The following is a 70,562-nucleotide window of genomic DNA, read 5'->3' as shown; positions in this document are numbered from 1 at the left end:
GCTATTGGGATGGAAACCAAAAAATTGGGTGAAAGAAACCTTCTTAAGGGGATCACCGCTGATGAGAATACTGCTGCTCATGTAAGATTCAAAGAACTCGAGGAAAGAAAGTTGTTTATCCAGCATGTTCTTGCTTATGGTTTGTTGAATCTTATAATCATGAAGTTTGCGCATGTTGGCTGCAGGATATTTCCACCCTAGGGGTTGTGAACATAAAGTTTTGCGGTTATATAGCGAGCGTGAAAGTTCAAGGGATCGACAGTGTAAACGCGAATCCTAACTCCCAAAGCCTGGAGTTTCTTGATCAGCCAGAGGGTGGCGCCAATGCCCTCAACATTAACAGGTTTAGTTACTAAATACTCACATAATTGTGCTAATCAGCACATCAATTCCAAGAAGAGATTCATTTGCTAATTCCTCTTAAGGCAAGGTCACGCCACCTCCACTCTGCTCTCCGTATTAAGTGTTCCTCATTGAACTGGATCAGCTTATATTTATTCTGGGGTTTAGTTCGCGCTATTAGTTTACAAAGTATGGCATCTCTAATCTTCACTTAGAATTGATTTTGTTACTTTAATCTTGTATATTTGCAGTTTGAGGCTACTTTCTTCATGAAAATGAGATACTTAAACAAAATAAGTTACACCAGAATTCACCATTGTTGAAGTGTGATGATCTCTGTTCTTCCCAAGCTTTTGTTGAGAGAATATTGGAGGACAGCCTTTCAAAGCTTGGGGAAGAGGAAACTCATACAGATGCTTTTGTGAGATGGGAACTTGGAGCCTGCTGGGTACAGCATATACAAGATCAGAAAAAAACAGAAAAAGAGAAGAAGACATCTCCTGATAAGGCCAAAAATGAGTTGAAGGTTGAGGGACTAGGAACACGTCTTAAATCCCTTAAAAGTAAAAAGAAGACTTCAGATAAAATTACTGCAGTACTACAACCTGAACATTTCAGGTCAACTGCAGATGAAGTGAACGATGAAGCTGAGAAGACTGTGAAAATTGTGACAGAATCTCAGTTTGATACTGAAACACCTGAAAGTGAACTTATGCTAAAAACCTTGTTGTCTGATGCTGCCTTTTCTCGATTAAAAGAGTCGGAGACTGGACTCCACACTAAGGTATCATGTATTTTGTGCTTTTTAAGTAAATGTTGTGTGCCATTTATTGTTGGAATCAGTTGCTTAATTTTCTTATTGTTGGTAGTCGGTGCAAGATCTAGCTGAGTTATCCCAAAAGTATTATAACGATGTCGCCCTGCCAAAGCTGGTATTTTTTTTTAACCTTTACTATGGAATTACATATCTTACTGAGAAATAGCATCTCTAGTCAATCTAAGTTATGCAAAACAGGTTGCAGATTTCGGTTCATTGGAACTATCACCAGTGGATGGCCGGACACTAACTGATTTCATGCATACTAGAGGTCTTCGGATGCGTTCGCTTGGACAAGTTGTAAGTTCCTCGTGGTGTTATTAACTCCTCTGTCAATTCTATATGTTTGTCATTTTAGATATTTGAGTTATTGTTTTATATACCAAAGTAAAATTCATTGCCTTTCAATACGAAATCAATTGGGGTTACATTTGAATTAAAGGATCTGAAATATGAGAATTTCAAATCCATGAGAGATATGGAATCTCTAGTAGTTTGGAGGATTCTTATATCCATGGGTTTCAATCTTTTTCTGTAATATCATTATATTTTTTTTTATATTTCCAATTTATTTCAAATTCTCCATATTGAAGTCATTCACAATCCAGTCCTCCAATTCAATCATTTAATTGAAATGCAATTTAAGCTACATTTGGGATGCATGGATTTGGGTTTAACGAGAAAGTTGAAGTGAGAGGATTTGAAAATAAATGGATTTGAAGTATGACATATATTAATGGGAATCTCAAGTGCCCAATAGGTGAACTATAAATATATTTGATTTTAAGGGTGGATTTTAAGTTCTCAATTTTTTTCTCGTTGAATTTTAAATAGGTAGGAATACAGTGAAGAGAGCACATATTAGTGTAGGATTCACTTGACCAGTCGTAAGGACCTGCATAAATGAAATCAGATAATCTTTGTCGAGATGTTGAGTTCAAGAGTAATGTTACATAGGATCTGATTGTTTTATGTTTTCTTATTTAGAAAGCCGACATGATTAATTCCTTGCGAATATTTTGTGATGTCCGGATTCTAGAAATTATCTCACATTTTACATGTAGTATGGTGGGGAATAAAACCACACATTTTACTTAGAATGCTTATTATATTTTAACAGGTTAAGCTTTCAGAGAAGTTATCACATGTGCAGTCTCTATGCATCCATGAGATGATAGTACGGGCTTTCAAGCATATTATGAATGCAGTATTATCTGCTGTCCACAAAACTGAAAACATGGCAGCAAGCATCGCAACAACATTAAATTTGATGTTTGGATCTCCTGAAAATGGACAGCCAGGTCAGCATGTACATCCCCTTGTGTGGGGATGGCTGCAAGTGTTTCTTAAGAAGAGATATGGATGGGATCTAATCAGCTCAAACTATAATGATGTGAGAAAATTTGCAATTCTTCGTGGTTTGTGCCATAAGGTATGTCGAATTTAAGTAGCCGAAGATTGGCATAATCGATGGCTTTTAGTTTCTGAAGTGAATCCGTAAGATGTCGCTTTCTTTTCCACATGATGATTCGACTTGCCTAAATATATTTTAGGGAAAGATAATTATACATATTGGTGAAAGAACTGTATTTACTGAAAAATGTTGGACGTTCTCCATAGAAGAATATCAAATGCAGTTCATTTGTTTGACATCTGGGCCAATGTATAATTGAGTACAAAATAAGTTCTTCCTAGCGTGATTGTTTGTGTACTGCCTGAGATAGTGACTAGCAATTTGGCTTCTACCCTCTCTCTCTCTCTCTCTCTCTCTCTCTCTCTCTCTCTCTCTCTCTCTCTCTCTCTCTCTCAATCATTCAACATGTTATAAAGAAAAAAATGTACACCTTTTCACGCTGACTGGCAAGAAAAAACAAAGATATGGACATGTTTTGTTTATTTCTTGTCTTTATTGACTGGAGATTAAGTATAGAATATTTTAAAGGTTTTATATCCTATGTTTCTAGGTTGGTATTGAACTGGTATCAAGAGACTACAATATGGAATCTGCATGGCCTTTCCGAATGGAAGACATTGTTAGTCTAGTACCAGTGCATAAGGTTATTTCAGACCTTTTTGTCCCTATGATGAGGCACATTATAGATTCTTGGTGTGTTATAGATGCAATAAAATTGTCAGTGGTTTCTTACAGCAAGCAGCATGCTCTTCTGCTGATGGACGCCAGCTCTTGGAATCTTCTAAAACAGCTCTGGATAAAGGAAAACTTGAAGAAGCTGTCACCTATGGAACAAAGGTGGATTATAGATAATGTTCAAAATAATTCCATTTCCTTTTAACAATAAGTTTAGTTAGGTTTCTTTCTGACAGCTTTTCTGGGTGATGATAAGGTTAGTAAACTATCTAGAATCTGTGGAGAATTTTTTTTGATTCATGAATTATTACATTGTTGTTTTCAAATTACAGCTAAAACAAAATTGACTGGAAATGACCATTATAAACACATTTCTCATTTCTAATCTCGAGGTTAATAATTAACTGAATGACTGCAACATTATCGCAGGCCCTAGCAAAGTTGGTTGCAGTGTGTGGACCCTATCATCGAATGACAGCTGGTGCTTACAGCCTTCTTGCTGTTGTTTTATATCACACCGGAGACTTCAACCAGGTACATGTCCTGTCTGCTTTACTTTATCGCAATGGCATCTAAGAAAAAACACTATCAGCATGTTGTTATCCTAAGGCCCAGTAGTGTATGTAAATCACCTACCAGATTGAATACATTCTCTATGTCTCACTGTTTAGAATATCTGCAGTCCACTTTATTCTGTTGATCATACACAGGCAACAATTTATCAGCAAAAAGCCTTGGATATCAACGAACGAGAGTTAGGGCTTGATCATCCAGATACTATGAAAAGTTACGGGGATCTTGCTGTCTTCTATTATAGACTCCAGCACACAGAGCTGGCTCTCAAGTATGCGTTCTTGATTTACAGTCATTGTAACCTTTATATTTTGTCAAGTGTGATTTCGTTATGGTAAAGTTCATTTTCGAAAAAGGTTTTTATATTTTGAAGAAAAAATCAAACCTTCTGCGTGTAAATGATGACCGTCCAGGCTATACGGAAATATATTGTTTGTTTACCCTTAAAAAACAAAGGTTTCCGTCATTTCGTATTGATATATGGAGTATGTAGCCTTTTTATTGATACGAAAATAACCGTATGTTCCCTTGTTTTGGCTTATTAAAACTGTTACTCTTTTTACATGAATTAACTTTGACAACGTATACGTCCTGTGATCCAGTCTGCGGTATGAAGATAAACAATGGGAACTTGGAGTGAAGAATATGTGCCTAAATTATTATAAACACTGACGTCAAGTTTAAGACGTTTCTTCTAGGCTCAGCCTCCACATTTATAACGGTTCAGTTGCATACTGGTATGGCTGAATTTATTGGAAAAAAGTGTATCATCTGAATGAAAATCGGCATTTTTAAGGCAAGTTAGACCCTGAGACAATGAGTGCTGGATCGTTGGCAAGTAAGAATGGAGCTCATTTTATGCATGTGAGATGACAAAATTATTCCTGACAAGAATAGATAAAATAAATTGTGAGGATTGTTTGAATTCACCTAGAAGACTTATATTCCACTGGTGACTGGTCCAGAAGCATGATTGAATAAAAAAGTAATTAGGTTGGGAAAAGAAACATGCCTAAAATGTTAGATCTGTTTGTGTAACCTTACTGAGTGACATCCCTTCAATCTACCTTTAATTAATGTAGAAGAACCATGATAACCATGTAGATATGTGTGTGTGTGTGTGCTATTGTATTTTAGCTTTCCCGTTGTGGAAACAACATTTTCTCTTGATGTATTTATTAGTTTTACTTATGTGTTTCCTTTTTCATTGTATAGATATGTTAAGCGAGCATTGTATTTGTTGCATCTTACATGTGGCCCATCACACCCAAATACTGCTGCAACATACATAAATGTTGCTATGATGGAGGAAGGGCTTGGTAATGTTCATATTGCTCTAAGATACCTTCATAAAGCTCTGAAATGCAACCAAAGGCTTCTTGGGCCAGATCATATTCAGGTCCTTGCAGATTTGCTGAGATTTTTCCCATTTCATTTATAGAGATGCTAGTTATAATTTTGTAACTTACTACTGAAAGCGTCACTTTCAGAATGATTACCCCCTTATCTCGTTCCAATGCAATATACTTCGTGGTGCTTATGTGTATGTGTTTAGGGATAGTAAGAGTTGGTTTTTTCGTTCTTCCTTCCAAACATACAAAGAAAATGAAGCACATGCTTACAGCTGTTGTTTGTTCTCTTTTATGGATTATTTTGGATAAGCTGTCTGGGTTTGAATTTTCTATTTTCTCAAATTAGAATTCTTTGGTGTTTTGTCTCTTCATGATGAATTATTCTTGTTCCAGTTGTTATGTAGGATTGTGCTAGCATTGTTTAAAAACGATATGCTAATTCATTTAATGTTTTCCAGACTGCTGCTAGTTATCATGCCATCGCAATTGCCCTCTCCTTGATGGAAGCATATCCTTTGAGTGTTCAGCATGAACAGACAACCTTGAAGATACTTCGGACAAAGCTTGGACCAGATGATCTCCGAACTCAGGTACTTCCGTTTTTTTGAGTCCAGAATTGTATGATGATCACAAATTTTTGTGTTCTAGCCTTTTCATTGCTTGATAGCAGTAGAAATTGTATAAACTTTTTATGGGTGTTTGAATGTTACAATAAGTGGTGCTGATCAACATAATTTGCTTTACGACCTTGACATTTGTTATCACTTATCACTAAGTTTTTAGCAATTATTTTGGAGGCTACGAAGGAAACATTATCTCTTTGTGTTGATCCCTTGAAGGTTGTTACAATATTTATGAGCTTCGTTGATTTTTCCTGCAGGATGCCGCTGCATGGCTTGAGTATTTTGAATCCAAGGCATTTGAGCAGCAAGAAGCTGCTCGAAATGGGACACGGAAGCCAGATGCTTCTATAGCCAGCAAGGGCCATCTTAGGTAAATCAACATTTTCTGGGCGATTTCTAAAATCGACGCACTTGATCTTGCCGCAATAGTCGTAGCCCCATTTTTAACTCTGAACATAGAGGGAAACCTTTTTTTCGTTTAACAAACATTATCAATAGATAAGTTGACTGGTGGACTCCAGTGCTGGAACGTGTCTTGTTATCAGGATCCATATCATTTTGATGGGAATCATTGCTTTATCCATATGGGATGTGATATTTCCCATTGTACTCCTTTAGCTTTATTACCTTTGAGTGACTCAGAATTTTGAGATGTGGGTTCGGTTCTAATTTTAATGACATGCTACCTGCATATCTGGTCCCTGGAAGTGAGGTTTCTTTGTGAAATTTTGAACTCGTTGCTGATAAGGGATGGGCTCTAAAATCAATGTGCAAATATTAGAGTTTAAATGACATTTTGAAAGCCTGATAACCCTAGTAGAGAATGTGAGAAACGGTTATACCTCTCTGTTAATTGGAAATAACTGCATTGCATGCTTTACGTTTTCTTGTGGTCTCATAGTTGCAATCTGTCTCTTAAAATAGACCTACCTTCAACAAATTGCATAATGTCTTCCTCTTCGGAGAAAGATTATATTTGGGAAGTATGGATGTTCTTTAGTTCTGACTGGTGATTTCTCTTTCAGTGTATCAGATTTGCTCGACTACATTAATCCAAATCATGATGCAAAAGGGAGAGATGCTATGGGAGTAAAGAGAAGAAATTATGTTGCAAAGGTTAAATTTTTTGCTTCTTTTATCGGTAAATTAAAATACGTTGATAACAAAATAGATACAAATACGCTGGACATATCGAGGTGATTACAAAGTTAAGCTAGCTAGTTACATACTCTGTGTGAGTGCCATTGTAGAACTTTAAAGAACTCCCGTCTCTTTGACATCCATGGGTTCTACCAAAGCTTGTTATCATACTATATAGGGATTAGGGTGCCTTCTCTCAAAATGATATGCACTTTGACTTGATCGACAAATATTCATTTTTCAAAACGCACCTATTTTTACAGTTGTGTTTCATTTCTAGGCAAAGGAAAAATCCCTGCAACTAAATCTCGACTCAGATTCTGAAGTGCTCCTGCTCCCAAAAGATGTCCATAAGGAGGAGTCAGATGAAGACAACCAAGTCACTAACTCCGATGTAGAACCCAACTTGGACAATGTATCTTCTCCTCTGCCAATTTGGTCTGAAGAAGATACACAAGTACATACGCAGGAAAATCTCACTCAGCTTGAACAGCCTTTGCCAGAGAAACCTGCAGGGAAAATGCCAGTGATTTCCAATGATATCTTACCTCAAGCTCATGCTGAAGGGGAAGATGGATGGCAGCCAGTTCAACGACCCAGGTCAGCTGGCATGCTTGGAAGACGAGTAAAGCAGCGACGTCAGCACACAGTTAAGATGTTTGGTCATCAGGAGAAAGATTTAGTTGCTGAAGTGGATCATAGTAGACTTAAGAATAACAATCGATCCGGTAAATATTATGTGTTAAAAAAACAGGGTACGTCTCCAGAAAGTTTTGCGGAATATTATGTACCGAAGACTCCATCACCTGGAAGTAAGTTTGGTAGGAAAATTGTTAAAACTGTGGCGTACAGAGTGAAATCTGTGTCTTCATCCCACATGGATGCTGCTGTAGAGTCTGTTGATAATGAAGGTAAGACATTTTACTCTACATCTGATGAAGGGTCAACTTTTCTACCAAAAGAGACTGGAACAGTGGCAAAAAGAAGTTCAATAATTAGCGTGGGTGAGTCCCCGTCATACAAGGAAGTAGCCCTGGCACCGCCAGGTTCGATACCTATGTTGCAGGCGAAACTTCCCCAGAGTGACATCCAAGACAATAGGCAAGTTAAAGAACATGGTGAACAACAATATGAAACAGAAGAAAAAAACGAGTCGCTGGAATTAAATGGAGAAAATCAGGAAGATAAAATTGTGAATATAGTAGTTGATCGCACAGAGCAATCAAAAGATGATACCGAGGCTTCAGACAAAGAAGAGGAATTTCAGGCAGATGATGCTAAGAATGATGAAAACCTCGTGCTTGTGACTGAGAGTATTGCATCCGTTCAATCCAGTGGGAATGAATGTAATCAAATTGATGAACAATGTTCCTTGACAGATAGCATATCAGAATCTGTACATTCTCCAGAAATCAGTACTTGTAGTGCAGATTCATCAAACACTGTAGGACATAATGATGACACGGAATCTAATTTGCAAGGGTTTGAAGGACCGAATGTAGAACGTCCAGTGATAGGTCCGAATGACTCCAGAGAAGTTTCCAACAGGAAGTTGTCTGCAGCAGCACCACCATTTAATCCATCAATAGGTGCTGCGCGTGTTGCACCTTTGCCTTTGAACATTTTTCTCCCTTCTGGTCCAGGAGCTGTTCCACCTGTTGGGCCTTGGCAGATGAATATGACCCTTCATCCGGGTCCTGTTACTATTTTACCCAATTCAATGTGCTCTCTCCATCACCCTTATCCATCTCCCCCACCAACACCTAACATGATCCACCCATTGCCATTTGTGTACCCTGCATATTCTCAACCCCAAGCTATACCACCCTCCACCTTTCCAGTAACTAGTAGCTCATTTCATCGAAGTCATTTTCCTTGGCAACGGAATATATGTTCCAACGGTTCAGAGGTTATTCCTATCACGGTTTGGCCTGGCTGCCATCCAATAGAATTTCCTTCCTCACCAACTGTGGTGGAATCAATTTCTGAACCCATAATGGAGACAAAGACGCAATCTATCAACTCTGAAAACCTAAATTTGGCGCCTGATTTACCTTTGGATCTTAACCCTGAGAACGAGTCTAAAAAAGAGAGAGTTCTTTCAGCATCAGAAGCGGGAGACTTGAAAGATATGGACGTAATTAGATCAGGGAATGAGGACAATATTCATTATTCAGTTAGTCCCTTAAACAGCAGTAATGGTTCCAATGAAAACGCTGGCAGACACAACAATCAACATGTGCAGAGACAACAGCAGAAAGCTGACGATGATAAGACCTTCAACATTTTAGTTACAGGGAGAAGGAACAGAAGGCAGATACTGAGAATGCCATTCAGTTTGCTGAAAAAACCGAATAATTCACAGTCATTCAAAGTTGTATACAGTAGAGTAGTAAGGGAAACAGAACTTCCTAGATCTACCAGTTTTGACTCTAGTGAAACTAGTACTGCTAATGCGACATGAGGTTATTTTTTTTACTAATTATAGTTCGAGCTGATTAAAAGGAAGTGGAAGTTATGTTACAACACACAAAAGTGACAAATGCTAGCTTCGGTATTTGGAGGTTCGATGGATTTCCGAGTGAGTTGCTGATTACTTGCAGGTTGCTTCCTTTAAGCTTTCTTTTTTTCTAATGTCTCTCTCTCTCTCTCTCTCTCTCTCTCTCTCTCTCTCTGTCTGGTGGATGGCTGGAACTTGTTTTCCTCAAAATTTATATAGCACTGGTTTCAGTTTGTTGAGATTTACTGAACTGATATACAATCCTCTGGCTAAGAGAAGGAAGGTTTATGTTATCTGACCTGAATGGCTATTCGTATATCTACCTGCATGATTAATATCATCCTCACATACTGGTTGTTTGTATGGTTGCATTTTACGAGGAGTTGCTAGCTGATTTTCTTAAGTTTTGTAAAGAGAACGCTTCATCATGCTCTTGGTAACCAGATTAGTCTTGGGTTTCCCATCATTTTCGAAGTTAGCTTGGCTAAGTAGAGGTTTCATGTAAAAGTTAACGTAGCATACTGTTATGTTTTTTTTAGTTTTTTAATACAATGGGGGTGGGGGATTCTTATCTACCTAAACAACGCACACAAGTGGGATTCTAACTCAAGACAATTGGATCTTGGGGCGTCACCCTTGTACTATGCTATGAAACTCAGTTTGTGCACTGCTGGATAAGTTAAAGTTTTGTGGCAATCAGATGAAAGGTACTGGATACTGATGAAGAAATTAAGGTTGTACCATAGGTCTTCATTCTTGAATCATGTTAAAGAGTTTTTTGGTAATCACCTTGACACGATCATAATACTTATTATATATATATATATATATATATTATTTACCTTGTTTTTACTCATCTGATCCATGTCTTCTTTAAACATGTAGGTTTCATTGGAGATTCATATTTGGATTATCCGTGGTTTTTTTATTAGATCATTGCATCTTCATTCAGGATCAAATTTCGTCAGTGCATCATACAGAAATTGAAGTCCATGGTATTCATTCGTTTATAGAAGAGGAATTTGCCATCTTTTGTTTCTGCCTCCAAGAATGTTGCTTACCACACAATGGTTATTCACACTCCACATTGTCTTGTGAAAACTCATCTAATTTCCTGACATGGTGGAAGACAACTAGAAAATGTGGAGCGGGAATAACACTTGTTTTTTGAACCTGCATTTCTTTTTCTTTTTTTTTACAAATTTCAAATGGATTAATAAGTAACTAAATCTTCGCATTTTGGATAATATTTTACGCACGAGTTACCTTTCATTTGTTTTTATTTACTATCACGTCATTGATCGGTTATTCTTTGGATTACACAAGAAAGCTGAATTTGCTGATCACACACTTTATTTCACTTACGACGGTTTAACCTTAAACCACGTTGTATTTTACAGTTATGAATCTAGATTCTCCCTTGTAAATGTTTTATGTACGGACAACCCATTTACATCCCATATATTTATATACCCGTAGATTTAATCCCATTTCCACCCAACCCCGACCCCCGCATGTCCTTCCCTCCAGTCAAGCTTGTACAAGATGTTGAAATTACGGACTCTTGGAGGCGCTCTCTCTCGACGTTGTGCAGTTTCATACTCGCTAGTCAAAGGAATTGCAGAGTAAAAAACCACATCTTCCCACACGAACCAACTGAAGTAACAAACCTGCCACACATCTATACTGCATAAAAAGTGTCATTGTGATCTTGGCATCCTAAAGATATGCTCTTCTCCACTCTTTTCATCAACTTCAAAAACCCATTTGCTCTTGTCACCCCTTTTCATGATCCTCCTCCTCTCTGTACCTCTTTCCTTGTTCCCAAAGTCATTACTTTTGCCAATCATTGTAATCTCCATACCTCTACCGATAGGATGCTTCATAGACCTTACTTCAGTTTTATTTTCCACCCCTCTCAAGTGTCCTCCCAACCCTTTTCCTCCTCCCAACAGATTGTTTGCCACCACCACCGATCTCTTAGGATTCACATCAAGCTTTTCGAGTAACCTTCCATAGTTATCCGCCTTACAATCTACTAAAGAGAAGTCTATGTTCTCATAATCGTGTAACACATCTACAGGGTTCCCGGTCTTGAATTCTACCATGTCGTGTAAGCCCGAATCATCAATTGCTTTCTGGGATCTGTCGAGTTTTGGCTCGGGAAGGATGCACACAAGTTTTCCTCCAGTTTGTCGTGCTGCTGCTGCTAAAGCTACTGTGGATGAGGACACATCGGATGTCACCTCCACAATTAGTTTTGCGCTCATTCCGGCCGCCAAAGCAGATATGAATTCGTTGCTTTCAGGTATTTGTGTTTCACATGAACTGCACTCTTTCTTGCATTTGCCACACTGTTTTTGGACAAGAGGAGTTGTGCAAGAAAACTTTGATGAGAATCATGCGGTTGTATATAAGAACAAAACATGCCAATAAACAGATGGGTGGAATCCTAGTTAACGTTGGATTTATTTCGAAAACAAGGAAAAAAGATTAAATTGCATTGTTCAAAAGCTGCAATTATTTTATCGTCTTAAGCGCATAGCATGGCAAACTACATAATAATTGGAATCACAAGAGAATGTTAATATCTTGTTTTCTACGTCAAAAATAAAATCAGGTCAATCCACAATGTGAATAAATATCCATTTATTATTTTGAAGCACATGCATGATTCAAATAATATCTGTTGCATGCATGGAACATGAAAGGCCATATATATTTTGAGGAGGCATAAAACAAATTAAATACCAGTTTGAGGGCATCAAGATATGCATTTGTAGCACTTTTTGAAGACCATTCCATTCTATTTTCTTCGGATTGATGGGAATCGTGCCTGAAAATATGAACTTTTTACCTGGAGAAAAACTAAATCTGGTTGGATCGTGGAAAGGGTTTTTCGGCTTTCTTGTATTGTTCCTACTTTTTTCTTTCCTTAATTTGAAGGTTGGTTGTCATGTGGGAGACAATTAAGGAGATTCAGCAATTATTAGAGGGGTATGGTTTTACATGGAGAAAAATTGGTCCCAAACTCCGAATTTGTTGGAATACTTCGACCAATCAAGTCACGGAAATTTGTAACTTTTTGAAGAAAATGTTAAATCCATTTTCTTGTAAGTTCATGCAAGGCATAAAAATAAAGGAAATAAGCCAAGGAAAATGTTAAATTTGCACTCAAAAAATATTATTAAAAAAGTTCTACTAAAACAGATTCAACCAAGTATTTCCTTAAAATACATATCCATAATTATTTTTTAATTGTAAAATCGCTTAAATCTAATATTGATAACATATGGTTCTTCTAACACCAAATTCTCAAGTTTGTCACGAACTCTCGCATACAATATTATATCATTAAAATCTTCTCCCCAATTTTTAAGAAAAGAAAACTTCGACATGAACGAAATCCTACAGGAAGATATATAAAAATAATAACTGCTCACGTTCCAAGTTTTTGAATTTTGTTTCACCCGTAATTTCAAGCCTAAAAATATTGGAAGATGAATGGTCTCGGGGTGATCAAATTTTTTTATTAACCGTCTGAACCGCCCGAACCACTTGAACCGAATTGCACCGCAGTGTTTTTCCTAATATTTCGTAAAAATCGCGATTAAAAATAGTAATCATAAATCGCACCACATATGCGATTCATTTTTTTTTACCAAGAACCGCACACCAAACCGCACTGCCTAAATCGCTTGCCATAATATTTTGCTTAGGATTATAATAATTTGTAAATAACATATTCAATTAAAGAAATCGTTATTCGTTATATCTCAACTTTCTTCAAAATTATGACTAATACAAAGAAAACTTATCTTTTTTTTATTATTATTCATATTAATCTTTTATTAGAGTATTTATTTCTTTTAGCACAATATTTTGTTTGAAGTTTGAAAGTAAAAAAATAATAAAAATAATGTAAATGTCATTTTTGTTGCGAGTGTGTTGTGGTTAAATTATTAATTTAGTTTTGAATTTTGATTATCGTTTTATCTAGCTTTAACTTTGTATGATTTGAACTATATTTTATATTAGAAGACATTATAGTATTGTTTTGATGGGGAATATACCACATTATTGTTGTTTTCAAATAAATGAGAATTTATATATTCTAATATTTTTTATTTAAAACAATCGTGAACTGACCGCAACCGTCTGAAACTTTCAAAATCGTAAGAATAATTTTACATGTCAAATCACAATTATTTTTTGAAATATTAACCGATCATATATGATAATTCAGTTTAATTTTTAAAAAAAAAAATCGCAAAATTACACGGTGAAGTGGCGGCATCTTTTGAGAATAAATCATCAGCAAATGGAAAAAAAATAAAAGGGAAATCTTGTTCCACCACAAAAAGTGGTCCCTAGACTAGTGAGTGTCCTCTGTTCTTCGCATACCTCGGAATTCTCGAAAGTGTACGAGTTTTGTTGCGTTCTTGCTCTGCTTCGATGCAGACTGAAGGGCGAACTCAATTCTGACAGCTTTGTGGTTCTGTTCTCATGGGCTCCCTGGTGACGCTGCACTCTCCGTTCCAGGCTTTGAGATTTTTCAATTTTTCTTGTGCTAGATCGTTGAGTTTTTCCTCCCTATCTGTCTTCAAATTCAAGAATTTGAAAAGATTCAAGAAATGTTCAATCACCTCAAATTCCTTGATTCCTCACGACCCTAACTCCGTATGGGGCAATTACATCCCCACCATCAAACCCTTTTCGTATTTAATCCCCCTTTTTCAGAAGGTTGGGACCTTTGTGGTTGAATCTTCGAAGTCGAAATATGCCTCTGTTTTCAAGGATTTAAGTGTCCAGGAGAATGAGTTTCTACGAAATGGGGCGTTTGGTACGGCGCTCATGAGTGTGACGGCGACGGCTAAAGTTAAAATAAGTCCTTTTGTGGCTACATTGGCCGCGAACCCTACGTTCGTATCGGGTTTATGCGCATTGGCTGCTGCACAATCTGTGAAGGTTCTCCTGAATTTTTGTGTGGAGAGGAAGTGGGATTTTAGGATTATGTTTGCCTCTGGTGGAATGCCTTCTTCACATTCTGCACTGTGTACTGCATTAACTACTTCTGTGGCCATTTGCCATGGGGTGGCAGATTCGTTATTTCCCGTTTGTTTAGGATTCAGTTTGATTGTTATGTATGATGCGATAGGTGTTAGACGGCATGCCGGAATGCAAGCTGAGGTAATTGCTTGTACTTTGGTTTGTCTTCCATGGTTTGCTCCTTAATTGTTAATTGTTGTGTTATTGGGTATTGTTTTGGATAAGTGATATGTATCAAATTCTGAATTACTCTGATTGTTTTGTACATTCTTCTTGATATATGGCATGCTTCGGAAGGGTTTTTTAGGATTTTATTTTGTTTAGAATTCATTGATGAGTGAACTGCAAGTTCAAAATACTCCTGCTATTGAAAAGGCTTGGCATGGAAAAGGTTTTGAAGTAAGGGCCATTAACTCGAGGGTTAAACTAATCCTTACAAGATTTTCGAATTTGGCATTGTCTGAATAATGGACAAGTTACCTCTGAAGGTCTTTTATCTTCTTTTAGGTGCTTCTCTTAGGAATATATGCTGCTGTTGTGGTCCTGCTAGAAATTTGATTGCTGTCACGTTTTGTAATATTCCAACCTAAATGGGTTAATAGACACAGACCACCGCAGGTCTCAATTAGGTCATGTAGCATAGTAGCATGCAAACGGATCGCATGCGAAACAAGATGTAAATAATTTAATATAACTTACATGTCTGGCACGTCCTAGTGTCCTACTGAACTTAGCTAAGCATTACATTGGCCCTGAACTCATTGGTGAGACCAGCATTGAAGTCTCACTTCTTCCCACCTATGTTTGGGCATAGGCAATAGAGCAAGGATTTTTCGGGTATTGATGTCTATCATCTATAGTGATACTGGACCACTGGAATATCTAATATTTGAATGAAGCTACCAAACATCCTTTAAATTCTTAATGAGTGGGGTTTTCTGTAAATCTGCACGGTGAAGGAAGAACTTTATATAATTATCTTCTTCTAATTGAATTCAACCTGAACTGGCGCCACCCCCACCCACTTGTTTATTCCTGTATTTTACCTTGACTTACTTTTGAAAATGAATGATTTCTTGATGTATAGAGGAGCTGCAAATCTAAATACAGTGCAGTGGATTGTCTTGAAATATCCTCATTTCTTGATAGTGTTCTTTATTCATAAGTAGGCCAGGCCAGGCCATACTGTACTAAATAATAATAATAATCTCTCTAGGTCCTCAATCTGATAGTTGAAGATCTGTTCCAAGGCCATCCAATAAGCGAAAGAAAGCTCAAGGAACTACTTGGTCACACTCCGTCTCAGGTCTTTGCGGGAGCTCTACTCGGTATCATCGTTGCTTGGATATGTTCTCCAGGTTACTTCATTGCAATCTGATGATGTGTTTTCAATGATATTTGCAGTCAAAAGGCCGTGATATTTTGGGATCATGTGTTGAGTTTATGAGTACTCTTTGTCTTGCTCACATTATAGTTCCTGAACATTAACCTTGCTTGCTGATTTTTCAGAAATTTAACTGTCTAAATTTTTACCTCAATGTTCATGTTTTCTGCTCAATCCATTCTGTTTATCGACTATTCTTTTTGTCTTTGGTGTATTAATTCTATTCACTGCAAGAAAGTAAATTTTTTTTATTATTTAAGTGAAGTTGAAGTTTAAGCTTTACTTTTTAAACATTACTACTGGAGATATAAAATAAATAATGTTTAAAAAAACAATAATAAAAATAAGTAATTCTTTTGTGAGGAGGTGGTCAGGTTCATATATAAAAGGAAAAAAATAATTTTTTTTGCATAAAAATAATTTTTTAATAGATCGGTCGAGTAAGAGATTCATAAAATTAATATGTGAGACGGTTTTATATCAGTTTTTGCGTCAAAAAATTATATCATCTACATTAAAAATGAATAAAAAATTCAAGGGCTTATTTAATTTTAAAAAACACAGTTTTTGGACTTAAAAAATGAACTTGTAGTTGACAAAAATGTTTGTAAAACTAAATGTATGAAATATAGTAAAATATTTATAAATTGATAATGTTGGAATCATAATATTTTATTTATTTAGATATATATTAATTAATTAATAAATTAATAATTTATTATTTTGAAGAGTTTTTTTTCCTGCAAATATAAATTGAATTACAATCATTGTGTTATGTCAATGAATGCATCCTATTTTTAAAAATTAACATAAAAAAAATTATTCTACATATATATTTATAAAAATAAGTAAATTATTTTCATTGTTTTTAATATTCCATAAAACATTGTATTAACCAATCAAATATAATTTACTACGTAAAAAAATAACAATACAATTAAATTTTGTGAAAAAAATAAACAACAATATAATCATATTTTACTAAAATTACCTAATTATTTTTGTAATTTTAGAGAATAATTAATTTATGACTGTGAAGAACCATAATTTTACACATGTGTGTTCCAAAAATTATTATCTTATTAATTTTAAAAATTATTAATTTAGCACACTAACCAAATTTGAGAACAAAAAAATTCTTTATTATAGAAAGATAATTAATTTATTAGAGACTTTGTTGTATTCTGAAAAGAAGAATAAAAAAATTATCCCATCTGCCTTATTTATATTTCATGTCTCAAATATGTAGTTCAAATTTCATATTTAACATTATTTTCTCTGTCTTTTCAACTTCTACCTTTATTTAATTAATTTTTAATTACTAATTTTTCATTTAATTACTAAAATATTCATTAAATAAATATTAAAATGAATATTTTTTTTTAAAAACAAGTTCTTGCTAATGGTAAGAAAGAGGGTTTGAATGTATATATTGTTCTTATTTTACCGGAGAGATTTGAATTAGCTCTTTCCATTCGTATTTCTCTCAAAATGAAAGAAAAGATAGGCAATTTGTCTTTTCAAAGCTACCGTCCTAATAAAAAAATATTTTTGTGTCTCTGGTCAGAAACATAACGAAATTGTCTTTCCTATTCAATTTTTTTTCAATAAATTTTTTAATTTGTGTGAAAACACAAACAAACCTAAAAATATAAGCTAGGAAGTATAATTGAGACACGACGATTAACATAACAGAAATTATTGATCAATTGAGTATTTATTTGTTTATTTAAAATGAAAATGTAACTCCGTGACAGTATTTAAATTAAAGGTAGAAAAGAAATTGTCAAAGCACGATTTTATTTACTTCTCGAAACTATAAATTCTATAACGGAAAGCCAAACAGATCATCAAACGGCACATGTTTTTCACCATCAATTCCAAATAATACCCCAAAAATATTGATTTTTCAGAATTAAATTCTTTTACTCCATTTTTTTTAAAAAAAAAAATTGATACTAATTTTACTCCAATTTTCATGTAATATGGGTGACGTAAAAAATAATAGCACAAATATTTTGGAGTTACGGTTTGTATAAAATATAACACAATTATAAGATTTAAAGTATTTGATTTGTTCTATTATATTTTTAATTTTTTATATATATATAAAAAACTTGATCTTACAAATTCAAAAATATAATTTTAATTTTTTATATATATATAAAAAACTTGATCTTACAAATTCAAAAATATAATTTTAATAAAAAAAAACTCCTAGGAATGCTTGATATCTTACTTCTTCTCCAAGTAATGGTTGTTCAACCTCGAATCGAGAACATTAATACAAGATAATATATTGGAAACACAAACTTATCTAGTAAGATATATGCTCAAATCATAAATAAAAATAAAAATTCTCAGATTGTCTCACAAATCAATTTTATAAGATGAATTTCTAATTAGATCCAATTCAATCAAATTTTATTTATATATTAATTATATATCAGATCGATTTATCCTACTATATAGCGGATTGTTTCACTCTGCCCGTGCAGGCTGCCAACAGAGATAGGGTCGATTAAACCATATATAGCCATGTAAAAAGATATCTCCAGAGAAAAATAGTATCGGAGTCAAGCCCATTTGTGTAACGGCGTTAAATAGTAGTCAGAATCGTTAACTATTACGGCAAAACCGCGTTTGCTTTCTTCTTCACCAACCAAATTCAATTTCTGCATAAAAATAGAATCATCCATTTTCCTTGTGCCTTCCACCTATTCAAAACACGTGAATCTCCTCATTTTCAATCTAATTGCTCCCACTCCCAATTTCGATTCTTCCTCCATTGTCTCCTCAGCCGAGGGCGCCGTTTTCCATCGGTTCCTGCTCTCTGGTAAGTCTCTTCTTTTTTCTCCATTTGTTCAATTGATTGATTGTTTAGCTCGTTAGAATTTTGATTTATTCCTTAAAACGTGGATCTGGGAATTCATTTTTATTATCGACTTTCTTACTGTTTGATTCAGGCCTGTGAATGATGATGAATATCACATTTATGAAAATTCGGTGAACATTTGTGTTTTGGGGGGTCCGACTTAGTATTTTTAGGTTTCAGATTTGAGTTTGTGGGGTGTCATAATGTCTTCGGCTGGATTGGTTTCCATTATCCCGTTTCGGGAGGATAATATGATTTTTTCGCCTCCCCAATCCCCTCAACTTACTCCGGAATCTATTTTGATCTATGTTGCTATGTCGGGCTCGCTGGTTCCAATGTGTGTCCTCGAGTCGGATTCCATTGAATCGCTGAAGCTTCGGATTCAAAATTGTAAAGGGATATTCACGAGGAACCAAAAATTGGTTTGTCGAGGTAGGGAATTGGCACGGAGCAATTCCCTTATGAGAGATTATGGCGTGAGCAATGGAAATGTTCTGCATTTGGTCCTCCGCCTGTCTGACCTACAGGTCATTACTGTGAGGACGAGTTGTGGGAAAGAATTCACCTTTCATGTTGAGAAAAGCCAAGATGTTGCTTACGTTAAGCGTCAGATAGCAAAGAAACAAAATTTTGAACATGTTGAGGATCAAGATATCTTGCTTAACGACAAGTTGATTGAGGACCAGACGCTGATAAACCATCTCTCAAAGGATAATTCTGATGCTGTGATTTATTTGCTTGTTCGGAAGTCAGCTAAAATTAGGGCTACCCCGGTGGGTAAGAACTTTGAACTGTCCATTGTAGCACCACAGGTTAATGATCCGAGAAAGTGTGGGGGTGATTCAAAGCATGATCATAATCTTTATGTTCCAACCAAGACCCCCATTAGAGAGAGAGCTCTGGAGCCTGTTATTGTTAACCCAAAGATCCAGATTTTTCCAGAGATTAGTGATTTGATAAATTCTACCATGAATGGTCTGGATAGTGGAAAATGTCCAATTAGGTCATCAGAAGGTACTGGAGGAGCGTACTTTATGTTGGATTCTTCGGGTACCAAATATTTATCGGTTTTCAAGCCAACTGATGAGGAGCCTATGGCTGTGAATAACCCTCGTGGGCTTCCTCTGTCAGAAGATGGTGAAGGATTGAAGAAAGGAACCAGAGTTGGAGAAGGTGCGATCCGGGAGTGTGCTGTCTACTTACTCGATCATCCAATGAGTGGTCGGCGCTCGTTTACAGGAGAGCTCAGGGGATTTGCCGGAGTTCCTCCAACTGTTTATGTCAAGTGCCTTCACAGTGGTTTTAATCATCCTGATGGGGTGTCTGTTAAGACCGGGTCCTTGCAAATGTTCATGGAGAATAGTGGAAGTTGTGAGGATATGGGGCCTAGTGCCTTTCCAATTCAGGAAGTGCACAAGATTGCAGTGTTGGATATGAGGATGGCCAATGCAGATAGGCATGCTGGAAATATATTGGTGAGTAAAGGTGAAGACAGCCAAACTGTGCTAATCCCAATTGATCACGGCTACTGCTTGCCGTATAGTGTAAGTTTTGAATCTACTTTTTTGTTCTTGTTTTTCTTAGTTAACCTTTTTTACTTGTTCGCATAGAATTTGTACGTTGCTCACTCTATCATTTTGTGTGCAATCTCATCTAGTACCAAAATTGTCCTGCCCCGTTACTTATAAATTTCCTTAAATTAATTTGCCCACTAGATAGTTTCAATGCATACTCCTTATAACTGAAATTTATGATTAAGAAAAATAAACTTTATTCTTCTAGGAATTCCCTTGCTCGTATGACTAATGTGTTCACAAGTATATGATGGCTAACTCGAAAAGGTTTGTGGTTTGCAATGACCACAGTTATTTTCTGCTACAAATATATTAGAGGTCCAGATGATATATTTGCGACGATATGAATATGTACCATTTCTCACTCCTGTCTCCTCCCCAGCCCCAGCTTCTCACTTTTCATCTGTGTCAATGTCCCTGTCTGTGGAATAATTTTTTAACCTTAAATATATTGTCAAAAATTTTCCATGAATATCGTCTTGGTCAAATTATTCTTGTACATGATATAGCCATAAATATGTTTTCTGGCATTTGTCATTCTTTCATTTTGATATATACATGGTAATATGTATATGTTGATGATACAAGTTTTTAACTGATAGTCTTCCAGCTTTATCCAATATAATCTCACTTTCCAACCGTATTATTCTTCATGTCCTTGTAGTTTGAAGATTGCACATTTGACTGGCTGTACTGGCCCCAAGCTCGCCAGCCTTTCAGTGCTGAGACCCTAGAGTACATACAATCAATGGATGCAGAAAACGACATCGCCTTGCTCAAATTCCATGGTTGGGAGCTCCCGCTTGAATGTGCTCGCGTGCTACGTTTATCAACCATGCTTCTGAAGAAAGGCACAGAGAAAGGCCTTACTCCATATGCCATAGGAAGCATGATGTGTAGAGAGACGGTGAGGAAAGAGTCTGTCATCGAGGAGATCATCCGAGAAGCTTGGGACTGTGTGATCCCGGGCTATAGTGAAGCTACATTCCTTGATTCGGTGTCCATTATTATGGATAGCCGTCTCGAGGAAATGGTCTAACAATATATGAAGTTCTGCTTAAAAATCAGTACATAGATATGTATGATATCTACGCAATGCACATACTGTTGGTTGTGACTTGTGAATGACCGTAGTTTATATTGTCGAGTCGCAAAGATAATTTCTATCTGGTCGTCTATTTTCAATTTGTTCAGCATTAACTGGAAATGACTTGTAGAGCTTTGCCAATTTATTATTCTCGTTTGTTTTTTCTTTGCGAGTCCTGTTCTGCATTGAGCTAAAAGACATTTATGTCACAATTGGAGAATTTTAGATTTAAAGTGTAGGTTTTGTTTTTTCTTTTTCTTTTCTTTTTCTTTTTTAGGGCTAACGAGAATAAAATAAAATTATGGATTTTCCAAACCAGAAAGTATAAAGTGATTTTCCTCCAGTTTCAATAGTTACTTTTTTTAATATTATTTTGATGAAACTCGTATTATTTTAATGTAATAGTCTATAAACAACGTTAGTAAAAAAACTGTATTAGGAAAATTATTTAGGTAAACTATATTAGGAAAATTATGTGCGACATGTTTGTTTGAGAAAGTAACATGAGGGAGTTAAAGTTCTTACGGTAAAATGTTCAACTATTCCATCGACTCAGATACGGACAACAATAGTTGATTTTATATACAGGATTAATATAGTGGACTCCACCTAGTTCAACAAAGTCTTGATTGTGGAGAAAAACCGACAATTTAATATGGTTTCAAATCCTGTTTAATATAGATTATCACTTAAATTTATTCTAATTTGATTGTGTGAATTTAGATTTTATATATATATTTGTGTGTAATTCTTTCCTTGTCATGTCATAAAAGTAAAACCGATGCTTTATTCGAAAACCCACTAAACCTCTCTTTACTTCCCACCCATGTCTGGTCGTCTGTCTAATCTGATCTAAGAAAAGGAAATGCAATGAATGAGAATCAATATCTTCGTAGATCTGACCGTGCCAAACCCAGCTCTGGCCGTACTAATCTAGCATCATGCGTAGTGGCCACCGCCTTCCTCCTCGCCATCGCCGCCGCCGCCGTAGCAGTCTACTTCTTCGTCTTCAAGCCCAAGCAGCCGGTAATCGCTGTTAACGCCGTTCAGTTCCCGACCTTCTCCATCTCAAACGGCACTGTTAACTTCGAGTTCTTCCAATACCTCACCGTGAAAAATCCTAATCGCGACGAGTTCTCCCACTACGACAGCTCGCTGCAGCTCGTCTACTCCGGCCAGCCTGTGGGAGTCGTTTTCATCCCCGCTGGAAGAATCGGTGGCGGCGGGAGCCAGAAAATATCGGCGAAGTTTGATCTGCAGAAGTATCCATTACCATCGCCGTTGAAGGCTTCGATCGGAGACGGCAGTAACGGAATTCCCATAGGAGGTTTCACGACGGGGACGCCGATGGAGATAGAGACTCGCATGAAGCTGGTAGGCAAAGTTCGGGTGCTGAAGGTGTTCATGCACCGAGTGATGAGCGGAGTAAAGTGTGAGGTCATGATTGAGTCCACGCGTGGGACTGTTTTGGGTTTCCGCTGTTGACGTGGCACCTCCCATGTACTAATATTTTTTTTTCTCTAGAAAAATATATAATATAATATAATAATAGATAATTCGAAAGACAAAAATTCCATGTTCTAATGTAATTCCACACAGAGGCTGGCTAGCAACATTGTAAGCTAAAATATGATATATGAGCTACAAAGATTCATCTGGGTTACTTTGTTCTTTCCAAATTCGGCCAATTACACGAAGCCTGAGCTCTTTCTTGTCTCCTCCAGAAAAAGATAGTGCCATGTTTCGTTGTATGATGAGGCCATCGTGACAGTCTCGTACCTTTCGGTGACTGTCTCTAATGCTGCGAGGTGTGCCCTCCCACATAAGCTTCCGACCATTCCCTCCCACCTCCAAACTGTAGCGGTAGCTCCTCCCCTCCGTCTCGTCTCCCATGAAACGAACAAACGCCATGTAAACAGGAGCGGTCCCGATTTGAAAAGCCTCGAAATGTAGACAGAAATATCGACCAAAGCAATGAAAAACCTGGGTAAATTAGGAAAGGGTACAACCATTCACATTAATGCCATGCAATGTGATTTCTTAAGACTGAGAGAAATTATATTAAGCAGCACTACTCACAGTTAGCATCCATGTGGCGTTCTCCACATCTCGAGGATTTGATTTCACGTAGCGATGGTTAAACGTGCAGCCGGAATGCATGTCGACCTTGTGATCATCTCTCAAGTGAGTAACAAGACTTTCAGTATCCCCGACGACTGAGCATTTCGATCCGGCGTAAGGGCAGCTGTAAGGCCGAAAGTTACATATGGCTTCGTGTTTCGACTTACCATAATAAGGGAAGATCTCAGGGCATCCAAGGGAGCCATGCTTGCAAGGAAGTTCGAGTGATTCGGCCAATTTCTCCAGCGCTAAGCATCTTATATCACCAAGCTCGTGTCTACAAGTTGGGCACTTGTTGTGAACCTTTGCTTTACAGGTAGAACAAAGGGTGTGCCCGTTTTGGCACTGTAATTATCAACTCCATGTTAGAAACTTACGTAGTAACATCACGAGAAATCTGTCGGCACGCAATTCAACAATACGAAAAGGACTTTTTTTAACTTAGAATAAACAAAATACTCCACCATCGATCCACTTGACCCTAATATATTCCACCCAATAACTCATTTTAGACTATGCCAATGCTTTCAAAATTACATAATTAACCGTCATCAAAGACATGAATCAGACTTGATTATTTTGAATCCTCAAATTTCTACTACCTACCTGCTGCAAAGACAAATTTGTTCATTATATTTTCATCTACTATGGTTGTCAAGATCATAAGAATGTGGAATAAGATGGAGTTTAAACTTTTGGCTTGGCAGTTCATTACTGATACCTCGAACTTTTACCATAGACTCCATTACCGATGAGATTGAGTTCTCTTAATACATGTGTCAAAAATAGCAAGAAACTGTTAAAATCTCGAGACAATCAAATAACTAATAACCAACCAACTAAAGTTGGGGGAAGAAAACAAACAAAGAGAGAGCTGGAGATGACTAACCTGGTGGATAGGAGGGTACATAGAACTGGTGCAGACAGGGCATTCAAGAAGGTCTTGAACGTTTGTTGCTGGATTATTACCATGAGATGGTTTCGGAGGAGAGTGGTCTGAGATTTCATCTTCATTGGCATAACCTTCGGTATCAGTTGGGAATTCAATACTGTTGGACTCCATTTCTTGAGAAAAAACAGTAGTGCTTCAAGTTGTGTTTTTATTAATTGGGTTGGAGTATTTTCTAGAAATTTTCTTGATGAAGCAAGCAAGCCTAGCCCCCCTTTGCATTAATAAATATGGGACGATGCTGGTATTGAATAGGAGGTTGTAATAAAAGGTGGGGTATGGTTTGAATTCCATAATGAATATGTGACCGTCATTTGCTCAGTATAAGGTTCTTCGGCAGTGTTTTATTAGGGCTGTCCGCAAAACATACTTAAATGAGGTATTCATTTCCTGAAACTGCTGGGTGGACCGGTGGTATGTTTTAAGACTCTTTGTGACACGAATCAATAATGTTCATATTTACGTAGGTATCATAAAAAGTAATATTTTTTAATATAGAAAATAATATTTTTTTGTTTGTGGCATAAATAAAATATTTATCTCACATAACTGACCCTTGAAAACGTCTCATCTGTTATGTTGTAAAATTCCATGATGTGTTGCAATTAATTGCGTGAATAATAAAAATATATGTTAAATCTGTATTGTTAGTTGGGGTTTTAAAGCATGATATCATTGAGGGATTATTGACCACTCTTCTTCGGACCAGGTCCTACAAATTTTGACTACACGGCCATATATGCACACCTTGCCCAAATTCATACTAGAAATACAATTTCTAGACCTGATCAGTCGTCCTCGTAATCAAAAAATGCATAAATCAGGATTTTTGGATAAATATTTCCGAGTTTTTATAACATATTGAATTTGGGTTTTATATTCCATGCTAACTGAAATATAGAGTAATATAATTCACTCAAAAAAAAAAAAAATAGCATAATATTTATTGTTAACAAAAAGAAATTGGAATTGAATAGAATAACAAGACTAAAATATTGGTGCACAGATGAGGCATACTTTATAAAAATAAAGTATTAAGGAAAAGAGAGAAGATATATTAGTAAATAGATAATAAATATATATGTACCCCCTTTTCTCCCTACATTTTTATTATCTTCTCCTCCCCACCCAATATTTCCTCCCACACAACACACGTAATTGTTCTTACTTTCATGTTTATTTGTCTTTTCGGATGAAAATCGATACAAAATAAGGTATTAATTTATGATATTTGAATACAAACTAATATATTATACAAAAAATAAGATTTTGAGTATAAAATTAGAATAACAATATTAATATTTGCTACATATATTTTGGTACTTAAAAATCATATGTTAGTACAAGATCTAAAACAACTGGTAAATATAATATATCAGTATCATATTTTCAATGTTTTGTACTGATTTTCATCCAAAAAGACAAATTAGTCATTTATAATAATAATTTTTATATATGTTTGAGTATTATATAATATAATCATATATTAGTATCAGATTTGAAACAACTGATAATCAGATATCATATATTAATATCATATTTTTAATATTTTATATCAATTTTCATCTGAGAGAAGATATATTGGCTCAAGGAGTGCAAACATATTTTTTTATGGCAAAAACTTGTGTGAGACGGTCTCACGGATCGTATTTGTGAGACGGATCTCTTATTTGGGTCATCCATGAAATAGTATTACTTTTTATGCTAAGAGTATTACTTTTTGTTATGAATATGGGTAGAGTTGACCCGTCTCACAGACTAAGATCCGTGAGACGGTCTCACATGAGACCTACTCTTTTTTTATGAAGCAAAAGTATAAATACATAATTTTTAATATAACTTAACGTAAGTTTAAGTTTCATGAAGGTATTTACCCATACATCATTTGTAAGAAATCAGAAGCTATATGTTTCAAAGACATAACTATTTGATATAAAAATAAATAAATAAAATTACATTTTTCAAAGGACAGGGTGTAATCTGGATGGTATTTTGAATTTAAACTGACAAATCCCACAAGCATAATAACATTTATAAAATATACAAGAGTTGTCGTACCAGTGATCGATGGAGATCGAGAGAAAAAAAAAAAAAAAAAAAAAAGGGACTTTTCTTGTTAAGAAAAAATAATTGTCAAAGTTCGTAAATAAAAAACATATAAATATGATCAAATGACCATAAATAATGTATTATATTAATAATAAGTAAAATAAAGTTGAAATAATTACATAAATAATATTTTTCTAGTTGTTTTAGAGACGAATTTTTTTAGCAAATTCGTATAGTCCAGTTTCGAATAATATTTTTGTCAATCGTTAACAAAGCTTGATCGAATATACTTTTAGATTAACTTCAGCTTAGAGAATTTTTTCCCTGCTGATGAGTTGTCAATAGTATGATTAACGAAATTTTGAAGGCAATATAATTATTTGAGAATAAAATATAAAGTGTCCAAAACGTTGTAGCATTATTCAATTGTTCTTTTTATTTTTAAATAGCAAATTCAAATAAGGCATCTCAAGGACAAAAATTATACATTGAATGCTTTTTGGAGTATTATATCATACATTAACTCTTTAAAATTATGGAAATCTCGAATTGCATGCATTGATGTCAACATTTCTGATTATTGAGGATAATATACATTTTTATTGAGAGTAATTTAATATCCATTTGAAAATCTTTTGAATCTATCTCTTTTAATTTTCTTGGGCTCTCTTATTTGAATTTTTAAAAAAACAATTCAAGATATACAATATACATATGGTTTTTAGAAGAAAACTACAATACATTAATTCTTTCAAATTAAGGTAATCTCGAAATAATATGCATTTGAGATAAAAAATTTATGATTAATAAATGGTAATTTAATGTCCATTGAAAAACCTTGTTGTAGTGATAACTTTTAAGAGTGAGTCTCATTTGAGACCGTCTCACGGATCTTAATCTGTGAGACGGGTCAACCCTACTCATATTCACAATAAAAAGTAATAATCTTGACATAAAAAATAATATTTTTTCATGGATGACCCAAATAAGATATCCATCTTACAAATACGACCCGTGAGACCGTCTCGCACAAGTTTTTGTCATTTTTAATACTCAACCAATTTTATTTTTAGAAAATTTAAATTAAGTAATTAAATATTTTATTTCCTTTTTAGTAAGTAATTTGGATAGAAAAAATATTTCCTTTTTAGTAAGTAATTAAATAGTAAAATGAATTTTTGAATGATTTACCTAATGAGTGATACTAACATTGCAATCATTTATATTTTAAATTTATTTACACAGTTTTTAATTAAATAGATTGATATAATCAATGCAAAAAAAATTAAATTACAATAGAGTTTAATTTCAGTTTTGAATAAAATAAATAAAAAACATATAATACATAAATTACATTTGAATTCATATAAAAATTAATTAAATTTAAAATTGAATTAAATGAATTGATATAATCAATGCAAACAATAATTGAAGTGATCATTTACTGCAGTATACATATGTCAATATTCATTATATATCTTTCTTTTTTTAGAAATGACATTTTGACTGAAAATTATTATTTTTTCAAAAATTATATATATTTAAATTTTATTTATAAAGTTTGTAATAAAAATAAATATAGCATAGTAATACAAAATCATATCACAAATTATATTGATTAATATAATCAATGCAAAAATTTTAATGTAGTTTATATTTTCAATAGAAATTAGTTTCAATTTAAATAAAAAAATAAAAAATAGATAATACATAAATTATATTTGAATTAATATAAAAAGAAACTAAATTCAAATTTGAATTAAATGAATTGATATAATCAATGCAAGCAATAATTGAAGTTATCATTTATTGTAGTACATATATTTCAATATTCATGATATATCTTTCTTTTTGTAGATATGATATTTTGACGAAAAATTACTATTTTTGACAAAAATTCTACATTTATATATAGATTATTGAGATTCTTAATATATTACTATAATAATGAATCTTGGGCCAGGCCTGGCCATGAGGGGTAGTATTCTTGGCCTTAAAAGCATCATATACTAATTATACAAAATTATGTTATAATTTTAGATTTTTCTAAATAATTCTTTATCTTATCAAATTAATTGTATAATTTTACTATATTATAATAATATTTTTTATCTTATGTTCTTTTTTATTAAATATCAAAAATAATTTTAAATAATACTAAAGAAATGAAATTCTAAATTCATGAATTTCGAATCCAAAGTCAGTTCCAATTTCAACGATAGTGTATACGTTACAGAGGTAACAGACTTTTGTGGAACTGATATGTTTTTATTTACTTTTGCATAATCTTACAAATTTTTAAATATTTTCTCATAAATTTTGCATGACTTTTATTGATATTTGTAATTTTTTTTTATATAGAATCTTATGGATTTTGTAATCTATTATTGTGATTTTTTTTTAAATTTCTTTGAACTAATAATTGAACATGAATAATTTTTTATTTATTTTAAATTTTTTTGCCTCTTATTGTAATATTTTTACATATCGATTTTACGAAAGACAATAAATAAGTTAATACTAAATTTATTACAGTTAAATTTCAATCCTTCAATTCAACATGTTTATTTAAATAATTAGTATTATTTTAAAATACATAACAATAATTTTCAATATGAATAAATAATCAAATTTAAAATAATTTCATTCATTTTAAATAATTTTTTGTATAAAAATATATCAATTATTTTTGACAATATATAAAACAAAAATAAACAATTCAATTATTCGTATATGAAAATAAAAAATAAGAATATTAAAATATTTATAATTAGAGTAACGTTATAAAGTTTTAATATATTTAATTTATTATAGTTATTCTTATATATGTGTTAATAAAATTTTAAAATTATGTATAAATCACACACATTATATGTATTTATAAAAGATATACTTATATGTGTTATTATTATTATTTTTAATTTAATCAAATAACACTAAAATATTAATACAAAATTATTTTCAATTTAAAAGAATTATTTGATTTAAAAGAAAATTTTGTTTATATTTTTTTTATATATAAAATATGGAGTGGTTTTAAAAGTCAAGTTTGAATATCAGGTGATTTTTTAAAATTTTATAAAGTTTACGAATATCCCTTAACTTTTATAAAATATATAAAAGTCTAGATTTAATATCTCTAAACTTTTAAATTACATAAAAATTATTAAAAATTTTGAGCCAATATACCCCAGTAGATAATTCCGGATCCATTTTTAATTCTTCTAAACATTATTAAATCAAATAAATAGGACAACTTATTTTAATTCTAAACACAACCCCCGGGTGAGAACCCTACCCGTTTACTAGCCAAATCGAACACAACACGGAAGCCCTGCTGCTGAATATTTCCAATAATGGACAACCCGCTCGTGGTACCCGCGAAAGCAAAGCAAAATGTCCCCTCGCTATCCACCGGAATCAAGTAATTCGACGCTGGAAGAGACACTTCAGCGCCGGTGAAATGGAACACCACCGTCGGCACCTTCACCACCGTATTCCCTGAAAGATCGAAACAGGTGTCGAAGAGGGAGAAGTCCGAGGCCCGCTTCAAGTTCGATGCCCCCGAACGGAACGCATCCCTCAGTGCAACGTAAGCGGGTCGGGTCAACCGGGTCACGGACGTGCCGGAGTCGACTATCACTCCACCATTGCCACTCCGGTCGAGCTTGAAGGTCGACGATGTGATGCCCGGGACGCGAGACCCTCCGACGGAGATTCCGTTCAAGCCGACGTAGTAGAACGTGTCAAGCTTCGGATTCGTTACCAATGGAGTAAAAATGGCTTTTCTGGAGACCGAGGATTCACCAAACATGAGATACGACGGTTTCGAGGAAGCTGACCGGTCCACCAAACAGTAGGAAAATTTATCACCGAATCGACGGCCGGCTTGAGTGGGAAAAGATAGTTTTCCACGGCCGAGGCCTAATAAACCGGCGGCGCCGACGAACAGGCCTTCGTTATCATGTCCACAACCAAGGGCGACCTTTTTTACCCTCGTGCGCCGAAATGTTAATGTCTCCGTCGAAAATTCTCCGACAGTGAAAGAACCATCGCCGTACGAAATCTGGTAAAGGCATTTCTGCCGATTTGCTGTGCAACCAGAAAAATCGAGTCTGCGACAGAGTGGAGACCCACACGAGACTCCCGAGAAGGAACTCGACTTCTTCGGGTCAAAAACCGGGTCAGCTTGTTTGTAGCATTTCTTGCAGGGGGAGCACTGGATCCACACGACGTCACTTCCGGTGTCGAGCACCATGTACACATACTTAGCAGGAGTACCTATCCCCAGGCGAGTGAAGTACTCCCCGCTTCCATGTGCAAGTCCCGAAATCACCGAGCTACTAAAATCACGCGACAACGGCGTGTTTCTTGAGGCGTTGGCCGCAGCAACCGTGGACAGTGCTTTCACTCTAACAGCGTCGCGTCTGAGGCGGAACTCGAAAAGGGATTCCGGCGTAGCATTCAAAGCAGGTGAGAGATTGTCCACATGGTGTAAGTTCAGTGAGAAAGTAATTTCAGATTCAGGTGAGGCCTTATCATCAACCTCGAGCTCGAGGTCTTCATGGGTCAGCCACGAAAGATCAGGTTTAGGAAGAGAGGTGAGGACAAAAGTTTGATGCTGAAGAGCAGCAGAAACAGACACAGAAATGGCGAGGAAAAGGGACAGAAGAAATTTTCCTTCCATTTTCACAAAGTTTGAGATTTGGGAGAAATCTATCGGATTCGATGTCTCTCTCTCAGATAGATTGTGTTTAGAAGGCGGTTCTGGATTTCTATTCCAAGCATGCATATTTATGTTTTGTTGTATTTCTTTGTTTTTTTCCTATTAATTTGTCAGATTATGACGTAATTAGTTAAGATATAAATCCAAAGTGAAAAAATAAAATAGCGTATTTTTTATTTGATTTTTTAATTTAATATATACATATACATATTTTCCAAACATATCAATAACAATGCCAATTTTAAAAAATATTATAATAAATTGTACTTTTTTGTGACAAGTTTGATACAGAAATGAGATTATGTCGTTTCTCCTTGTAATTATAAAGTAGGTGTTTTGTGAGATGGTCTCACGAATCTTTATCTGTGAGACGGGAGACAGGTCAATCCTACCGATATTCACAATAAAAAGTAATAATCTTAGCGTAAAAATTAAAAAAATATATATTTTTAATGGATGACCCAAATAAAATATTCGTCCCACAAAATACAAACCGTGAGACCGTCTCACACAAGTTTTTGTCATAACTATAATGACAATACTGATGTCTGATGTCATTTAAGTATTTAAATTTTATAGTTTTTCAATTATCGATTTTGATCGCTCTTGATTTCCAACTATCTTTATTCTAATAATATTACACAGTCGGAATAAGATTCAAGGCAATAGAATATGCGAATTCGACCTCAACCTCAACACTGTTATAGCAAACTTATAGCCACCTTGTTTAAAAAACCGCAGTTAATAATTATTAGGCAAGGTATCTATTTCAATAAAGAAAGAGAGAGACAACCTCATGTAATTGTAAATGATGCATATAATATATTTATTTCATCCAAATTATATAAGCTTGTTTTTTTTATAAGACATGTCAATCCTACTGATATTTACAATAAAAAAGTAATAATCTTAACATATAAGATAATATTTTTTCATGGATGACCCGAATAAGATATCTGTCTCACAAAATACAATCCGTGAGATCGTCTTACACAAATTTTTGTCATGAGTAATTGCGCATGAAAAAACTAATGGGTACATGAAGCCCAAAATTGATGATAGTTTGTGATCGTTAAAAAAATAGCTCTTAGTTTTTCCAAACTTAGTCAATAAGAATATATTATTAATAGACTAGGAAAAATATTAATAAATATATTTGTGATAAAAAAAAATATCCACTATATAAATGAGATAAAGAAGAGTAGAACCTTATTTAGTCAAACAAGTGGCCGGACCTATGAATCACGGAATCACAAGTCCTGTGAAGAATGTCTTCCTTCCTTAACAAAGGAATTCAGACATAATCATCCAAAATCACTAATTTTCTTTTAACACATACAATACACTACTACTCTTAGGCCTTAGAGCACCTGCCCACCCCACCCTACCCTACCCTACCCTACCCTACCCTAATCTCCTCCACAAATCTTCGCACGCAACAACTTTCCATGCTAGGGGGGTCTGACCCCAATATACTTCAATGCTTGCAGATCTGGTCAAGCTTCCATCCCATCTTCCATAAATTTGCACGGGTCCGATGAAAATAATTATGTTCTCCAATGAATATTTGGCTTTACCAACGGTATTTATGGGGTGTCTCACCCACCGGCCCCGAGTTAGTTGGTCTCGGCGGTGAATAGGGCAAGCGGGTCTCGTTTCTCAGAATTGTTTTTTATCATTAATGTGGTCACACAACCATTTAATAACACACCAGAGATTCGTCCTTCCACTATGATTATTTGGGCACTAAAGTTTGTGGATTTATTTCTCCACTATGGATAAAGTTTGCGTATTTCAACGAGGGGCCGACCATTTTGCTAGAGTGTATTTAGGAATTTCAATTTATTGTGCAAAAGGAGCTAGTTTCTTTTTAAAGCTTGTACTTGATTAATGTGGTTCATATTGCAAGCTACTATATGTGGCAAATTTATTTATTTTTTTAATAAGTAAAATTTGTCTACACAATCACAGCGAGGAACTTATGCTAGCGAGTAGAGCATACTCACGACAAGTTCTTGAAATTATGAAATATAAAATATGTTCAATTACTTTTCTTGATAAGTTCATTTTGGTTGTGTTTTTTTAGGAAGATAACATTTTGCGTGTGATCCTGTGGAGAAAAATGAGAAAGATATTATTTTAATCTTATAAGTTGACACGTTTTTTTTATCATATAACTTGTCAACATTTGGTTTTCATATAATTAATGGGATTATTTTTTTTGTGATGGTAGTACAAAACTCATCGACTATGTTTATTGACACTGATGGTCTTTTACGTAGCTCATGTAGCGATAATAACGTATTATACACACATTAAAATAAATCTAACTAAGCAAGCTTCCCAAAGAAGAGATAGTTAAACGAATGAGAAATAAACGTATATTACACACATTAAAATAAATCTAACTAAATTTTATTCTTGTTATATAAGCAATGTAGGAGACATCGGTGTCAAATAAGTAATATTTGGTTGATTTAGTGGTTGTCGGACAAAAAATGACTAAAACAAAGATGAAAACCAACCGTCGACAAGTTGTATGGTAAAACAAAAAACATGTCAACGACACCTTGAATCTGTTGATATATAAAGATACAACGATGTGCCAATTATCTATTGGCCTAATGGTGAGGGTGAGATCTCCAAAACCCATAAGCATATTTTGGTTTTAAAATGTGTGATTTACATGATCTAATGCTATTAACATATGAAAAATATACTAAATCGAAAAATACAAATATCGATAACTCAAATATGCCCTCAAAAATAAGTCGTGCATGTAAGTTTATAGTGGGAACATTTACAAAGTTAATGAACTTGTTGTACTTAAATTTGTTGTTTAAAAATTAGAAATTTCAAATGTAAAAACAAAATAAGATTTCAAATTTCAGGAGATAGCTGGAAGACAAAAATTTGTGTGAGACGGTCTCACAGATTGTAGTTTGCGAGTCGGATATCTTATTTGGGTCATCCATGAAGAAATATTACTTTTTATGCTAAGAGTATTATTTTTTATTGTGAATATTGGTACAGTTGACCGGTCTCACAGATAAAGATTTGTGAGATCGTCTCATAAGAGACCTACCTAACTAGAAATATGGTCCTGATTTGAAGGATAAAATCATCTTGAGTCTATTTAAAAACCACTACAATAGTATTAGAATTACATGACTGGATTTTTGTAATTTCAAACAAGTGAAAAGAATTTGAATAAATATTCTCAAGTTCATTAATCAAGTGCAAACTTTTTAAAAACAACATCATTTATAAAAATTATTAGTAAAGAAGAGTCTGCTCTCAAACTTGTGAACGACAATGTACACACAGCCCTGTACAAGAGTGTTCGGGATGGGTCTTGGGGTTTAGTAAATCCGTACAACCAATATATATTTATTATTAATCTCTTTATATTCTATTGAATAATTATAATTATATTATTATTAATTGAATATAAATCGATAAATTTTAAATTGTGATAATATTTTTTTTTTTTGTAAAATATTATTAATAACAATCTAGAATTTTATTAATATTTAATATTTTTATCGTGCATTGAATAAAATTTAAATATTATAATTTTTTTACGGGTCAAAGGGATCAAACCCAGATTAACCTCCGGATCCACGGGATGGGACGAGTCCGGGTTTCCGTCCCTAAAACTAGATGTGGCTAAAGCCCAATGGCCCAAATAGCTAATGGGGTTATTCTGTCTCGGTTCAATTTGGACCAGAGGATACAACACAACCTATAGTTTGTGTGCTTCCTCGGCCCTGTAATTTCGGAGGAGAATATCCACTTTCGGCCCTTACTCCCGAAGTCTCTCCTGTCAGATTCTCGTACAGTGCACTGATTGCTACTGCTCAATTTCTCAACAGCTATTGATCGATGGATGGACAGTGCTTGAATCCATCTAAACGGCCTAAGATTGAAGAGACTGTGTTACAGATTCTCGAAACATCGGACTTGGAGACAGCTACGGAGTCGAGTATCCGTACCGCCGCCGCCGATCGGCTAGGTTTAGACCTCTCCGGAATTTCCGAGCGGACGTTCGTTCGAGGTGTCGTTGACTCTTTTCTGCTCTCGACGGCTAAAGCAATCCTCGGAACGAAGCCGTCGCATCTGAATAAGAACGACGATAATATCAATCAAATTAACGGTGTTGGGAATGAAAAGAAGCGGCTGTGGGAGCAATGGGGAGGCGGCGGCGGCGAATTGAATTACGATGGCAAAATCATTTGTAAGGTTAGTTGAAATTGTTGGATTTTATTTGAATGAGGCCGTACCAAATACATTTTTGTTGAAGACGAGCACACACCTGCTAGATGGAGGAAAATATTATTTATTTTCACAAAACCATTTTTCCCAACCATGCCTGTTTATTGAAAATTTCTTCTAAGAAGGTGAGGAGTTTGATGTTGCAGGCTAGAATTCGTTTAATTGATTTTATCTATGAACTACGAGAATAACAGAAATGATTCAACCAATCTCTCTGTCTTGAGATATATCCATTTTCTTGATCTGGCTTTCATAAAGTTCTGTGCTTCTTGTTTTAAAGCGTTTCTGGTCTTTTCGGGTATGCAGCTGGCAGACACAAGAATGGTGAGCATCTATGACCATAGTGGAAGAACCTTAGTTTCAATCCGGGATTTTAGTATAAAAGATGGAAATATGTTGCCTAAAGCAGGTGATGATCTTCATAATTTTTTCTATAATATGCTACCATAAATATATAGGTTCACTTGAAAGATTTCTTAGATAATTTTTTTCCATGTCCATGCCATATCTCACTAATTTGTAGCAATGACGTAATGATCTACTTCGGCTTTTCACTCATTTTTCTGCTCTTACGTATAAATTTATCTGTTTCAAGTTGAGATGCCAGTCTAGTATATTAGTAAGTCACAAAAACTTTGAAGCGTAAGGACACATTTTCTTTTTGAATAGCGAACACCTACCAGATGTAGGTGTGTATGAAGATGTTGACATGCAATATGTCGCGAGTACCTATTAGATTGAGCTTGGAAATAGTATTTCTTTCCTATTCAGATTTTTCGTGCACCCTTTATCTAGTTTAAATGACTGATGTATGTCCGCACTATCAAGAATTATTGCACCATAAAAATGGTTGAATTAGCTCAAACAAACATAAATTTCTGCCTCATGGGAAATTGCTATTAGAAATTTGTTACATAGTTTATATTTCACATTTGACATACTGCCACCACCACTAGTCCGCCTCCATCCACAAAAACTGAAGTAAAATAAAAAACATTCTAGAACATCATCTTATTGTTATTCCTCAACTTAGCTCTGTAGCACTGCTCCATGTGGTAAATTTTGTCATGTCGTTCTCCGGAATCTAATTTAAAATCAGTTATAATATCTTGAGAGAAGATGTTTTGATCACAACTGAAATGTCATAGATAAGCGACACATACAGGGCAGATTTTTTACTCTTCCTGAAAAGCATCCTGTGCGATTGAGATTGCATGTCACATGGGGATATTGCATCATTACCTCCAAATTGACTGTTATGTCACTGTGTGCTGATCATTCATGACTTGATTTTGTCAGATATTTATTTACCTATTTTGGAAGACTGGCTTGTTTTCCATTATCCGGCACAGATAGCTGATTTCTCTTTAGACATTTTCTTTCTCCGGCCTACCCTTACTCCATTTAATTTATTTATTGACTCCTTTATGTGCTTATCTTCAACTCAGGTGTCAGCTTGACGCCTGAACAATGGCTCACGTTCAGAAAGAGCTTCCCTGCAATTCAGGAGGCCATTGCAAAACTAGATTCTCATGTGAGGTTAGGCTTCTTTTTTATTGCAATGGACTACAAATTTTACTCTTGGGAACTTGCACACTTTTCCTGGATCTGTGCAAATGGAAAAAAGGAATCTGAATTTATCACGCTTTCCATTTATCAAATGAAATCAACTAAAAACACAATGCTAGACACGTCTTTCACATTGCAGAATTACTGGGTGTCCAACTCGGTGTTTATAAAAGTTATGTTAGACAGAAGTTACACTATTTGTGCCCCATATGTTCAATGCACCGGCTACTTCTAGTCATTAATGTTTTTCTATAAAGATATGGTTTCGCATTGATTCGGAATGACCTTTTGTGAACATGTTATCCATTTACCGAGTGAACTATAGATCTAGAGTTGCTGCAGAGCAGAGTGAAGTAGAAATGACAAATTCGGTGGCCAATTCTGCTATTAATAATAAGCAAAGAGATATCAGCAATTCTAGCCTTTACAAGTACCGGTTGCACTCATATTGAGAAGATACAAACTGAGATGGAGATATCTACACCAGTGATTACCTCCAACTCTGGAAAGCAAATTGTTGCTGATATTAAACAAAAAGAGGCTGGTATTTCTGGCTTAGGCACTTGGGAACAGGTTTCTGCTGAAATAAAACAAACTGAATCTGATGTTTCAGCTTCAGAACCTGCATTTCCTTTAAAAGGACAATTTTACCATACAGTTAATTCTTTCCATTCCGAACAACTTAGTCCGATACAGACCATCCGTCTTGACGGAAGAAATTATCCTTCTTGGAGGCTGCATATGCAATTATTCCTGAGCCGGTCCAACATTGCGTATGTGCTTGTCGAGCCATGCCCCAGCCTATCGTTGAACTCTGAAGTTAGTTTTAATGAAACGGTTAAAGTCAAAGCTGCCATTCAGAGGTGGATATATGATGACTGCATCTGCCGCCAAAACATCTTGAAATCTCTTTGCGACAGTCTTTTCCATTTCTACTCACTTAAAAGTTCTTCTGCTAAAGAACTCTGGGAAGGACTAAAATCAGTGTATGATGAGGATTTTGGAACAAAAACGTCTCAAATCAACAAATATATCCATTTTCAGATGGTGGATGGGGTATCGGTCCTTGAGCAGGTTCAAGAACTTCACAAGATTGCCAACTCGATAATGGCTTCTGGTTCCTTTCTAGACGAAAACTTTCATGTTAGTGTCATAATATCCAAGCTCCCACCTTCTTGGAAGGAACTCCGAACAAGATTGCTTCACGAGGAGGGTTTAGCATTGAATACGTTGATGCATCTTCTTCAGGTTGAAGAAGATTCTCGTAACTGCCATAAGAAAGAACTTATCATCTATAAGAATGGCCATACAGTGGAGTCCAAGCATGGAACAGGAATCAGAGAAAAGAAAAGGATTTGTTTTAGCTGTGGCAAGGAGGGGCACATTGCCAAAACCTGTCCTGATCGGAAATCTGAAACCTGCGAGAAGCACAATGAAAAGGAGAGTGTAGTTGTATCGCTGCATAAAAGCTCGTACGTGGCTGAGGTGGCAAATGACAAATAACTCAACAGCCATTATATTATTTTTCTTCTCACATGTACTAGTTCCTATAGTAATCTTCGTTTGTGGTTAAGCCCTTAGGAGAGTACCATTGCAGTTTTTAGGAGTGACGATCGCTAAGGATTTTGTAGTCTCACTTGGAAGTTATCTTTTCTTACTTTAGTAATAATAATTGTGATAGATGGAGAGTGTAAACAAATGCACCATTGTTGGTGCATCCTTTCTTTTGAACTAATGATAATTTTCAACAGTGTACGTTAGAATAACGATGACATGCTTGCAATTGTTTAGTCTCGTATTTTTGTAAAAGTTGACCAGATCTGGTTCATGCCTAAATGATAATGTTGCTTGGTTACTAAGAATAACCCTTCCATTTCCCAAGGGCTGATAGATTCAGTGACCACTTCCACCGATTATGCCGAGTAAATGAGATTCCTTAAAATCTTTAGTTGTTCTACATTTGACACTTCTGATTCAATTTTTTTATAAAAAATGTGGGGTCAAATTTGTTCATTTTCGTTCTTGCCAAATGGTGATCTGAAATGAATCAATCAAGATATATGCACAAGGAATAACTTGACGGAGAGCATTATTCTAACATATCACTAATTTGATTCGACACACGTTTATGCATGATTGCAGTGTTATTTATATAAATAATAAATTTGTTTTGCATGTCTGCTAGTCGCCAACCAATCAATCACGTGCACGAACCTTCTGGCCATCATATTCTTTTTGATGTTCCTATCTGTTTGATTAACGTTTTATGAGGAGGATGTCTTGCAAATCATAGATCCGTGGGTATTACTCAACCCTTAATCTAAAGATCCATGTTAAGCCAAAAATATTTCTTTGATATGGACCAAAACGTGGGATCACCACTGATTTGAATCTATATTATCCATTGGATTAACAGTGGGGATACAGCTCTGCAAAAAAATGAAACAACATTTGCATGAATTATTTTTGGTTATGATGATGATGATGATGGTGTGATAATAGTTGTGATCATTGAATTTATGCCTGCCAGTTATAAATGTAGAAATACAATAAATGTGAGCTTACAAAGTTTGCCCATCATCCTAAATTTAGATTTTTAATGCTTGTTACTGATAAAATTAGTTCTTACATAGACGTATTTGATGTATAATTTGGATAAACTCATTCACATATAATAGACGAGTGACATTTTATTGGTGGACTCGATAGATGATAAATATATCAAATTATATATCCACCTTCTTCTTAAAATGCTTGTACTCTGTTCCGAGAAGATGTTTTTTAAACAATTTGTTTTGTGTGTGTAGTATGAACCCAAATTTGAAATTAATATTTAACAGTACTGACGAAAAAATCAAGTCTTCATTACCACACCACACACACCAACCATTCAAACCAACCATGGGCAATGATTCATTCATCTTCTCCTAAACACGTGATTTTGCCAAATATCATGCAATTAATCAAATCTAACGTTTGATTTCAAAAAAAACATGATTTCAAATACATAGCAAGGACATCACTAGCAACTCAAGAATGAGAGCAAAGATTATGACAACTAAAATGATGTAAGCCATGCAAATTCCAAATAACAGCAACAGAATTGAATAAACATATAGAAGTGGGAGATAGGAAACTAATAAAAGGTCTCGTTAAAACTTATACATTCAATAGTAATGTGTATATACTATAAACAATAATGTTTTGTAAACCTAGTGAGCCAGAATACAATTTTTTTCTTCTAATGCTAGCATTATCTGGTGTATAGTCTGCAAAAACGTTTTCCGTATTGATTGTACCACATGATACAGATGACTACTGCTGCCAGGAGTTGGAATCATGGGGATATGCTTTTACAAGCTTCTCCTTGGTCAGTGGTTCCGATCCTACTGATTTTACAACGAATGTGTGAAATATTTTTTCACTCCCAACAACCATTTTTGCATCAACTATAGTTGCCTGCGCATTTTTGAGAGCTTGGATGATCTTGGACACTGGATGAGCATTCAATTGGCAGCTCACCTGCACCGCAAGGTCATCACCATTGGCTTGGATGTCGATTCTTGGAACCGATTCTCGCATCTCCGTGCTTGGCTTAGCTTCTAAAACTGATGCTTCTCTTGGTATGCTTCTAGGTTTTTCCCTCTCTGATTCCATGTTCTTAAGTTTAGTCTGTAGTTCGGTTATGTAAGAAATTGCGTCTCCAAGGAGAGAAGCTTTGTCCATCTTGGAAATATTTGGCACGACAGCTCGTAATGCATAGAAGCGTTGGTTAAGCTTCTCTCTTCGTTGCCTCTCTGCTTCAACATGATTGAGAGCCTCCAGTCGTCCATTGGCAGGCTTCCTACCACGCTTTCTTGGCCTCATCTCTGTCGAGAGCCCATTCTGTTCTTCCTGGCATGAGACCTCAACATCTGAATGCTCAGAGTCAACACTACGCGTCTGGGAAACTAATGGCCGTGAGGTTTCTCCAGTAAAATCAATCTGCATCTTTGCCGGCTTTTGATTTTGACTATTATTTAGCCGAAACTCTTGCCTTGGCCCACCGGTAAGATCGTGAAGATTTTTGGTTACGGGATGAGGGCTATAAATCTCTGTGTGGTTCCCTGGCTTTACATTATTGCACTGAGTCCACGTTGCGCCATGAAAACCATTTCCAGTTTTTGCAAATGGCAGCCTGAGCCCATCTGCATTTGCATCCGATGTCCTGCCTTCCACTTTCTTAGCAGCGAGCTTTTCAATAAATTGCATGCGCCCTGAATTTAAATCCTGCCCGAAAATCTTGGGAATGACTTCTGAACGGTTTCCACTTACCAAATTAGGAATTGGATCGTCAGCATCTTTTTGGTTGGCCACAGCCACCACATCCGCGGCTTTCTTGGCACTAAGATGTGATGAAATTGAGGAAAAGGATGATCCAATCTCCTTCAAGATCTCTAAACTTTCCGGGATACATTTTACTGAGCCTAATTCAACCACACCAATGTCTGTTGGTATTAAAACGATAGTTTGCAAACCAGCCGACTTTGCAAGAAAGGATCTCACACAATAATCAATAGGAGACTTCAAAGCATCCAATAACCAGACATGCTTATTTGACCCAAAACATTTTCCAGGACCCACTTCTCCCCTAGGAAAGGAGAAGTACATAGAAGCCAGGAAGAACATCTCCATATCCGTAACCTTATCCAATCCAAAGGCATAATTATCCTCATCAGTTCCCCCAAACAAGGTATGCAACTTCTGGAGGACCCTTTTCCTCATTCTTTGTTTGGATTCATCTTCAAGTCGCATATTGTGAATCTGGGTAAATTCAGACTCCTCCTCGTCGCAAGGCTCACGACAGCACCCATCTCCCCAACCCAAGACCAAATCACCAGATTTAGACCTCGAAAGCTGCCAAAAAATGGCATAATTCCAGGTAAAATTGGCAGAATCTGGGCGTTCCACAAGATCTGACAGCGTTTTCTGCAACTTCTCATCATTCCCCAACGCCATCAACGAACATTCAGCAGAGACAGAGCTTAACATCAAGTGATCAAAAGCCTTGGTTCCTAAAACCGCCGCCGCCATGGCTTTATCCTCGACATTCCACCCAACAGCCTCCATCCCGAATTCCAATCCCATCCCACAATACTACCCACTAACCAAAAAAAATAAAAAGAAATAAAAAAAATCCAGTCTTTCTGATCAATCCCGATTTCCAAATCACAGAGACTCAGATAATACGTAAACCAGACAAATAAAACCCCGTCTCAGCTTTTCGAAAAAATTCAATGGTTCTTGCAGAAAACAAGCAGGCCGTAACTCATAGCGCTCAGATCTCAAATCTTACAAATCCAAATAGATACACAAGGCCAAAAGGTAAGACTACAATATAAAGCATGAAGAACGAAATTACCGAGTAGTGTGTATTTAACACATGATGCACAGTTGATGGAGAAGTGAGAACGAAGAGCATTCGTTGCCTCGGAGGACAGGAAAAAGAAGGAGAAGCGTCCGAGATTGGTTGCCCGAATTCCAACTGTGATTCACACGTGTTTGAAGTTTTGGCTCGGAGTGAAAAAGTAACCATGGTTAGGTTAAAGCAGTGTGGTGTTCTCTTTTCCCCATGTTTTTTTTTTTATATTTATTTTGTCTATATATCCTCTCTCTTTCTTTTCTTTTTCCACATTATTTTATCATTCTTATTTTATATAGAATTATTATTATTTTTTTAATAAAATATATGCATTATGACTCGTTTGATCTATGTTGTCTTATAATTAAAATTGAAAATTAATATATAAAAAAATTATCAATCAATATTCTATAAATAACTATCTTTGTATTATGATAAAAAAGTTGTGTGAGACGATCTCACGAGTCGTATTTTGTGAGATATATATCTTATTTGAGTCATCCATGAAAAAGTATTACTTTGCATCTCTTTTTTGTTTTGTGAATATCGGTAGGATTGACCTGTCTTACAGATAAAGACTAGTGAGACCGTCTCACAAGGGACTTACTCTGGTATTTTTGGTATGGACAAAAACTTGTGTGGGACGGTCTCACGGGTCGTATTTGTGAGACGGATCTCTTATCTGGGTCATCCATGAATAAGTATTACTTTTTATGCTAAGAGTATTACATTTTATTGTGAATAAGGGTAGGGTTGACTCGTCTTACAGATTAAGATCCGTGAGACGGTCTCACATGAGACTCATTCTTTGGTGTGACCATTCCAAATTACAATTTAATATATAAGTAGTTTTGTAAATATAATTATCCACGGAAGAAATATGTTTAATCAGAAATTGGCTTCATGATTTGGACAAAATGGCGGGTGAGTCTATGCTCCTCCGGGAGCATTACTCCCCATTCCCTAAAATTGACACGTGTCCTTTTTTTTTTTTTTTTAAATATCATAATAAACTTTAAAAATTACAAAAAATTTACAATTACTAGGAAAAAAAAATTCTAACTCATCATTAATTTTATGAGTTATAACCATCCAAAAAAATAGCCATAGTTTCTTTCAAATTTTATAATTTGTTTATTAAAATTCAGATTTTTAAAATCAGATATTTTAAAATTAATAGTGATAATATATTTGTATTCGTTAATACACAAAAGCGCAAATTTATTTAATTTCAATTCTATTTAATTTTTTTGAGCGAAAATTTATGTAAGTTTTTGTGTTTATATATGTTTTACTTTCATTTTTAAAACAAAATTTATTTTATTTAGAACATTCTTATTTGGAACAAACACTAATTTTTTAGTCCATAGAAAATAATTAATTATGTGGGATCCAAAATTACTAACTTCATCCAAAAAAAAAAACTATCACTCCTAAAATATTCTTATTACTTTTAAATTTATCCTCTTATTTTAAAGGAGTACAAATTAATATTAATTTTTAAAATTATTTAAAACAATTCATAATTTTATTTTATTTCTTTTAAATATATCTTTTTAGTTATAATTGTTTCCAATTTAGTTTAGATAATTAAAAATAAAAATATACGAAAAATTTCTTGGAATATTTAAATTCTAGCATTTAGATTTTGAAAATTTTAAATTAATATATATAATAATATTATTGGTCAAAAAAATATGATTAGAAGTAAGAGTGAATAATAAATTTAGATTTTTAAAAAAACAAAATTAAAAAATAGGAGAAAATGAAAAACCAATATAAAAAAAAAAGAAAAATAGAATAAAAGAAGACACGTGTCCCAATTTTAAGGAGGGGGAGTAATGCTCCGGGAGGAGCATAGACTCACCCCAAAATGGCTTAATAGTACCTATTAAATCATGCAACTCAATTGTCAAAGTATCATTACAGCATTCATTTTATTGTTTCCACACCACGTGCTCTGCGTGTTCTTTTCATCCCTTTTTTATTTTATTTTTTCCACTTGGAAAACATGTTGCTCGCGGAACGTGGATTTCGTGACATTTTAACTGAATTTGGTACAGTTTAGTTAGGTTAACTTAGGATTATTCCATCCTACCCGTACAGGCAGTGTCTGCAGGGCTACATTCAAGAGCCAGAATTTTTTTTTGCCCAATTTTTTTATTTTTTTTTATTTTTTTTCCCATGAGGTGGAATCTCAACCATTGATATAGGGTGTGGGCACTGCCCGTTAACTTAAAAGGAGTGTCTTTGTTATAGATTTTTAATTATTTTTCATGGAGTTTAAAAGTCTATAGTTATTCATTCAGCAAGATTTTATATATTTATAAATTAATAGTGATATTCAAAGTAAAATTTTGTAAAGTTTTTAAATGTCACGTGTTGATTTAAGCTTGTATGAGTGAGAGTCATACTGAGATGAATGACCTCTTAAGAAGTTGTCGTGCGTCAAGTTGTTGACATTGCGCCGCTTGATCTGATTGGTTAGGTGTACCATAAAAGAGTGACAACGTATCTTAACGGGTGATACTGTCTCTGCTGGAGATAAAAACGACTGTAGAAAAATGGTAAAGATTGATCTCTAAGAGAAATGAGATAATATTAACAGATAAACACGATGTATATGGACTTATGAGACTAATAGTCCGACTCATTAGCACTCAAGCAGGTGCACGATATGCTACCACAAGTATAAAGAAATAAAGTTGTTAGCGTGTACGCTACGCTACCACAAGTATAAGGAAATAAAGTTTGCCTTGGCTAACAAATATAGTTTTTGGCCTAATAGTAAGCACTTGATCCTAATATCATGTGATATTGAAACTTAAATTTTAAAACTTTTAAAAAACTAGAGATATTCAAAATATCAATAGACTTTTTAATGACTTCATGAGATATGATCATTAAAATTTAATATACAACTATTAAATATCAAAATTTGTCTTCTCTTCAACATAAAAATTTGGATGAAAAATATCTCAAACATGCGTATACTTGCTTTCATTTTTGTTAAAAATAATATATATACAAAACTATTTAATTCATTATTCTCTTCTCCATATGGTTTTTCCTATTCTTATAGAATCATATTTTTTCTTATTGCTAATTTTTATTTACAATTATTTAAAATGAATTAGCACAATTATTTTTCAATTTCTAATAATAAAAAAAATATCTAGATTTTAAATCATATTTATAATTTTTGAAATAAAAAAGTCATTAAACTACAAAAAAACAATTATAATATTTGATTGGCTCAATACTGAAAGTAATAATTATTTTAATAACAAAATTTACAAATTTTATTAATTATTATGTAAAATTTGATGCTTTAATTAGTTTCTATAATTTTTTTTAAATCTGCGATTTGATTTTGAATATAATTCAAAATTAGTGAATAAAAAATTTATTCATTTATATGTATACTAGTATATAATTTGTGTATGACTGATGTATTAATATATTTTCAAAAATTTACGAATACATATATAAAGATAATTAGAAATTAAATTTTCAAAAAGTTTATAAAGTTACATTAGTTGAAAATATTTAAACGTTTTTTTTTGTTCAATATTTTCGAGTACAAATTTTTTATTTTATTTTATTGTTAAATATACTGTAAAAACTAAACTAAGATATTTTTCACTAAAAAAATTAGTAAAACGAATGATATTATTTAAAAAAATTTATTTATTAATATTGAAAAATTACTGTTACGTATTTTTTTAAAAAATTTAACAATTAAATAAATATATTGAATTGATTTGAATAATAAATTTTTAATTACAATAAATTTAATATTTACTTATTTTTTCATAAATCAAATCGATAAATAAAAATTAATATTGTTGGATAAAAATATTTTAAATAAATAAATAAATATTATCGACATTCAATTGCCAGTTCAAAAATTTTAAAAAATACAATAATAAATTACAACATCTATCATATTCTATATATATATATAAATAAACATCTCTATAAAATTATTACAAAATAAATATTCAAAATTTTGTGAAAATATTTAGAATTATGTAAGATAATACAAAATCAGCACAAGTCTGTCAACTCTACAAAAGTCTGTCGTCTTAAAAAAAAGTCATCAAATCTCGACGAATACACCCATGTAAATTTATATATCTAAAAATTTTAATTGACCTAAAACCTAAAACCATGATAAGTACAATTGAACCTCCACTTTATACACTGTGCAGATAAAACAATCACAGAATGTAATGGGCTTTTGGGATATTATTTTTAATCTAGTATTCTAAAATTACGGTGTACTGCTGAAATTGGAGGCCCAATAAGGCCCAACCTCTCTCTCCCCCACCCATTGGCCCACATATGTTGATGATAGATATTATTTTTGGACACAAACGTAAAATGATTGAAACTGTTTTGAAAAAGTAAAAATTAATGGTAAAAAGTAAAAATCTCAAACTCTCAAAATTTACCAAACTACACACTTTATAATATTTTTCTCTCTACTCAATTGTGATTTTCTTCACAAATGAGAGATCTATTTATAGAGTTTCTTTACACATAATCCAAAAATAAAATTCATCATCACCGACATCATCACATACTAATTTTCAATATTTACAACTCTTATTTTCAACATTCAAATATTCAACATTCAAATATTCAATACACACATTTTAAATTATTTTTCAACACTCCCCCTTGTGATGATGATCATGATACGATGATGTCTTCATTACGTGTTTTTGTACTGCCTCGTTAAAAACCTTACATGGAAAAACCCATTGGGATAAAAACTATAGTAAGGGAAAAAGAGTGCAGTCACGTAAACTCCCCCTAATGTTGATATGAACAATTCTTCACAAATTTCGTAGATTGCGCATCCCAATATTATATATGTGCTTTCTGAATATTGACGTATGAAGTGCATTTGTGAAGAGATCTGATGAGTTTTCACTTGATTGAATGTGACGAACATCAATGCATTTATTCTTCTCAAGCTCCTTGGTGAATGCAAAGAACTTAGGAGGAATATGTTTAGTTCTGTCGCTTTTTATGTATCCTTCTTTCATTTGAGCAACACATGCAGCATTATCTTCATATAGTATCACATGCTTCTCATCGAATGATAATCCGCATGAAATTTGGATATGTTGGGTCATTGATTTTCACCACACGCATTCACGACATGCTTCATATAGTGCAATAATCTCGGCATGATTTGATGAAGCTGTTACGAGTGTTTGTTTCTGTGAACGCCAAGATATTGCAGTGCCTCCACGAGTAAATACATATCCAGTTTGAGAACGTGCCTTGTGTGGATCAGATAAGTATCCAGCATCAGCATAACCAATTATACTTGGATTAGCATATTTTGAATACAAAAGTCTCAAGTCTGTCGTTCCTCGTAGATAACGGAATATATGTTTAATTCCGTTCCAGTGTCTTTTTGTTGGATATGTGCTAAATCTTGCCAACAGATTCACGGCAAAAGATATATCAGGCCTTGTACAATTTGTAAGGTACATAAGGGCACCGATGGCACTTAGATATGGTACTTCTGGACCAAGAATATCTTCATCATCTTCACATGGACGGAATGGATCCTTTTCTATGTTTAATGATCTAACAACCATTGGAGTACTTAAAGGATTTGATTTATCCATATTAAAACGTTTAAGGATCTTTTCTGTATAATTTGTCTGGTGAACAAACATTCCGCATTCTTTTTGTTCAATTTGTAAACCCAGACAAAACTTGGTTTTTCCAAGATCCTTCATTTCAAATTCTTCCTTCAAGTATGACACAACTTCTTGAATTTCCTTTTTCATTCCAATGATGTTTAAATCATCAACATATACAGTAATAATTACGCATCCGGATGTTGTTTTCTTAATGAAAACACAAGGGCATATTGAATTATTTACATATCCCTTTTTCATCAAATGATCAATTAGTCGATTATACCACATTCGACCTGATTGCTTTAACCCATATAACGATCTTTGTAATTTCACAGAATAACATTCTCTGAGTTTTGAACTTTGTGCTTCAGGCATCTTAAATCCTTCAGGGATTTTCATATATATATTACTATCAAGTGATCCATATAAGTAAGCTGTAACAACATCCATAAGACGCATTTCTAAATTTTCAGATACCCCCAAGCTAATCAAATACCGAAACGTAATTGCATCCATCACGGGAGAATACGTTTCTTCATAATCTATTCCAGGTCTTTGAGAAAAACCTTGTGCAACAAGTCGAGCTTTATATCTTACTATTTCATTTTTCTCATTTCGCTTTCGAATAAAAACCCATTTGTATCCAACAGGTTTTACACCTTTAGGTGTAAGGACTATAGGTCCAAAAACATTACGTTTATTTAGCGAATCCAATTCAACATGGATGACTTCTTTCCATTTTATCCAATCCTGCCGATTTTTACATTCACCAAAGATTTTGGTTCATGATCTTCATTATCATTTATGATGTCGATTGCCACATTATAAGAAAATATATCATCAATTTCTTCTATATCTTTTCGGTTCCATATTTTTCTAGTATTAATGTAATTGATAGAGATTTCATGATTCTCGTCAGTTTGTGGTTCTGACAGAACATTTTCATCATCATGTGTTTCTTCAGAAACATCATTCTTTATTTTGTGATCATCGTGTTTCTCTATGAATTTTCTTTTTCGAGGATTTTTATCCTTGGAACCGACTGACCTTCCACGCTTCAAGCGTTTAATGACATCATGAGTATCTTCAATTTGTTTCTTTGGAATTTCAATTCGAGCAGGGGCATTTGCAGCATGTATATATGATTTAGTTACCCCTTTTGTGTCTGCAAATGCATCTGGTATTTGATTTGCTATTCTTTGCAAGTGTACAATTTGTTGTACATCTTTTTCACATTGTTTTGTTCTTGGATCCAGATGTAACAATGATGATACATACCATGTAATTTATTTTTCGGTATGTTTCTGTTCTCCCCCTAACATTGGGAAGATTTCCTCATTAAAATGACAATCAGCAAAACGTGCTGTGAACACCTCTCCTGTCTGACGTTCAAGATATCGAATGATTGATGGACTATCATAACCGATATAAATTCCAACCTTTCTTTGAGGTCCCATTTTCTTTCGTTGTGGTGGTGCAATAGGCACATACACCATACATCCGAAAATTCTCAGATGAGAAATGTCTGGTTCTTTACAAAATGCAAGCTGTAATGGGGAGTATTTATGATATGCACTTGGTCTGATGCGAATTAATGAAGCAGCATGTAAAATTGCATGTTCCCATATAGAAATAGGGAGCTTTGTTTTCATAATCATTGGTCTAGCAATCATTTGCAGACGTTTAATCAATGATTCAGCCAATCCATTATGTGTATGTACATGAGCAACATGATGCTCAACAATGATTCCCATAGACATACAATAATCATTGAAAGTCCGGGAAGTAAATTCACCAGCATTATCAAGTCTAATTTTCTTGATTGTATAATCGGGAAACTGATTCCTCAATTTTATTATTTGAGCAAGTAATCTTGCAAATACAACATTTCGAGTTGACAATAAACATACATGTGACCATCTGCTGGAGGCATCAATCAATACCATAAAATATCTGAATGGTCCACATGGTGGATGGATTGGTCCACAAATATCACCCTGAATACGTTCAAGAAACATTGGTGATTCAGTTTGGATTTTGACTGGTGATGGTCTTATAATAAGTTTTCCAAGAGAACATGCTTTACATTGAAACTTATTATTCTGAAAGATCTTCTGGTCTTTCAGTGGATGACCATGTGTATTTTCTATAATTCTTTGCATCATTGTTGAACCAGGATGTCCCAATCGATAATGCCAATTGGTTAATATCGAAGAATTATCAACTACCATGTTTGATTCAATGAGACTTATATGTGTATAATGCAATCCAGTATGGAGCATTGGTAGTTTTTCAATCACATATTTCTTTCCTGATTTATATGTGATAAGACACATATATTTCTCATTCCCTTCATTCATTGTTTGAGTATCATACCCATGGGAATATATATCATTAAAACTCAACAAATTTCTTTTCGATTGTGGTGAATATAAAGCATCATTGATCAAAAATTTTGTACCATTAGGTAACAAAAATTGTGCTTTACTACATTATTTAATCAACTCTACATGACCTGATATTGTATTCACCGTTGTTTTTGTTGGTTTTAGTTCCAAGAAATATCTTTTATCTCGGAGGATAGTGTGCGTTGTACCACTATCGGGTATGCAAACTTCAGCTTTGCTCATAGCATTTTCCATATTTGAACTTCAAAAAAAAAATATGCAATGAAATAAAATTACTGGCAAAATATCACACATATCATAATTATACAATAAAACATTATTATATGAATACATGAAAAATAAATTATTGTACATTTATATTCTACCACTATATTGTTCATTTTCAGAAAAATCATTGAGAAAATCTGCAGCATCAATATTGTTCATTTCTATCCCACCAACATATTGATCATTTCCAGAGAAATCATTCATAAAATCACCAGCATCAAGATGAGTTGAATCACTCAAACGATCACTGCGTTCAGTGAAGTTGGTCTCCTTTTCTTTCCCCTTTAATGATTCTTTATAAAGTTTACAAATGTGCTCAGGGGCTCGACAAACTTTGGACCAATGTCCTGGAGTACCACATCTGAAACAAGAACTTTCATATCTTTTAGAGTGATTCTCATTAGCACTTGTATTCTCATGATGCCTTTTCAGTGGATGGTTTGGGACGCTCTTTTGAGATGAGTTATAAAAATAACTATCTCTATTATTTTCAAAACCACGGCCGCGTCCACGACCACGACCAATTCCACGTCCACGTCCACGTCCACGACCTCGACCTCGACCTCGACCAAAATCTTGTCTTTGAATTTGATTTTGGTTCCGAGGTTTAAATTCATTTTTACTTACAGCATTTACTTCTGGAAATGCTGTTGATCTAGTGGGTCGGGACTGATGATTTCTCATTAATAGCTCGTTGTTTTTTTCAGCCACAAGAAGACAGGCGATGAGCTCAGAATATCTCGCAAATCCACGTACTCTATATTGTTGTTGTAGAGTAATATTTGATGCATGAAACGTGGAAAATGTTTTTTCAAGCATCTCAGATTATGTGACCTCATGTCCACAAAATTTTAGCTGCGAGATTATTCGATACATTGCTGAATTATAATCACTGACTTTCTTAAAATCTTGGAATCTTAACATATTCCATTCATCACGGGCGGTCGGAAGTATAACTTCCCTTATATGTTCAAATCTTTCTTTCAATCCTTTCCACAAAGCCATGGGATTTTTTTCAGTCAGATATTCACATTTTAATCCCTCGTCGAGATGTCGACGTAAAAATATCATGGCTCTTGCCTTTTCTTGTGATGTACATATGTCATTTTCTTTAATAGTCTCGCTTAGACCCAATGACTCAATATGCATTTCTACATCGAGAGTCCATGGCATATAATTCTTTCCCGTGATGTCGAGCGCAACAAATTCGAGCTTTGTTAAATTTGACATGGTGGTACTAAAAAAAAATTACGATGCATTTTATTAGTTAATAAATATTGCAATACAAAGTAACGGATAAACAACAAGTACAAGCATTTGTAAAAATAAAGAAAACGCACGAGGAGGATATTCTCCGATAAATACAAGACTCGTGAGTATGATAACCAAAATAATTAAAAATAACTTTGAGAAAGCCATCTTCTTTTTTCTTCGAAAAATTTGATGAAAAATAATTTTTAGAGAAGAAGAGAAAGTTGTAGTGATTGAATGTGTTTGTGAGATCATATTTATAGGGCAAAAACTAGCCGTTTTTTACCATTTATGACCGTTGGTGTACAAAAAAATAAATGTATGTATTTGTATAATTTTATGGTAATAATATGATGTATATAATATTAGACATGTTTAAATAATTATATATATCATATCATAATATTATAATGAGTGTCATAATTTATTTTGTTTAAAAACCTTATAGGCTTTTATACTTGTCGTATCCCTTACTAGGAGTGTGGGATGTCGTCTTAACATCCTCCCAGGATTTATAACAAGTTTATGAAAAATTTATTTTTATTATTTCTAATAATAACATTATATTGTATATTAAATAAATACACAATAAATAAATAACAGTAAAATAAATATAATTACTTTTGTTACCTTTTTCTTCTGTTTGGAGCTTGGAAAAGTATGTAGGACTTTTAGAGCTTCGTGCTGATAACGTGTTGTGAAAAAGTAAAAATTTATGGTAAAAAGTAAAAATCTCAAACTCTCAAAATTTACCAAACTACACACTTTATAATATTTTTCTCTCTACTCAATTGTGATTTTCTTCACAAATGAGAGATCTATTTATAGAGTTTCTTTACACATAATCCAAAAATAAAATTCATCATCACCGACATCATCACATACTAATTTTCAATATTTACAACTTTTATTTTCAACATTCAAATATTCAATACACACATTTTAAATTATTTTTCAACAGAGACACTATTAATTTATTTTTTCTATAGTCTAAATTAAGCTTGAAAGAAAAACTATAAAAGATGAATTATTTTAAATTAATTTTAAAAACAATTATTATATTTTAATTATTTAAAAAAACAAGAGAGAAAGTTTTAAAAAAACTAGGGTCTTTTAAATAAAACAGAAAAGATTTCACATTACATACCAAATTAGATATTCTAATGATATCTCTCACAATTAAAAGTAGTAGATATATATTTGGCAATTTGTAATTGGCACAAATTTGTGTGAGATGGTCTAATATGTTGTATTTTGTGAAACATATATCTTATCTGGATCCTTAATGAAAACGTATTACTTTTTATGCTGGGAGTATTACTTTTTATTATGAATATCGGTAGGGTTGATCCGTCTCACAGATAAAGATTCATGAGACCGTCTCACAAGAGACATTCTCTTTGTAATTTTCTACTTTGTATTTTGCGGATGTTAATTTTTTTTTATAAAATATGTTCATCGTATTGATTGCAATTGGAAGTTGGATGGATGAAGTAATTGATCTGGATGTAGATATTTGATTTCTGGAGGAATCTAAATATAGATTTGGATGAATGTGTCTGAAACTAATGATTTCGTATTCATAATACATAACGTTGATTCGTTTGGGTAAATCCGTTTGATAAGAGATTTTAAATCCTCAACTAGTTATTCGATGAATCAATAAGGTGGATTTAAAATTCATCTGAATTGTTAATAAATGTAATTGGATTAAAAGATGATGTATTTCAAACCCGTCTAACTTTAATTAGGCAGAAATTTGTGTGAGATAGTATCACGTGTCGTATTTTGTGAGACGTATCTCTTATTTGAGTCATCCATGAAAAAATATTAGTTTTTATGTTAAGAATATTACTTTTTATTATGAATATCGGTAGCGTTGACCCGTCTCACAGATAAAGATTCGTGAGACTCTCTCACACTCCTTTAATTAATCCAAAAAAATCAATTAATTTCAAAACATCAACCCAATTATACCCTTAAAAATTAAATAAAATGGATGGTGATATCGATTTTTATTTCCAATTTATTTATATACTTAGGGAGCGTTTGGTTGGCACGATTAGACGGTATTATTTTTTTTATCCTGCCTAGTCAGATGTTTGGTACGCGTGATTATTTAACCAAGTCAATTCCTCCTATAAATGATTAGGTTATATTAGGTAGGTTAAAATAATACCTCCTCACGCCCTAGGATTATTTATCCAATTCTTAATACCTCCTATTTTTTCAATTTTATCCTTCTCTTATATTTAAACTCACCATCACTTCCCGCCACCGACCGCCGCCGTCGCGGACCATTTCCGGCCGCCACTGTCGTCGCTGCCGCGAAGGGGAAGGACAATTTTGTCTTTTCATGAGAAAGTTCAAAATTATCCTACACTTAAAAATCTTACCAAACATAATATTATTTTACACCATATATTACAATCCTACCACAATCATTTTCTTTATCATTTATATACTAATCATTAGTTTATCCTATCTTTCCAACCAAACGTAGCCTAAGTATTGGAAACACGTGCAGTAGCAGGTTTGCAACCATTCCGTAAATGAATTAAATAAGATAAAATAAAAAGGTTGTTTTACCATCATCTTCTTACTCTGTGTGAAAAAGCAAATGAGCTTATATATTTGAGACGGAAGAGATAAATTATATAAATTATATATTTAAACACATTGTTAGATCAATTCAGCTTGAGTAAGTTTAACAAAAGGCAAACTGAATGACTATTTTTAAAAGAGACAAACTGAAAACTGCACAAGATAATTGATTCTTGAGGTCTATTAGACTGAAGTGTGCCTATCGTCAGATACCTACTGAAATTGCGAGGGAAACTGATATATGAAGTCAGCTGATCATGACGTTGAAATCATTCAGCCTTCTTGTACAAACATTATTTGAAAAATATCATTATTTATTGGATAAAACTTCCTGTACTGGCACAGTCTTCGATTACTGATAGAATGTCAGAAATCCACGAGCGTTACCCCCAATGTACTATTATTACAAAAGACAGTGACGTGAAAAATGACGTGACCAACAACTACCTCAATTGGAACGATAATCATATTACCTTTTGTATCGTTGGATCGAATCCTATTAATAGAAAAAGTAAACAATTGGTCTAGCTCTCTCACCCACTTACTCAATATTAAAAATCTGTCTATTATTGTCAAGCTATCAAGAGCCCAACTGATTGTGACTTTCATAAGCACACACTTAAAATTTTATACAATATCATCAATGATCATTTGTATCTAGTAATTGCCGAAGTTTTTTTAGTGAAATCATTCTACGAGGAAGAAGGGGTGATGTAAAATTTATTCAAGTTTCCAAACATCCAAAAATAATCTTTTGCATTTACATTTCAATTACTCTATTTTTAGTTTTTCATTTTTTAACTAAACTGATTTTTACTTAAGTCATTTTTTGTGTTCAATTCGTGTCGGTGAGCTTATCTCCACACAATACCGATCTGCTAGCTTATCGATACCCTACTGACAAGAATTCTATTTCAGTATTGTTAGTCTAACCAAAATTGTTTTAAGAAACAATTTAGATAATTTATTCAACCTCCTTTCTAAATAATCTCCTATACTAACAAATTATATTAGAGCAGATTAATTCTTGTCTCTGAACACTAAATTTAAATAACCTCATTCAGCAAGATTCTCATGTTATCCAAAGAAGACTTTGACGATTGAAAAATTAGGATGCAAGCTCATTTAGCTGCTCATTACAGACATGACAATTAAAATTATGAAGGCCAGTACAACTGTTTCAATTTCAGATGGTGCACCTAAAATGATTGAAAATTCATGAATGGAGTGGACTGGTGAAGACAAAAAAAAAAGACCAACTTAGATAATATCACTAAGGACATTCTATACAAGACATTGGACAAAAATACTTTTAGCAAAATCAATATGTGCTTTACTGCCGAAGATATATGAGAGAAACTGGTCAAGTTATACGAGGGCAATGACCAAACAAAAAGAAAACAAATTGTCTATTGCGATACAGAAATTTGACAGCATCAAGATGAAGGCTGGGGGATTCTATGTCAGAATTCGATGAACGAGTGAGCATGATCATAATTGAAATGTGTGCTTTTGACAAAGAATATGTCAATCGTGAAATAGTCTTGAAAGTGATCAGGGCACTCTCACGATAATGAGATATCAAAGCTAGGGGTGGGTGGGTACGGTACGGTATACCGTACCGAAAATATCGGTATGAAATTTTTTCATACCGATACCGAACATTCGGTATACCGAATTTTTGGTATGAAAAAAGTTCATACCGATACCGTACCGACACCGAAAATTTTGTCGGTATACTGAAAAAATTGTCGATATACCGACATTTTTTCGGTATACCGAACTTAAATTTTTTAAAAAAAATAATAAAAAATTATTTTCGGTATATACCGAAATACCGAAAAAAAATATTTCCGTACTGATACCGATACCGAGTTTTTCGGTATACCAAAATTTTCAGTAAGATCGGTATTTTTTCGGTACGGTATTTCGGTATTTTTTCCCACCCCTAATCAAAACTATTACTATGAGATAATCAAAATACCTTAACAAGCTAGAACTACATTATCAGTTCGTATATTTTAAGGCATAAGAGTTTGAACTTGAGTCGATAATTGATGGCGAATCAACTGCAAAACTGACGAAAGTTCTCGCTGCTACGTCCAGTGATATATATGTCTCAAAAGAGAAATCAACCAAGCAGTTAAGCAAAGATGCAATGTCATTGTTTATGAAAAAATTTGTCGAGTTTATAAGAAAAAACCAAGGCAATTTTCAAAGCCCAAGAAGATGCGATACCAATCATTTGCATTTACATATCAATTACTCTACTTTTAACCTTTCATTTCGTAACCAAACTGATTTTGCTTAAGTTATTTTTTATGTTTAAATCATGTCAGACTTATTTCGGCGTAATACCAAACTGCTAGTATGTCAATACCTTGTTGAGAAAAATTGCATTTCAGTGTTGTTAGCCTAACCAAAATATTTTTAAGAAACAACCGAAATTATTTATTCAACCCTCTTATAAATCAATATTTGATCCTAACACACACATCTATTAATTTAAGAAGTATAATCCAAAGTTAATTATGTTGCATAGAATCAATCCACACGTGCGTACACGAACTTATTCAATGGGCCAAAACAAGTAAAAAGAGATGGAAAATGGGATGAGAAGATCAAATGGATCAAAATGATTCTAATTTTTTTTAAAAAAAATTGGTATTGGGGAATTGGAATTCGAATGGGTCCAAGGAAGCATTTTATCATTATCTGGAAGTTTGAAAAATTATCTAATTATAAATCTTAATGGAACCAACGATTAAAAAAAAGATTGTTAAAGATCTTCGATAAGATTGCCTCAAATTAATTATATTATAATTTCGCTTGAACTTTTTTCTATTTTGTGGGAATCTGATCAATTCTTTGTTATATACATTAGCTACTTTGTGGATCTCTTTTTATCAAATGATATTTAATTGGAAATAACTATAATTATTTCAAACCCATTTTGTTCTTTTGAGAGTTTTTATTGAAATTTATTTGGACAATAAATTAACGATGATTTGAACATATATCGTTGCTTAACCTTTTAATATATTTAGGCATAGTTTGGTACATATGATAGGATAAACATGTGATATATAATATAAAGATAAGTTAAGGATAAATAAGATGTAAGATATCATATTTAATGTTTGGTATGATTTTAATAAGAGTGATTAAATTTATATATTAGATTGTAATGACAAAATTAACCTTATTATAATAAATTTTATAATTTCAAATTTGTTGCTTGACTTCATATTTTTTATTTGTTCATGCATCGATATTGCTTGTATGATTTATTTATTTATTTTTTACCTAATTTTATATATTATATAATATGATAATTGAGCTTTTGATTTTGTGAGTCAAGTCAAATATCAATTTTTAAGGTTAATCGGGTGATACTAATAATTTTGTTGAGATTTATAAAAACTATTTATATAATTATCTCGAATTCATTTATATAATTATCATTTATATAATATATAAAAACAAATAAAAATATTTATTTGATTTTAATTTTTACCTACTAGCATAGATTTATAAAAACCATTTATAAATTGAGGGTAGTTAAGTCATTTGTAGTGTATTTTATCCTTAAATTAAAACTATCACACCTAATAGAAGGGATATTTTATCCTTCAAAAAAATTATTTATCAAGAGCCCATGATAATCCATGATATTATCATGAGCTTTTTAAAAATGTATCAAACATAGGATAAGGAGGATTATTTATCAATCCCTCCTTTATCTTATGTACCAAACTATGTCTAATATATTATAATAGTTCAACACCATAGAATAACAGCTTGAGATCATGATATAATTATGGACTCAACTAAAATAATTTTAGTGCAAATTATTTTGTTAATTACATAAATAAATTAATTTTTTATTAAAGAAATTAATATTTTGATTTGTGGCAGATATAATATTTTGAATCTTTGCAATTTAATATTAAACATTGTTTATGTCGAAATACTTTAAAATTTTAAATATATTATGTTTATATCATACATAATATCTGTTTATTGTATATATTACACACGCAATATATGTGTTTAAGCAGACGAAGCATTGGGAAGAATTACATATTTTGTCCGGTATTTTGCATTTTTCACTTTTGATCATGTTAATGAATTTATATTTTTATCATGTAACTTGATTTTTTTCTATTTTGGTAATTTTTTACTCGAGTTCACCATGTCTTCCGATCAAATATAAAAAAAAAAAATACGTATAAGTTAAGCGACCAAAATGAAAAAAAAAACAATTTAGAGGCAAAAAAATAAAAATTAATTGTAAAATAACAAAATAAATCAAATTACAAGACTAAAAATGCAAATTCAACATTACCATGACTAAAAATAAAAAAAAAAGTATATTATATGACCAAAATACCATTTTCTCTTAGTGTAAAATTTAGAATCTCAAATACCCCGCTTTCTTTTTTAAGCCCCCTAATTCAATTTTTTTTTGTTGCATGAAAATTTCAATTTATGGAAAAAAAATAATCTAAAAAACTTATTAAAAATAATAAAACAAAATTTATATATATATATATATATATATATATATATATATATATATATATATATATATATATATATAAATATATATATAATCGTGCCACTATAATTTCCTTTACGAGAGGTCAATATGGTAGCTTAATGTTAGCAATATGCAAAGTTGGAATCATATCCATTCTTTAATCGAATTAAGGCATAAATCTAAAGTTCGACTATTTCAAATATTAGTCGTCCCATCCCTTCACATTATATGATTTATTACTCGAGAAATTATTATATTTTGAGAAAACTAAAGATCTTTATAACTTCCTCTTTGCATGGTATCGTATGGCTTGGCTTTTAGTTCGACAATTGTTGGTGGTACGACGAAAAAAATTGAAAAAAGCATAAAAAAACTTCAACAAAACCATTCACAGATCAATTTTGTGAGACACATCTCTAACGATCAGATCCATGAAAAAAATTAAAGTATTATTTTTATTTGTAAATACAAGTTGAGTCAATCTGTTTAATGGATGTAAATCTGCAAGATCGTCTCACGAGATACTAACTCACGCCAATAGCAAAAGGGTTGTCACACTAATTTCTTTAAGGAAAATTTTAATTATGGTTTAATGAAGAAGTTTTGAGGTGGCTTGTTTAGTTGAGATAATCATTTTCATGTCCAAGATTAGTGAAACATTTAGCTTAATATAAGGAGGAACGTACGAGTGTGATTTGGATTCCACTAAACCCAATTATATAATAAATAATTTTTTTTTCTCATTCGTGTGCTTATTTAACATCAGGCATCTTGTGCATTCTAAGTTGTAATCATAGTCACTCCTCTCCTAATAAAGCAATAATAATAACAACAAGATTTTCGACTTATATAGCTCACTCTTTTGGTGGGTCGCAAAATTGCCGACATAACTCATCTATTTTTTATGACAGGACGAGTAAATTCGCAAACCTGACAAATTATATATTGAATTTGGTGAGATGGACTGCTAGACATATTCGCAAACCCAACCATTTTATGAAACGATTCGATCCAAATACAATCACGACGAATTCGGAAGCCGGCGAGAGACTATTAAATTCATCAAAGAATGGAGATAAAATAAAATCTAGACTTCAAAGGAACAACATTATTATAGATGGTGACTTCCATATTTGCAGAATGAGGAGCCAAGGTGGCTTCAAATAAACTACACTTAGTAAGACAAATATACATGCATATTCTTATAAATGACGAAAATAAGTGGAAGCCAAAGTGAGTTCTCATGTTGTACCAATCAATCATATGATACATTGTACATCGATTTCTATCCCCCAAATTTTGACACAGAGTCGTACATGATCATCGTATTTATCCATATACATTGATTTATCATTCATCGTACAAATTAGTCGTCGATCATAAAAGTAAAAAACATTTATAAGAACTATATTTGATGTCAGGATATACCAAATTTTTTTTCCCATAAAATACAAATCCTTCATTATGTTTATGAAAATTATGATTTAATAGTAAAATGAAAATAAAAAATTTTAATAAAAAAGTTAATTTAAAATAATTATACTTTGTGGTAAAAAAATTTATTGTAGATGTATGGAATTGTATTTTATTGTAAAATATAAAAATTAAAGTTTTGCCTGCGTCGTGCCCATTAACTGAGGTTTTTTGTCCTGCCTAAAAATTGTGGCGACACGTCATTAGAAACACGTGGCAGTATTTGGATAGCCACGTCGCTTGTGGGTCCCTTTGGTTTCACACCCAATTTTTGAGGGGCTAATTTTTTAAACTATTATAAATGGGAAAAACCAATATTTGATATAAAAATATATAATTGTGAAATTGATTAAAAAATTAGCATTTTTATATTATTTTTAAAGATAGCAATGACAACAATATGTGATTATTAATTTTTTAGAGATATAGAAAATAAATTAGATTTTATTTTTTTTTACTTTGTTAAAAATTTTAATACAAAATAAGGTTGTTTAAAAATTCAAATTAAGCCAAACCAATTCATCAACATAAAAAAATTAATTGAGGAAAATTTAAATCTTTGTGATTTTTAAATAAATTGATGTTAAATTTGACGTGATTAATCTTTCATTTTCCTCCTATCATATTAATGGATTACTACTATTATAACTAAAATTCATATTATTAATTCTTACTATTATTTTAAACATTGCTATTTTAAAAAATTAAATAATCAAATTCAAAAATAATATGTTAAATTATTGGACAAAGGAAAACTTATTAAAAATATCTTATTTAAAATTTTGAGTGTATTTATGTCATTTGAGTTAATAAAACATTAAAAAAACATGATCAAATGCATTTAAGCTATCGACCATAATGATTCAAGAAAACCGTGCTGTTACATTATAGATACCCCTGTAAGAGCCCGGGTCATGGATGACCCGGAATATCAAATGGATTCCCAAATCCGACTGAGTCTGCAGATGGATTCTTCTGGAGCCGGGCAGGTGAAGGAACATGCTCTACTCTCCGGGCAGTCATAGGCCCGGGCTCTTGTAATCTCCCGGGAACTTTCTACCCGGGCCACCTCGATATAAGCACCGCACTCGAGTATACTAGCAGAATAGGATGTGGGCGACTGTCCCATCTCTGACACCGTGCTGATGAGTTGACATGTCAGAATATAGGGTGTGCTCAGCCGTCCTACTATAATTAGTAGGTAGCACGGAGAACGAGGTAATCATTACTTCTCATACTATAAATACCAGGTTCTCTCTTTACATTTACATTGGATTCATTCACACCAATATCACAGCCATCACTTGGCTACATTGGTTTTATTGCTTGAGTACCCTGCTGACTTAAGCATCGGAGTGGCCACGCCGGACACCCCTCCGGCGCCCATTCACGAGTTCCTTTCATTGTTTGCAGGTCACGATCGAAGCCATCTACCTTGTTCATTTTCCTGAACAACACTATAAATTATTGATCTGATCCGATGGAGCACCCGACCCTGCTCATCCATTTCACCCGGATCGCATCAATTATCGTTCATTTATTGAGCTATAATCGAATATTGAACATGCAAATGCAAAATAACATTATAAATAGATAATGTAAAGAAGAGTAGTTATGACACAAAATTAAAAGAACACGAATTCGAAGAAAATTTTCAAGCTTGAATTCTATGAAAAGATCAATAAGAAGAGTAGTAAGACACAAAATTAAAAGAACACGAATTCGAAGAAAATTTTCAAGCTTGAATTCTATGAAAAGATCAATAAGAAGAGTAGTTATGACACAAAATTAAAAGAACACGAATTCGAAGAAAATTTTCAAGCTTGAATTCTATGAAAAGATCAATGAGCACACTTCACTGTGATAATCGGTGTTGCTCAACAAGTCAACCCTCACTTTAAAGATTATCTAATTAGACCATCAAATATCATCAAGAGCCCGTGGCAAATTATTCAGTCGTCTTTTGTCAAGGTTTTTTGAGGAGTTGATCAACATTTTGAATATGAGGATTCATTACTTTATTTTATTTGTGTTATATTGGTTGTTTGACTGTATGTCTCAACCGTTTGTAATAGTTAACTAGGATTTTAGACTTAGTGGGGTGTATTTAATTAAGAGTTTTGATGATTTTTAATGATTTTTTCAAATGATAGACTTTTATGTATTTGATAGATTTTTATTAACTTTTACAGAATCTCACAGATTTATGTGGATTTCATGTAAACTTTTTTGCAAGATATTTATAGACTTTTGTGAATTTTTTTTATAAAATTTTATAAATTTTGTTATAACATATTATTTTTTATTAATTTCTTCGAACCAATAATTAATTGACATATATAACATATTCAGTTTGAAATAATTTTTCAATATTTATATTAATAAATAAATTTAATTATTTAAAAGTTAAATTATTTAATCCTTACATGTGTATATATGTGGGTTTGTATGCATGTTTGTAAAATTTTTAAAATGCATCAATTGATTAATTTGTAACATTGTTTTTGAATTGATAATATAAATGTGAGAATAATATTATTTAGTATTGTGTGGACATAATTTGTAGAAAAATATCATAGCTTACATATTAATTGAAAATGCTAAAAAGAATTTAAAAAATCATGGTTGTTGCGAGTCTATCAATTATTAAGAATTGAGTATGTCTCGTGTGAGACGGTCCCACGAATCTTTATCTGTAAGACGGGTCAACCCTAGCGATATTCACAATAAAAAGTAATACTCTTAGCATAAAAAGTAATAATTTTTCATGGATGACTCAAATAAGAGATCCGTCTCACAAAATACGACCCATAAGACCGTCTCACACAAGTTTATCATAAGAATTAAATGACGGTTTTTGGATCATCTTTTATTATTATGAAATATTACATTAATTTGTGTAAATAATAAATTAAAAATCACAAAATCAATTCTAGAATTCAAAAATTCCTATGATATTAAAATAAAAAATTATTAAATGAACAATCAGCGAAAAATTTGAAAATGAAAGATGAATATATATATATATATATATATATATATATATATATATATACACACTTCGAAAATTTGAGAGAGTGATAGAGATAGATGAGTGGAGAAAAGATAAGAAGAGAGGTGATGTGAAGTGACAGGGAGAGAAATAAATAGCTTGTGTATGAGTTAGAAGTTTTAAAAATCCATCCAAATCTTTGGGTTAAACCAAATACAATTTTTGACAATTTATAGTTATACCTTAGGCTTTAATGTTTTATGTTAATGAATTTCACTGAAGTTATTAAAAGTCTATTGAAATTTTGAATACCTATAAACGTTTATAGAGTTTTTAAAAGTCAATGTTGAAGACCACTTGACTTTATAAAACTCAATGAAAATCTATTTTGAATACCACTAGACTTCTATAGAGTATGTAAAAGTCTTAATTGAATATATCTAGATTTTTAAAATCTACAAAAGTAATTAAAAGTCAATAAATCTCCTACATTGAATATACCTCCTTATTAGACAATATATATGCTCTAAGATTTAAGTGGGTTGTTACAACCAGTTTTAAAACCAAAGTCTTCTAGTAAAAATATTTTCTAAGTGGAACAAAGAGTGACATATGTTCTCGAGTTTCTAAATGTCCACAGAATCCTTGTGTTATTTCTTATTTACTTTGTTAACTTGCTATATTTGACTATAATAGTTTCATAAAAAAACCATCGGACCGTTTTCTGCACTGCTTGTAGTCTGATCGTTTTTAAGAAATGAGAAAATTAGTTCTTGTATAACTAATCATATCAAGACCGGTTTTGTATAATTTAAAGTTTTTATTCACTCACTCTAAACAAATCTTTGATCCTAAAAAAATATAAACGAAGAAGTAATTATTTTAGGAAATACAAAAAGGATTTCATCAACAAATTATGTGTATAACGGGAGTATAGTTGTAATTTTAAGTAAGAAATCATCATTAATAAGTAAGAAATCATCATATCACTTGCAATGTTCAAGATATCAATATTTTTGACTACAATTCTTTCAAATAATTATTTTTAATAATGTTTGATAAAAATTGGCTCCCATTCATCAAATTTGTACTATTTTCATTAATTATATGTAAGTGAGGCGCTTCAAATAATAAAATCGAATAAAAAATCCAGAATTTTATCAAATTGAAACATTACATTTATGATCGTTTCAGAAACTGTAAATAAATTTTTTATACAACATTGAAAATACGAAATAAGATTGACTAGAGTGATTTGTTTTGGTTAAATGAAAGCTCCATTACTCACCCAAATTTGAACGTGCAACTTAAGTGGTCACTAGCGCTGCAATTCAAAGTCAACTCCAAAATTTGAACCCATCCTTTTTGGTTCAAAAAGGGGAAATTTCAATTGGGAATCGCCAAATTTCCAAGCACTAAAAGTTTAACACTATATGGAATTCAACATCTCAACAAAAAAAAAAAAAAAAACTTGTGTGAGACGGTTTCACGGATCGTATTTTGTGAGACATATATCTTATTTGGGTCATCCATGAAAAATTATTACTTTTTATACTAAGAATATTACTTTTTATTGTGAATATCGGTAGATTTGATTCGTCTTACAGATAAAGATTGTGAGAACGTCTCACAAGAGACCTATTAAAAAAACACAACAAAAGGGTAAATGAAAATAGAGGCTACTCAAAAGGGGAAAAAATAGGCTACATATACAATAAATACACATCAAGTTATTTATGAAAATGTTACCCTTTGATGCAGTGATGGACTTAGGATTTGGGGGACCACTTAAAAAAAAACAAACAAAAAATTAAAATTAAGAGAAAAGACAAAAATTCTACGGATTTAATATTTAAGAAAATAAATAATTTAGATATTTGAGGTATTATATATATATATATATATATATAGTAGTTTTCAAACCAAGATCGACAAATAAACCACAATAAATAAATCACGTGTGTTTGTCAAAAAAACATTGGTAAAAATAATCGAATTTATGACCAAACAGTGAAACACTTATCTACTCCATCAATTCCAATACAACGGATTTATTAGTAACCTAGTCAAAACATACACGCCATATTTTGTTGTTTGTGTGATGTATTCTATGTCATAACACAACCGGCCTTTGTCTATTTTTTTTATTTGTTTAGGCCCAGTTTGGTAGGTAGGATTAAAGCTGGATACACTATTAATCATTTGTTTGCTTCGGTTTTTGAACTTGTGATTGACTATTAGTTGGACAACATTCACTGTTCAAGTTGGAGTATAAATCAATGCATTCTAGGGTGGATTATTTTTATCCGGTAGACTGGAAATAAAAATGACCATAGTAGCCCTTGCTCTGAATTAAAATAATAATTCAAATTAGCGACGGTTTGTAAAATTCCGTCGCAAATAGCGACAGTTTTTTTATAAACTGTCGCTAAATTTAAAATTAGCGACGCTTTTTCAAAAAAGATCGGCGACGGTTTCACAAAACTAGATCGGCGACCGTTTCGTGAACCAATAAACCGTCGCTAAAAGTCAAATTAGCGACGGTTTCTCAAAAACCGTCGCTAGTAGCGACGGGTTTTCAGAAGCCGTCGATAATTTTCCGGTAGGAAGGAAACCGTCTCCGATAGATATATATATCCTAACTTAATAAAATAAATTAGGCTATAAAACTTGAATCATTCTGTATAGATTGTAGATAGATAGATATATATTATTAAAATAAAATAAGAGCTCAAACTGAATCATTCTGTATTGTGAAACTGTGGCAAGAAACATGATTGAGCAACATGGTATAAAAACAATAGCAGTATAAAACACATCAAGGAACAAGGAGAGAGAGTGTGTGACAAGTTCTTACAGAGTATTATCAATTGTGTATGTATAGTTGGGAGGAGTGAGTGGTTTTTGGGATTTGGTAAGGCTGGATTCAGGTAGTGTCGGATTTTTCTGAGAAAATGCCGAGGGAAAAAGGAAGGGGTGGTTTTAGTTACTGAAGAGTCCAAAGCGAAGCGTAGTTTTGAACTGAAAAGTGAGAGAAAAGAAGAAGCTTGACCCTTTCATTCCTTTGACACACCATTTTGTCACCCACCCCTCCGAAGCTGTTACGCAAACCTATACATAAATATTTGCTCCTTGTTTTTTTGCTTGTATTGAATGACAGTGGATAATAAAGGGTGGGCTTTTTCTGTTTTTGGATTTTCGGTGTGGAATTTTAACGGGGCAGGTTGATGTGCGTGAGAGGAGTTTTCTTCTTTCTTTATTTCTTCCTCAAGACTCCAGCTTTTATTTGGCTTCTGGGTTTCTTGGGTTTTATCGCAACGTATACATTACTTGAAGTGTCGAGTGTTTTTTTTCTTCCTCTTTTTGGCTGGCTTTATATTTTGGCATATTATCCTATTCTGGGAGTTTTGGTAGATTTGAATGACGCATGATGATGGGTTTAGAGGAGCAGGTTCTCATGGAACAGGTGATAAAAATTCTTTCTTTCTTGATTTATGAGAATTTTGTGTTACCTTGCTTCGACCAGTAAAAGCTGGTTTGAAGATTGTTTTTCTTCTTCTTCTTCTTCTGCTTCATGGTTGAAATTTCGTGCACTATTAATTAGCCATATCGACCTGCTGAGGCTTTTTTTTCTCAATTAAACAGTGGTTTGATCTAGTTTGTCGTTTGATTATTCGTGTATAAGTTTTGCAGCGTGCCTCTGCTTGCTTTGGAATATGCCGGGCTTCCGTTCAAAATTTCTATTTGTTTCCTTAAAATTTAATTGGAAGAAGCGAAGATTTTCACTACTTCTCATTTCACTACCTGTGCAATTTTACGCGTTCTTTCCGAAATGTCCTAAAAAGTGGATTAAACTTTTTTTTTTTTTTGAAAGTAAAAGTGGATTAAAATTGACTACCAAACTGTAGTGTCCAATCCTTGTAGTTACACGACTAAAATGATGTTTTGCCTTTTATGTTGGGCAGATATCGGAAGAGATGATCTCTATACAGAGCTGTGGAAGGCATGCGCCGGACCTTTAGTCGATGTTCCTTGTAATGGAGAGAGAGTTTACTACTTTCCTCAGGGTCATATGGAACAAGTAACCTTTCCACAATCCCCGCTTGATAGTTGTTCAATTTTTTTAAAATTCATTTGATATATCCATTAGATAAATTTACAGTTAGAAGCATCAACAAATCAAGAATCGAATCTGCAAATACCTAAGTTCAATCTTCCTCCAAAGATTCTTTGTCATGTTTTGAACGTTCACTTGCTGGTATTGTTCATATATCGTTAATTATGGTTCCCTTATTTTCCCTCTGTGTTCATTTCATGAATATTTTTATTGTGTTCTCTTTGGTTTTACTTAACTAACAGGCGGAAACGGAGACAGACGAAGTTTATGCCCAAATCACTTTACGCCCAGAACTGGATGTAAGCAATCATCTTGTTATATTTGCCAGTATCTTTGTGTTATAGCCATACCCTATGTCGTTCGACTCATATTTAGCCTTCTGTACGAGTTACAAACTACATATATATTTGTTAATGACATCCTTTTTCTCGACAAATTTTGAATACCAGCAAACTGAACCCACTACTCCGGATCCATTCTTGCACAATCCACCAAAGCAGATTGTCCATTCTTTTTGTAAAATATTGACGGCATCTGATACGAGCACTCATGGAGGTTTCTCCGTCCTTCGAAAGCATGCCAATGAATGTCTGCCTCAGTTGGTAAGTAATTTCCTTGGAGAAACAAATTACTTGGTTTGATGAACATGTCATATGTATAATTACGTAGCAAAGAGAAGATATCAAGAAAGCTCATTTGGCGACGGCAATCTTTTAAGGATCAATATAATTGGGATTTGAGCCGGAAGTGAAGAAACCACTGTCCGGATTTATTGTTTTGTCTTGTTTTTATTATTGTTTATTTATATGTTCTTAGCATTTTGTTAAAACGAAAGCTTACTGTATAATCTGATCTTTTATATGCTGACTTGTACTCCAGGATATGACTCAACCAACCCCAAACCAGGATCTGGTTGCCAAAGATCTTCATGGATATGAGTGGAAATTCAAGCACATATTTAGAGGTAGTGATCATATTATGTAGCTTTAGGATCAGTCCTTTTCATTGAATTTTACTAATTTGGGGTTGAATGACTCGTGAGGTCAACCTAGAAGACACCTACTTACAACTGGATGGAGTACATTTGTTACCTCCAAGCGATTAATTGTGGGTGATTCTTTTATCTTTTTGAGGTAGCCACAGTTTCCACCCTGCTTGAATGCCCCTTTCTGTTTTTGCATGTAAATTTGATACAAGAAAAATCTATTGCAGGAGTGAAAATGGGCAACTGTTTGTCGGGGTTCGCCGCCTTGCTCGGCAACTGAGTTCCATGCCACCTTCTGTCATTTCCAGTCAAAGCATGCATCTGGGAGTTCTTGCTACCGCATCACATGCCATCACAACGCAGACCATATTTGTGGTGTACTACAAGCCAAGGTACAACTCCCTTCTCTCAAAACTTTTGATTTTTATTTTAGTTTTCATTGTTGTTAAACTTACTCATTGTTTTCTACTTTAGTTATGAATTTTTATAGCATAAATATATAAATATAGTCAACAGAGTGCGTATAGCATCAAGAGATTTACGTGGTTCGGTCATATAGACCTACTTCTACAAAACAATTTAGAATGCTAAAACTTCGATAATCATCTACCTTAGTTTAGACTACAATCATTATCCTTTAGTTAGTTTATGATAAAATATATTAATATAAATATGATATAAAATCTTTCCTCATGCTAAATTATATTAAACATGTAGCAAAGATGCATTGTTGTCTTAATTACATTAATTCCGATTCAAACTATGTACTTTGTTTGATATCTGACATTTTTATTGATGTTCAGGACATGCCAATACATTATTGGGTTGAACAAATACTTACAGGCCATGCATCATAAATTTTCATTGGGGATGCGTTTCAAGATGAGATTTGAAGGGGAAGATTCTCCTGAGAGAAGGTTCCCATTTTGTTTATGTTTCAATCATTAAGCTTGGATAATTCAGTTACTGATTACAAATATTATCCATTTCCAGGTTTGCAGGAACCATCGTTGGCGTTGGAGACTTCTCTTCAGAATGGACAGGCTCTAGTTGGCGGTCTCTAAAGGTGTATAAGCTGTTGAATTATATCTTATTAAATGCAAGAAAAATTAATATTTTTATGACTTAAGTAATGGTTCCTGCTCCAATTAGATCCAGTGGGATGAACCAGCAACCTTACAGCGGCCGGAGAGAGTTTCACCATGGGAAATTGAGCCTTTTCTAACTTCTGCTTCAGTAGACATATCACAACCAGCTATGAAGATCAAAAGACCTCGGCCCCTCAATCTTCCTATTTCTGGTACACATGGTTGCTTTATCTATTTTTTTTTCAACGCTACGTCAATAGAAAGTGTTTCATGTAATGACTTGTTACACTGATGTTTAATGTAGAAAATATGATTACTCTTGGTGCTTCTCCTCTCCGATATCCGAAACCAATAAAATCCTTTGAGTCATTGAGCCCGTTAACAAGTGCCAAGGATGCCCAAAACAACAGAAGGCAAGTTTTTTGGCCTCCAAAGCTGAAAGATGCTGGAGTAGCATGGCCGTTAGTGTCACCATCGAACGTTTCTATAAACCTTTTTCAAGAATCTATCGAAAATCTATCAGCACAATCTGTCCATTCTGGTTATCAATTCCCTATCTCATTGCGGGATAGTAATTGCCACAGCCAAGTTGAAGATATAAATAAGTTTGAAACTGCTTCAGTCTGCCGGTTATTTGGAATTGATTTAAGGAATGATTCAAACAAAATGC

At 33.4% G+C, this 70,562-nt stretch overlaps 10 protein-coding genes across 14 annotated transcripts in view; 6 read left to right on the top strand and 4 right to left on the bottom strand.

The window, feature by feature from the left end:
• The window catches only part of LOC140813567 (protein REDUCED CHLOROPLAST COVERAGE 1-like), a 15,163-nt gene extending 4,455 nt beyond the window's left edge, over window positions 1-10,708 (top strand). For 4 of the 5 annotated variants that reach the window (XM_073172135.1, XM_073172136.1, XM_073172138.1 and 1 more), the window contains 16 exons: window positions 1-81; window positions 186-348; window positions 600-1,126; window positions 1,212-1,274; window positions 1,358-1,459; window positions 2,280-2,591; window positions 3,124-3,216; window positions 3,309-3,410; window positions 3,678-3,782; window positions 3,959-4,092; window positions 5,037-5,220; window positions 5,632-5,763; window positions 6,054-6,166; window positions 6,822-6,912; window positions 7,217-9,539; window positions 10,322-10,708. The exon at window positions 1-81 is cut by the window's left edge and continues 444 nt beyond it. In XM_073172135.1, the coding sequence (XP_073028236.1) occupies window positions 1-81; window positions 186-348; window positions 600-1,126; window positions 1,212-1,274; window positions 1,358-1,459; window positions 2,280-2,591; window positions 3,124-3,216; window positions 3,309-3,410; window positions 3,678-3,782; window positions 3,959-4,092; window positions 5,037-5,220; window positions 5,632-5,763; window positions 6,054-6,166; window positions 6,822-6,912; window positions 7,217-9,400 (4,386 nt within the window). In that variant the 3' untranslated portion in view covers window positions 9,401-9,539; window positions 10,322-10,708. The remainder of the gene's footprint in view (window positions 82-185; window positions 349-599; window positions 1,127-1,211; window positions 1,275-1,357; window positions 1,460-2,279; window positions 2,592-3,123; window positions 3,217-3,308; window positions 3,411-3,677; window positions 3,783-3,958; window positions 4,093-5,036; window positions 5,221-5,631; window positions 5,764-6,053; window positions 6,167-6,821; window positions 6,913-7,216; window positions 9,540-10,321) is intronic. The other variant, XM_073172139.1, reaches the window with a different exon arrangement.
• Window positions 10,709-11,120: 412 nt separating this feature from the next.
• LOC140813568 (uncharacterized) lies at window positions 11,121-12,387 on the bottom strand. The gene is made up of 2 exons (XM_073172141.1): window positions 12,188-12,387; window positions 11,121-11,790 (listed from the first exon to the last, which is right to left on the bottom strand). Exons 1-2 carry the CDS (start codon window positions 12,239-12,241, stop codon window positions 11,137-11,139), a joined length of 708 nt encoding a protein of 235 aa, XP_073028242.1. The 5' UTR covers window positions 12,242-12,387; the 3' UTR covers window positions 11,121-11,136.
• A 1,350-nt stretch (window positions 12,388-13,737) lies between these two features.
• Window positions 13,738-16,034, top strand: LOC140815027 (uncharacterized). The gene is made up of 2 exons (XM_073174124.1): window positions 13,738-14,626; window positions 15,702-16,034. The coding sequence occupies exons 1-2, from the start codon at window positions 13,943-13,945 to the stop codon at window positions 15,861-15,863; spliced, it is 846 nt and encodes a 281-aa protein (XP_073030225.1). The 5' UTR covers window positions 13,738-13,942; the 3' UTR covers window positions 15,864-16,034.
• Window positions 16,035-18,521: 2,487 nt separating this feature from the next.
• On the top strand, window positions 18,522-21,638 carry LOC140813888 (phosphatidylinositol 4-kinase gamma 4-like). The gene is made up of 3 exons (XM_073172679.1): window positions 18,522-18,705; window positions 18,836-20,288; window positions 20,983-21,638. Exons 2-3 carry the CDS (start codon window positions 18,948-18,950, stop codon window positions 21,355-21,357), a joined length of 1,716 nt encoding a protein of 571 aa, XP_073028780.1. The 5' UTR covers window positions 18,522-18,705; window positions 18,836-18,947; the 3' UTR covers window positions 21,358-21,638.
• Window positions 21,639-22,164: 526 nt separating this feature from the next.
• On the top strand, window positions 22,165-23,064 carry LOC140814879 (uncharacterized). Its single transcript, XM_073173977.1, has one exon. It carries the CDS (start codon window positions 22,276-22,278, stop codon window positions 22,888-22,890), a length of 615 nt encoding a protein of 204 aa, XP_073030078.1. The 5' UTR covers window positions 22,165-22,275; the 3' UTR covers window positions 22,891-23,064.
• LOC140814878 (E3 ubiquitin-protein ligase SINAT3-like) lies at window positions 23,047-24,708 on the bottom strand. The gene is made up of 3 exons (XM_073173976.1): window positions 24,416-24,708; window positions 23,485-23,871; window positions 23,047-23,388 (listed from the first exon to the last, which is right to left on the bottom strand). The coding sequence occupies exons 1-3, from the start codon at window positions 24,587-24,589 to the stop codon at window positions 23,047-23,049; spliced, it is 903 nt and encodes a 300-aa protein (XP_073030077.1). The 5' UTR covers window positions 24,590-24,708.
• Window positions 24,709-29,680: 4,972 nt separating this feature from the next.
• Window positions 29,681-31,323, bottom strand: LOC140815184 (aspartyl protease family protein 2-like). Its single transcript, XM_073174304.1, has one exon. It carries the CDS (start codon window positions 31,314-31,316, stop codon window positions 29,793-29,795), a length of 1,524 nt encoding a protein of 507 aa, XP_073030405.1. The 5' UTR covers window positions 31,317-31,323; the 3' UTR covers window positions 29,681-29,792.
• Window positions 31,324-35,002: 3,679 nt separating this feature from the next.
• On the top strand, window positions 35,003-38,784 carry LOC140815641 (uncharacterized). Its single transcript, XM_073174716.1, has 4 exons — window positions 35,003-35,492; window positions 35,832-35,934; window positions 36,974-37,328; window positions 37,493-38,784. The coding sequence occupies exons 1-4, from the start codon at window positions 35,136-35,138 to the stop codon at window positions 38,595-38,597; spliced, it is 1,920 nt and encodes a 639-aa protein (XP_073030817.1). The 5' UTR covers window positions 35,003-35,135; the 3' UTR covers window positions 38,598-38,784.
• A 1,444-nt stretch (window positions 38,785-40,228) lies between these two features.
• LOC140814066 (transcription factor MTB1-like) lies at window positions 40,229-42,619 on the bottom strand. Its single transcript, XM_073172924.1, has one exon. It carries the CDS (start codon window positions 42,219-42,221, stop codon window positions 40,410-40,412), a length of 1,812 nt encoding a protein of 603 aa, XP_073029025.1. The 5' UTR covers window positions 42,222-42,619; the 3' UTR covers window positions 40,229-40,409.
• A 23,869-nt stretch (window positions 42,620-66,488) lies between these two features.
• The window catches only part of LOC140814133 (auxin response factor 18-like), a 5,251-nt gene continuing 1,177 nt past the window's right edge, over window positions 66,489-70,562 (top strand). The window contains exons 1-12 of the mRNA XM_073173010.1: window positions 66,489-67,168; window positions 67,668-67,783; window positions 67,865-67,960; window positions 68,062-68,118; window positions 68,269-68,421; window positions 68,699-68,783; window positions 68,862-68,952; window positions 69,032-69,196; window positions 69,608-69,721; window positions 69,798-69,870; window positions 69,957-70,104; window positions 70,197-70,562. The exon at window positions 70,197-70,562 is cut by the window's right edge and continues 185 nt beyond it. Coding sequence (XP_073029111.1) covers window positions 67,123-67,168; window positions 67,668-67,783; window positions 67,865-67,960; window positions 68,062-68,118; window positions 68,269-68,421; window positions 68,699-68,783; window positions 68,862-68,952; window positions 69,032-69,196; window positions 69,608-69,721; window positions 69,798-69,870; window positions 69,957-70,104; window positions 70,197-70,562 — 1,510 coding nt within the window. The 5' untranslated portion in view covers window positions 66,489-67,122. The remainder of the gene's footprint in view (window positions 67,169-67,667; window positions 67,784-67,864; window positions 67,961-68,061; window positions 68,119-68,268; window positions 68,422-68,698; window positions 68,784-68,861; window positions 68,953-69,031; window positions 69,197-69,607; window positions 69,722-69,797; window positions 69,871-69,956; window positions 70,105-70,196) is intronic.

Source organism: Primulina eburnea, chromosome 15, assembly GCF_022965805.1.
Source record: "Primulina eburnea isolate SZY01 chromosome 15, ASM2296580v1, whole genome shotgun sequence".
Lineage (NCBI taxonomy): Eukaryota > Viridiplantae > Streptophyta > Magnoliopsida > Lamiales > Gesneriaceae > Primulina > Primulina eburnea.
Note: the sequence above shows the minus strand (reverse complement) of the source record. Positions and strands in the feature narration are given on the sequence as shown.

What these genes read in the sequence shown, in the direction of transcription:
- LOC140813568 (XM_073172141.1), bottom strand. Translation starts at nt 12,241, where the DNA reads ATGGAATGGTCTTCAAAAAGTGCTACAAATGCATATCTTGATGCCCTC. An exon ending in ATCTTGATGCCCTCAAACTG is followed by an intron (nt 11,791 to 12,187) that starts GTATTTAATTTG and finishes GTCCAAAAACAG; the next exon opens with TGTGGCAAATGCAAGAAAGA.
- LOC140815027 (XM_073174124.1), top strand. Translation starts at nt 13,943, where the DNA reads ATGGGCTCCCTGGTGACGCTGCACTCTCCGTTCCAGGCTTTGAGATTT. An exon ending in ATGCCGGAATGCAAGCTGAG is followed by an intron (nt 14,627 to 15,701) that starts GTAATTGCTTGT and finishes TAATCTCTCTAG; the next exon opens with GTCCTCAATCTGATAGTTGA.
- LOC140813888 (XM_073172679.1), top strand. Translation starts at nt 18,948, where the DNA reads ATGTCTTCGGCTGGATTGGTTTCCATTATCCCGTTTCGGGAGGATAAT. An exon ending in GCTACTGCTTGCCGTATAGT is followed by an intron (nt 20,289 to 20,982) that starts GTAAGTTTTGAA and finishes ATGTCCTTGTAG; the next exon opens with TTTGAAGATTGCACATTTGA.
- LOC140814879 (XM_073173977.1), top strand. Translation starts at nt 22,276, where the DNA reads ATGAATGAGAATCAATATCTTCGTAGATCTGACCGTGCCAAACCCAGC.
- LOC140814878 (XM_073173976.1), bottom strand. Translation starts at nt 24,589, where the DNA reads ATGGAGTCCAACAGTATTGAATTCCCAACTGATACCGAAGGTTATGCC. An exon ending in TGTACCCTCCTATCCACCAG is followed by an intron (nt 23,872 to 24,415) that starts GTTAGTCATCTC and finishes TGATAATTACAG; the next exon opens with TGCCAAAACGGGCACACCCT. An exon ending in ACGCCACATGGATGCTAACT is followed by an intron (nt 23,389 to 23,484) that starts GTGAGTAGTGCT and finishes TAATTTACCCAG; the next exon opens with GTTTTTCATTGCTTTGGTCG.
- LOC140815184 (XM_073174304.1), bottom strand. Translation starts at nt 31,316, where the DNA reads ATGCATGCTTGGAATAGAAATCCAGAACCGCCTTCTAAACACAATCTA.
- LOC140815641 (XM_073174716.1), top strand. Translation starts at nt 35,136, where the DNA reads ATGGATGGACAGTGCTTGAATCCATCTAAACGGCCTAAGATTGAAGAG. An exon ending in ATGGCAAAATCATTTGTAAG is followed by an intron (nt 35,493 to 35,831) that starts GTTAGTTGAAAT and finishes TCGGGTATGCAG; the next exon opens with CTGGCAGACACAAGAATGGT. An exon ending in AAATATGTTGCCTAAAGCAG is followed by an intron (nt 35,935 to 36,973) that starts GTGATGATCTTC and finishes TCTTCAACTCAG; the next exon opens with GTGTCAGCTTGACGCCTGAA.
- LOC140814066 (XM_073172924.1), bottom strand. Translation starts at nt 42,221, where the DNA reads ATGGGATTGGAATTCGGGATGGAGGCTGTTGGGTGGAATGTCGAGGAT.